The 71,589-nt window shown below is 44.2% G+C and overlaps 4 protein-coding genes across 5 annotated transcripts; 3 read left to right on the top strand and 1 right to left on the bottom strand.

Moving 5' to 3' along the window:
- The first annotated feature begins 23,145 nt into the window (after window positions 1–23,145).
- LOC125516209 (uncharacterized) lies at window positions 23,146–27,922 on the top strand. Of its 2 annotated transcripts, XM_048681695.2 has the most exons (10): window positions 23,147–23,822; window positions 23,908–23,952; window positions 24,518–24,604; window positions 25,445–25,495; window positions 25,908–26,045; window positions 26,131–26,250; window positions 26,784–26,845; window positions 26,936–26,991; window positions 27,068–27,171; window positions 27,285–27,922. In XM_048681695.2, the coding sequence occupies exons 1-10, from the start codon at window positions 23,187–23,189 to the stop codon at window positions 27,642–27,644; spliced, it is 1,659 nt and encodes a 552-aa protein (XP_048537652.2). In that variant the 5' UTR covers window positions 23,147–23,186; the 3' UTR covers window positions 27,645–27,922. The 2 variants fall into 2 exon arrangements, with proteins under 2 accessions (XP_048537650.2, XP_048537652.2); XM_048681693.2 differs by having other exon boundaries at window positions 23,146–23,822; window positions 26,784–26,991.
- A 4,747-nt stretch (window positions 27,923–32,669) lies between these two features.
- Window positions 32,670–34,943, top strand: LOC125516215 (uncharacterized). The gene is made up of 2 exons (XM_048681699.2): window positions 32,670–33,947; window positions 34,639–34,943. Exons 1-2 carry the CDS (start codon window positions 32,706–32,708, stop codon window positions 34,822–34,824), a joined length of 1,428 nt encoding a protein of 475 aa, XP_048537656.1. The 5' UTR covers window positions 32,670–32,705; the 3' UTR covers window positions 34,825–34,943.
- Window positions 34,944–50,930: 15,987 nt separating this feature from the next.
- LOC147963749 (uncharacterized) lies at window positions 50,931–52,102 on the bottom strand. The gene is made up of 4 exons (XM_087529682.1): window positions 51,638–52,102; window positions 51,471–51,547; window positions 51,173–51,362; window positions 50,931–51,029 (listed from the first exon to the last, which is right to left on the bottom strand). Exons 1-4 carry the CDS (start codon window positions 52,100–52,102, stop codon window positions 50,931–50,933), a joined length of 831 nt encoding a protein of 276 aa, XP_087385808.1.
- A 981-nt stretch (window positions 52,103–53,083) lies between these two features.
- Window positions 53,084–57,549, top strand: LOC147963748 (uncharacterized). The gene is made up of 5 exons (XM_087526566.1): window positions 53,084–53,537; window positions 53,616–54,010; window positions 56,129–56,300; window positions 56,451–56,681; window positions 56,819–57,549. The coding sequence occupies exons 1-5, from the start codon at window positions 53,084–53,086 to the stop codon at window positions 57,547–57,549; spliced, it is 1,983 nt and encodes a 660-aa protein (XP_087382692.1).
- Window positions 57,550–71,589: the final 14,040 nt, after the last annotated feature.

Genomic DNA, 71,589 nt, shown 5'->3' with positions numbered 1-71,589 from the left:
CAAATGAAGTCAGAAAGGGTTGAAAATTGATGATGTGGCTTTGAATGGTGCATTTTGAACACACAAAAAGTCTGGAGTTGAAATAAGTTCAGAAAAATGAAATCCCTTTGTAACAGACGAGTTTCCGTATAAAACCCTGATACTTCGAAAGAGATTGTCTGTTTTGTACATGAAGTGCATCTAGTTTTTGCCGTAACCCTCTCTACTTTCTTGCACATGCTATGTGGGTGAAATGATGATACCATGCCAACTTTCAACCTTTTCAGAGTTCATTTGTAGTGATTTTCAATTTCAAGGTCATTCAGCTCAAAAAAATCAGTAAATGCATGAAAAATAACAAATGAAGTCAGAAAGGGTTGAAAATTGATGATGTGGATTTAAACGGTGCATTTTGAACACAGAAAAAGTATGGAGTTGAAATAAGTTTAAAAAATGAAAGCCCTTTGTAACAGACGAGTTTCCGTATGAAACCCTGATACTTCGAAATAGATTGTCTGTTTTGTACATGAAGTGCATCTAGTTTTTGCCGTAACCCTCTCTACTTTCTTGCACATGCTATGTGGGTGAAATGATGATACCATGCCAACTTTCAACCTTTTCAGAGTTCATTTGTAGTGATTTTCAATTTCAAGGTCATTCAGCTAAAAAAAATCAGTAAATGCATGAAAAATAACAAATGAAGTCAGAAAGGGTTGAAAATTGATGATGTGGCTTTGAATGGTGCATTTTAAACACAGAAAAAGTATGGAGTTGAAATAAGTTAAAAAATGAAATCCCTTTGTAACAGACGAGTTTCCGTATGAAACCTTGATAATTCGAAATAGATTGTCTGTTTTGTACACGAAGTGCATCTAGTTTTTGTCGTAACCCTCTCTACTTTCTTGCACATGCTATGTGGGTGAAATGACGATACCATGCCAACTTTCTACCTTTTCAGAGTTCATTTGTAGTGCTTTTCAATTTCAGGGTCATTCAGCTCAAAAAATCAGTAAATGCATGAAAAATATCAAAGTATTATCATAAAATAAAATGATGATGATACTACGAATTTCAGGGTCTTTCAGCCAAAAGAATTATCATAAAATAAATAAATAAGTAATTTTAAACAAAATAATATAAACTTTAATAAAATATATAAGTAGAAACAAAATAAAACAAAATAAAATTTAATAACATAAATAAAATTTATGAAACTAAAATTATCAAAGTATTTTCTGTTCAAAACATTATAAGCAACCCCTAAAATTTATGAAACTAAAATTATATAAAATTGATGCAACTAAAATTTTCAAAGTATTTTCTGTTCAAAATCATTAAAAGCAAAAAGAATTTTCATAAAGAACTTTTTTTTGTTAGAAACTTTAATAGCAAAAAGAATTATCATAAAATAAAATAAATAAGTAATTAGAAACAAAATAAAATAAAATAAATAAGTATTTTGTTGTAAGTAGAACAAAACAAAAAAATAAAGCAAAAACGAAAACAAAAAAACTGGGGAAAAATTTTGCCACCTATTGGGCCACCACGGCCTGAATACGACTAGAAACCCATCCATGGGCCAGGATTCAGGCCCGCAGAAGGCCCAGTAGGCCCATCAGGCATAGCAGTCACAATTAGACCCGTAAGCCTGCAATGGAGAGGAGCTCGAGAGGGGTGCGACAGTGGGGCTTATAAACCACTGCGCGCCCCTCTCGACTAGCGAGGTGGGACTAAACTCCCACCACCACCCCGTTGTGCAAGGCCTTTGGTCCCGGTTGGTGGCACCAACCTGGACTAAACGGGTGCATTGATTCCGGTTTGTCGCACCAAGCGGAACCAATGCCCCCCCTTTAGTCCCGGTTGGTGCCACCAGCCGGGACCAAAGGCCACCGCTTCCCGCCCTTTGGACTGCTGAAAAGAGACCTTTGGTCCTGGTTGGTGGCACGAACCGGGACCAAAGGGGGGTATTCGTCCCGGTTGATGCCACCAACCGGGACCAAAGGTCCTACTATATAAGCCCACACTTAGAAAATTTGGCAGTTTCATCGCCAATTGCCTCATGGCGACGCTGAGCTCATCGACGCCGCCAGGCTGCCCCGACGCCGCCAGGCTGCCCCGACGCCGTCCGCCGCCCCTGCCGTCGCCCCCGACCGCGCCGTCGTCGTCGCCCGTGCCTTGTCGTCGCCGTCTCCGTCGCCGTCACCAACATCGTCCCCGAGCCCGCGCGCCCCTGCCCTCGCCCCCAAGCGCGCCTTCGCCGTCCGCCGTCCCCGAGCCTTCCTCGTCGCAGACGCCACCTCGCTGTGAGCGCCGCCCCGTTCCCCTGCTCCTCCCCCCAGTACTGGCCGCCGTCGCCACCATGCGCTGCCGCCGCGCCGCCGCCCCTGCCCTTCGCTGCCGCCGCGCGCCGCCCCTGCCCTTCGCGGCCGCCGCGCGCCGCCCCTGCCCTGCGCAGCCGCCGCGCACCGCCCTGCCCTGCACGGCCGCCGCGCACCGCCCCTGCCCTTCGCTGCCGCCGCGCGCCGCCCCTGCCCTGCATTTTTATTTCATAGCATTTTTTTCATAAATGTATTTTTTGTCTATGTGTGTGTATGTGTATATATGTGTGTACATGTTCATAGCATTTTTTCATAAATGTATTTTTTTTGTCAATTTATGTATATGTTCATATATATGTGCATATTTGTAAAACAATTGTGTATGTACAGGAGAATTTATGTATATGTTTTTGTGCATATTTTTTGTAAATTTATGTATATGTTCATGTTTAGAAGAAAAAAGGAGTGGAAAAAGAAGGTTAGTGCATTTTAGGTTAGTGTAGAGGAAAACGTAAAATAAGGAAAAGGAAGAAAAGTTTTATATATCTAGCTAGGAAAGGAAGAAGAAGAAAAAGAAGGAGAGGAAAAACGAAAATAAGAAGAGGAAGAAAGGAGAAGAAGAGGAGAGGAAGAAGAGGAGAAATAAATAAGAAGAGGAAAAAGAAGAAAAAGAAGAGGAGAAGAAGAAGAAGAAAGGAATAGAGGAGAAGAAGAAAAAAATAGAAAAAAAATTCTATTTTTTCTTCTTCTCCTCTATTCCTTTCTTCTTCTCCTCTTTTTTCCTTCTATTTTTCTTCGATCTTCTTCTCCTCTTTTTATTTCTTCTTCGTCTTCTTTTTTTTATCGGATATGTTGTTGTCGATATACCCCCTCTCCGATAACATTATTTTCTCATGTATGTATGTCATCGTTGTCGATATATATAACTCCCTCCCAGATAACTTCGACATGAGGGGCGGTCGATATATATACCCCCTCTCGACCGTGATAACTTATACCACGGGAGCACCCCCTGATACGTCTCCAACGTATCTATAATTTTTGATTACTCCATGCTATATTATCTACTATTTTGGACATTATTGGGCTTTATTATCCACTTTTATATTATTTTTGAGACTAACCTATTAACCGGAGGCCCAGCCCAGAATTGTTGTTTTTTGCCTGTTTTAGGGTTTCGAAGAAAAGGAATATCAAACGGAGTCCAAACGGAATGAAACCTTCGGGAACGTGATTTTCTCAACAAATAAGACCCGGGAGACTTGGACCCTACGTCAGGACACAAAAGAGGAGGCCACGAGGTAGGGGGGCGCGCCCACCCCCACCAAGCGCGCCCTCCACCCTCGTGGGCCCCCTGTTGCTCCACCGACGTACTTCTTCCTCCTATACATACCTACGTACTCCCAAACGATCAGATACGGAGCCAAAAACCTAATTCCACCGCCGCAACTTTCTGTATCCATGAGATCCCATCTTGGGGCCTATTTCAGAGCTCCGCCGGAGGGGGCATCGATCACGGAGGGCTTCTACATCAACACTATAGCCTCTCCGATGAAGTGTGAGTAGTTTACCTCAGACCTACGGGTCCATAGTTAGTAGCTAGATGGCTTCTTCTCTCTTTTTGGATCTCAATACAATGTTCTCCCCCTCTCTTGTGGAGAACTATTCGATGTAATCTTCTTTTTGCGGTGTGTTTGTTGAGACCGATGAATTGTGGGTTTATGATCAAGTCTATCTATGAATAATATTTGAATCTTCTCTGAATTCTTTTATGTTTGATTGGTTATCTTTGCAAGTCTCTTCGAATTATCAGTTTGGTTTGGCCTACTAGATTGATCTTTCTTGCAATGGGAGAAGTGCTTAGCTTTGGGTTCAATCTTGCGGTGTCCTTTCCCAGTGACAGTAGGGGCAGCAAGGCACGTATTGTATTGTTGCCATCGAGGATAACAAGATGGGGTTTTCATCATAGTGCATGAGTCTATCCATCTACATCATATCATCTTGCTTAAGGGGTTACTCTGTTTTTAACTTAATACTCTAGATGCATGCTGGATAGCGGTTGATGAGTGGAGTAATAGTAGTAGATGCAAATAGGAGTCGGTCTACTTGTCTCGGATGTGATGCCTATATACATGATCATACCTAGATATTCTCATAACTATGCTCAATTCTATCAATTGCTCAACAGTAATTCGTTCACCCACCGTAGAATGCTTATGTTCTTGAGAGAAGCCACTAGTGAAACCTATGGCCCCAGGTCTATCTTTATCATATTAATCTCCTACTACTTAGTTATTTCCTTTGCTTTTTACTTTACCTTTATTTTACTTGCATCTTTATCACAAACATACCAAAAATATTGTCTTATCATATCTATCAGATCTCACTCTCGTAAGTGGCCGTGTAGGGATTGACAACCCCTATTCGCGTTGGTTGCGAGGATTTTTTTTTTGTTTTGTGTAGGTACGAGGGACTCGCGCGTAGCCTCCTACTGGATTGATACCTTGGTTCTCAAAAACTGAGGGAGATACTTACACTACTTTGCTGCATCATCCCTTCCTCTTCAGGGAAAGCCAACGCAGTGCTCAAGAGGTAGCACCCCCCGGCCCTCTCGCTCGACCAAAACTCTCGAGGACACCCAAACCCTAGAAAAAAACAATGTTGGTCTCCTACCCCCTCCTGCCGCGCCCCTACCCGATCGACAAACTCTCTTGAGGCCACCCAAATTTACCAAGTTAAAAGAGCGTTGTCGTCGAGGCCACCCCGAACCCTTGAAGCGTTGTTGAGGCCACCCCAAACCCTTGAAGCGTTGCCGAGGCCACCCCAAACCCTAGAGAAGCGTCGAGGCCAGGCCACTAATATGATTCCTTATTGTGCTTAGCTAGCTAGTTCTATGTTTGCCACTAATATATCCATCTGTCATGTTTGAATAATAATTGCCATGTTGTAAATATTTGCAGAAACTATGGATCCGCACCCCCGAGATGAAGCAACAGAAGCGGTGTTGGGGGAGATAATCGCACACGGAAGTGATGCCGTCTTGTCGTTTCTCAACGTCACATGCACCGATGGTCTGGAAAGATAGGATGAAGAAGCAGGCTATGACGATGATCAAACAATGGAGGAGGAAGGACACCGTGATGATGGCTCCGGTGACCGAATGGAGGGGGAAGGACAGCGTGATGACGGCTCTGATGACCAAACGGAGGGGGAAGGACACCGTGATGACGGCTCCGGTGACCGAACGGAGTCTGGCTAGGTATATATATTAATTAATTAAGCTTGTGCTGACTATAGCTAATTGATGCATTAATTGTTTTTGGTATGTACACATATTAACTCTCTTCTTTTTCTTCTTTTCTAGCCCTCCGGATCGAGCAACACTTCGGTAACGAGACAAGGCCCGAAGAGAAAGTTGCGCACGGATGAAAGGTACACGATCGTCGAAATTGATCGCGCTGGCCAACCGATTGAACCCCTCCGGACCAAGCAAAAATATAATGTTCAGTGCGGGGTTCTAGTTAGGGACATGATCCCAATCAGCATCGAGCAATGGTTGAAGCCTAAGGACAAAGACTCTCAGGTGTCTTGTGTCAGTGATAGGCAGAAAGCTGATCTTTGGACCGCGCTGCCAGAAAATTTCACCTTCCCGCCAGAGGAGGATCCGGAGAATCCAGTTAAAAAGCCAATGATCAAGGCTTATGCTCTTAAGAAGATGGTTGAGCTATTCAGGAGGTGGAAGAATGAGCTGAAATCATCGTTTATCGACCAAGACAAGACTCCAGAATTCATCGGCCGATTTGAGAAGATCAAAGATCAGTGGCCCGCATTTGTCACCAAAAAGAAATCTGAGAGAGCAGCGAAGATGTCAGCGACAACTGACAAACAAGAAAAATGCTGCAAAGAAGAAGCATCACCATCGCACGGGGTCAGGTGGCTACCTGAAAGCCTAGCCATTGTGGGACAAGGCTGAGAATGACCTCATTGCTAAAGGGATCGAACCAGAGACGCGACGCTGGCCAGACCGTTGCAGGACTTGGTTCTTCGGGGTTGGGGGAAATTGGACCCTGTAACAGGGAAGTGCGTTTGGACCAACGAGCAGCTGAACACACCCATCGTAAAGCTTCAGGAGTATATCGAAAAGGCGCAGCAAGGGACGTTCGTTCCAGACAGAGAGAACGACGAGCTCACAGAGGCCCTCGGTAATCCTGAGCACCCCGGACGGACACGAGGCACGCCAGGCTCCCTTTCGTGGAAGGCTGGATTTCCCGACGCAAGCGGTTACAAACGTCGGGAGAGAAAGAAGAAAAAGGAGCTGACCCAACTACAGGCGCTGCACGCAAGGGTACAAGCGCTAGAGGAACGAGACGAGGCCCGCAGCGCGCGACCTGCCAAAGCTGCTACACCCGAAGCTACCCCGCCATCTCAGCGGAGAAGCAGCGTGGTTTCCACGGAGCTGCTTCAGGAGCCTGTCTTCACGGCTCCTGTTAGCTACCTCGTGGATGCTATCACGGAGTCTCAGAATTGCCACCTTATAACGCAGTGGATGGATTTGAAAGTCAAGGCGGTTGTTGGCTCTGTTGCACCTCCTGGACCTGGCGCAACTTTTCACTGCCGGCCGATTCCAGAAGGATATGCTAGGGTGATGGTTGATGAAATCACAGAAGGATTTGAGGACCTCCAGCTTGACCACCCTATGGGTGATGGGGAGACTAGGCTGGGTTCTTGTCTGAAGACTCCATGCCTATGGCGGAAGGAGCTCATCAACCTTCCGAACTGGACACCTCCGCCTCCTCCTCCACCTCCGGCGAGTCAGGGCACTCCGCCTCCTCCACCGCCTCCTCCTTCGGCGAGTGATCAGGGCACTCAGCCTCCTTCTCCGGCGTGTGGCGGCACTCCGCATGCGCCGGCGCTCCCGAGCAGCCACCAGCCTACTCCTTCTTTGGCGCGTGGCGGCACTCCGCCTCCTTCTCCGCCTGCGCCGGCGCGCCTGAGCAACCACCAACCTCCTCCTTCTCCGCCTCGCCAGCAAGGGCGGAAGAGACCCGCCGCCGCCTCGGCTGCTCCGGCACGTCGTAGTACTTCTCCCCCGCCTCGTAAGCAAGCACGAAAGAAGACAGCCGTAGTCGCTCCGTCTGCTCTGCGTCTAGCAGTACAGCCAGAGGCGGGAGGCAATATAGATTCGGTCCACCTCTCAAGCCTCTAGAGAAGTTACCATACGAGAGGACCGTTGAAGAAAACGCGAAGATCATGGAAAAAGAAGTGAATGACTTCTTTGAAGGGGTGAAAGCAAAGAGACATCCACCTCCGAAGGAGAAGGTAGACCGGGTGAAAGCAAAGCGCACTATCGATGCCCTAAGGAAACCACCAAAGTCTCTGCTGAAAAACAACTATGAGCGCATTACTGCAAAGGTATATATCGAAGCGGAGCGGTCGGGAAATACTATCAGTGATTGAAGGTTAGCAGCACGACAAGTTAGGAAAAAAAATTGCCCAGCTCGGCGAACAAGCGGACCAATCGTGCCCCCCGCTCAAGGTGTCTAGCGATATCATCGCTAATGATCCGGGGATGGTGCCCGGTTATAGCAATCTTGAAGATTACCTGCCCGACGATGTACATTATGATTTCTTGGAGGTGGAAGAACACCAATACCATTACGGGAAGCCTCTTGTCAAAGATGAAAAATCTCTAACAACGATGATGCGAAGATTCCATGATTGGTACATGAAAACCTGCAGAGAGTCTGGGGGGACGAATACTTTGTATCGGAGAGTTAAAGAGGAGCATGACCTCGTTGGAATTGATTTGTTGACTATTCCATTTGAGGAGTTCTTCCAGTGGTTCAATCAAAAGGCCCTCGATAAATTAACGGTCACTTGCTACTGTCTGTAAGTACTATTTCTGTCATTAAGTCTCTATATATAGCTCAGCTCTTTCATTGCATGTATATATGATTATCCTCACTATATTATGTAGATTGAAGATCGTCGAGTGCAGAAAAGCAGAAATGTATGATATTGGGTTCATTAACACAAATCTCATAGATAAATTTGAGGTTGAAAAGAACGCCGATGATGCTGAGGTCAACTTGCTCAAATCATTGATAGTAAATCAAAACAAAGATAAAATACTCTTTCCTTACAACTTCGAGTGAGTGTTACTGTCTTGTGCATATTCGGTTTCCCTTATTACTCGAGCGAGGTTATAGTAATGTAATTGATGAGTTATGCATGCGTGCGCAGCTTCCACTATATTCTCCTGGATATTAAGTTTGAGCAGGGACTAGTAACCGTCTTAGACTCGAGACGAAAATCTCCCGAGACCTATGCGGACATGACTAAAATGCTCGAGAAGTAAGTTCAATCGATCATTATCGCACCATATCGGGAACTCTTTGTTCATTTCCTGATATCAAGTAATTGTTTTCTTTGTCTCGCAGGGTTTGTAAAGTATTCACCGCACAAGCTCCGGGACTGCCGGGGGAGCTGCGATGGACATACCCGGAAGTAAGTAGTACTAGCTAGCTAGTTCCGCGCATCTCGATCCCGTTGATTCTAGCTACTTTAGTCAATGCCATTTATAATGCTTCATTTATCAATTTGATTGACCTCTATTTCTCGTAAAGTGCTTGTGGCAGGAATAAGGGAATGATTTCTGTGGATACTACGTGTGCAAGTTCATCTACAACGCGACTTGCAAAGATAAGCAGCACTGGTAGAAAAAGGGCCTATAGTCCCGTTTCGTAAGGGCCTTTAGTCCCGGTTCCGGAACCGGGACTGAAGTGTCGGTACTAATACCTCCCCCCTTTAGTCCCGGTTCAATCCAGAACCGGGACTAAAGGCCCTCCACGTGGGCAGTGCGCAGAGCCCAGTCAGGAGACCCTTTGGTCCCGATTGGTGGCACCAACCGGGACCAATAGGCATCCACGCGTCAGCACTTCTGTGGCTGGGGTTTTTGTTTTTTTTTTGAAAGGGGGGGGGGTTGGGGGTTTTGGGGGGTTAATTTAGGTGTTTCATATATTGTGTTAGCTAGTTATAATTAATAGAGAGAAGTGTCCTCTGTTATGTCCGTGCTTGGTCGACGCTACGTACTATACATACGTATATAGAGAGGACTAGACACGCTAGCTAGCTAGTAAGCAAACGAAGGAAACAGAAGATCGTCATGAACATATATGCATATATACAGAGAGAAGTGAAATCGACCACCTCTCCTTCTCCGAGAGATTGGTCGAACAACAAGTTCTCGTATATCTATCTGACACTACCGGCTACATATATACAATAATTATCTCTTACAAATATAATCATACGGACTCAGGGTCCACATAGAATTCTCCGTCTTCAGGGATCACGTGGTCAAGAAAGAATGCCGCCAATTCCTCTTGAATTCCTCGCATGCGAGCTGGTGCTAGGAGTTCATCCCGCTTCCGAAACATCTAATTTAAAGAAGGGGGTCAATACATATATATATATGAATGAATGAAACTCAACACAAATGATGGTAATAAAATAAAATTGTGAATGTTGTTATTTACGTACTTCATATTGTTCGTCAGTGTAGCCCCGCTCACAGGTCGTGTGGCGGATGGACTCGCAAACATAGTATCCACAGAAATCATTCCCTTGTTCCTGCCACAACCACTTTACAAGAAATAGAGGTTAATCAAACTGATAAGCAAGAATGCCAAATGGTATTGATGAAACTAGCGCTTGAATGACTAGTAGATGCGCTTAAAATGCTACTGTAGCTAATACTTACTTTCGGGTGTCTAAATTGCAGCTCCTTCGGCAGTCCCGGAGCTTTTCTGGTGAATTTTCTCCAAACCCTGCCGGATAAAGAAAACAATTACTTGATATATCAGAAAATGAACAAAGTTGCTGATATGGTGGATAATGATCGATTTAACTTACTTCTCGAGTATTTGAGTCATGTCTGCATAGTCCTTGGGATCTTTTCGTCTTGAGTCTAAGACGGTTACTAGTCCCTGCTCAAGCTTAATATGTAGGAGAATATAGTGGAAACTGCACACGCATGCATAACTCATCAATTACATTACTATAACCTTGACTAATATATAAGGGAAACTGAATACGCACAAGACAGTAACACTCACTTGAAGTTGTAAGGAAAGAGTATTATATCTTTGTTTTGATTTATTATCAACGATTCTAGCATGCTGGCCTCGGTTTCTGCGGCATGAAATTTAACCTGAGTTGCATCTATGAGATATGTGTTAATGAACCCAATATCACCGAGTTGTCTTTTCTTCAATTCGACGATCTTCAATCTGCATAATATAGTGAGGATGATTATAAATACATGCAATGAAAGAGCTAAGCTATTTAGAGAAACTTAATGACAGAAGTAGTACTACTTACAGACAGTAGCAGGCGACCGTTGTTTTATCGAGGACCAATTGATTGAAAAACTGATAGAACTCCTCAAATGGAACAGGCAACAGATCAATTCCAACGAGGTCATGCTCCTTTTTAACTTTCACATACAAAGTACTCCTCCCCCCAGAGTCTCTGCAGATTTTCAAGTACCAATCATGCAATCTTTGCATCATCGTTGATAGTGATCTTTCATCTTTGACGAGAGGCTTCCCGTACTCGTATCTTTGTATCTGCATCTCCATGGGTTCATAATGTACTTCGTCGGGCAGGTAATCTGCAAGATTGCTATAACCGGGCACCATCCTCGGATCATTATCGACGTTGTGGCTAGGCACCTTGAGCGGGGGGCACGATTGCTTTGCTTGTTCGCCGAGCTGGGCAATTTGTTTCCCAGCTCGTCGTTCTTTCAGCCTTTGATCACTGACAGTACTTCCCGACCGCTCCGCTTCGGCAAATTCCTTTCCAATAATGCGGTCATAGTTTCCTTTCGGCGGATCAGACTTCGGTGGTTTTGTCAGGGCAGCCAGAGTGCGCTTCACTTTCACCCGATCTACCATCTCCTCCAGAGGTGGATGTTTCTTTGCTTTCACCCCTTCAAAGAATTTCTTCACTTCTTCTCGCGCAATCTCGGCGTTCTCCTCCTGGGTCCTCTCGTATGGTAACTTCTCTGGAGTCTTCAGAGAAGGACATAATCTGTATGTCCTCCCGCCTCTGGTTGTACTGCTAGACGCCGACCGAGCAGACGTAGCGGTTGTCTTCTTTACTTGCTTAAGAGGCGGAGGAGAAGGACTACGACGCGCCAGAGCAGCTGGAGCGGCGGCAGGTCTCTTCCGCCCTTGCTGACGAGGCGGAGAAGGAGGAGGCTGGCTGCTCGGGCGCGTCGGCGCAGGCGGAGAAGGAGGCGGAGTGCCGCCGCGCGCCGGAGAAGGAGCCGGCCGAGGGCCCTGATCATCACTCGCCGGAGGAGGAGGCGGTGGAGGCGGAGTGCCCTGATCGCCGGAGGAGGAGGAGGAGGCGGTGGCGTCCAGTTCGGAAGGTTGATGAGCTCCTTCCGCCATAGGCATGGAGTCTTCAGAGCAGACCCCAGCCGAGTCTCCCCTTCACCGGTAGGGTGGTCAAGCTGGAGGTCCTCTAATCCCTCCGTTATCTCATCCACCATCACCCTAGCATATCCTTCTCGAATCGGCCGGCAGTGAAAAGTTGCGCCGGGTTCAGTAGGAAAAACAGAGCCAACAGCCGCCTTGACCTTCAAATTCATCCATTGCGTCATAAGGTGGCAATTTTGAGACTCCGTTATAGCATCCACGGGATAGCTGGCAGGAGCCGTCAAGGCATGCTCCGGCTGAAGCAGCTCGGTGGAAGCCACGCTGCTTCTGCGCTGAGATGGCGGGGTAGCTTCGGGGGAGGCTTCGGCAGTACGTTTGCTGCGATTTGCTTCTCGTTCCTCTATCGTGTCTACCCTTGCTTGCAGCGCCTGCATTTGGGTCTGCTGCACTTTTTTCCTCCTCTCATGGGATTTGTAACCGCCTGCGTCCGGAAACCCAACCTTCCACGGAATGGAGCCTGGCGTGCCTCGTGTCCGTCCAGGGTGCTCAGGATTCCCGAGGGCCATTGTGAGCTCGTCGTTCTCTCTGTCTGGAAAGAACGTCCCTTCCTGCGCTGCTTCGATATACTGCTTAAGCTTACTGACTGGTATGTCCATTTGATCGTCCGTCCAAATGCACTTCCTTGTTACAGGGTCCAGTGTTCCGCCAGCCCTGAAGAACCAAGTCCGGCAACGGTCTGGCCAGTTAATTGTCTCTGGTTCGATCCCTTTATGAACCAGATCATTCTCAGTCTTGGACCACTTAGGCCGGGCTACGAGGTAGCCACCTGACCCCGTGCGATGGTGAAGCTTCTTCTTCGCAGCATTTTGCTTGTTTGTCGCCGACATCTTCTTACTCTTTTCCGATGTCTTGTGGGCCACAAATGCGGGCCAGTGATCTTTGATATTCTCATATCTGCCCTTGAATTCTGGTGTCTCATTATTTTCGACAAACTTATTCAGCTCTTTCTTCCACCTCCTGAATAGTTCTGCCATCCTCTTCAGAGCAAAAGACTTGATTAATTTCTCTTTAACTGGGTTCTCTGGATTATCCTCGGTGAAATTTGACTTCAGCTCAGTCCAAAGATCATTTTTCTGCATATCATTTACATAAGAGACCTCAGGGTCTTCTGTAGCCGGCTTAAACCATTGCTGGATGCTTATTGGGATCTTGTCCCTAACCAGAACCCTGCACTGAGCAACAAATGCGCTCTTTGTCCAGAGGGGTTCAATAGGTTGGCCGTCGGGCGCGATTGCTATGATCTCAAACTTTTCATCCGAGCTCAACTTTTTCTTCGGGCCTCGTCTCTTTACCGAAGTTGTGCTCGATCCGGAGGGCTAGAAAAAAGAACAAAGACTTAATTAATATGTGTACATACCAAAACAATGAATGCATCAATCAGCTAGTCAGCATAGGCTTAACTAATATATATACCTGGCCGGACTCGGTTTGGTCACCGGAGCCGTCATCACGGTCTCCTTCTTGCACCGGCATTGGGTCACCGGAGCCGTCCTCATGTTCTTCTTCTTGCACCGGCATTAGGTCACCGTAGCCAGCTTGTTCACCCTCTCCTTCCAGACCATCGGTTTCGTTGAGAAACAACGAGATGGCATCACTTCCTTCTGCGATTATGTCCCTCAACAACGCTTCTTTTATTGCTTCGTCTAGGGCGGTGTCCATAGTTTCTACAAATATTTACAACATGGCAATTATTATTCAAACATGACAGATGGATATATTAGTGCCAAACATAGAACTAGCTACCTGATCATAGTAAGCTATCGGGAGGGGGTATATATCGACAACGACGACACTACATCTATGTCCCTCGACAACCCTCGTTCCCGATAAAAAAAAGAGGAAGAAGAAGAAAAATAAGAGGAGAAGAAATAATAGAGGAGGAGATCTCCTCTATTCTTTCTTCTCCTCTTTTTTTTCTTCTTCCTCTTCTTTTTTTATCCTCTTCTTCCTCTCATGTTCGATAGGATCGCCGAGGGGTCGGGAGGTTGCCTAGTGTCAAGGGATTCAACAAAACCATGTCTTCATCATTAGGCGAAAGTAACATGTGCATGATGGTACGAAGCTCTTCAAAGTTGTTCTTGAACGGAGTCCCAGATAGGATAATTCGCCTTTTGGTACAAAGTTCAGAAAGAGCCTTCCGAATATCGCTATTTGGAAGGCCTTTGCTGAATTCGTACCAAAAGGCGGATTATTCTATCCGGGACTCCATTCCAAAACAACTTTGCAGAACTTCGTACCAACATGCCCTGGTTACTTCCGGCTAATGATGAAGGCATGGATTTCTTCAATACTTTGACACTAGGAAACCTCTCTCTACTTCCGGCTAAGAAGAAGAAGAAGAAGAAGAAGAAGAAGAAGAAGAAGAAGAAGAAGAAAAGAAGAAAAAAAAGAGGAGAAGAAGAAAGGAATAGTGGAGAAAAGAGAAAATAGAATATATTCTATTTTCTCTTCTTCTCCATTATTCCTTTCTTCTTCTCCTCTTCTTTTTCTTCTTTTTTCTTCTTCTTATTTATTTCTCCTCTTCTTTTCGGTAGAGGAAACCCTAAATAGCTAGCAAGTATCGTGGGTGTGAGATACATGTGGCCTTCGGTGTCGGACACTACATCCACGTCCCACAAGTGACGTGGGCGTCGAAGCCCGCGCCACTTGTGGGATGTGGGTGTAGTGTCCGACACCGACGGTACATGTATCTCACACCGACGATACTTTCTATTTAGGGTTTCTCCTCTACCGCTCCTCGACCTCTCGACAACCCTCGTTCCCGATAAAATAAAGAGGAAGAAGAAGAAGAAAAAAGAAGAAAAGAAAGAATAGAGGAGAAGACTTCCTCTTCTTCCTCTCCTCTTCTTCTCCCTCTTCTTCCCCTTCTTCCTCGCCTCTCTCATGAATGTCCGACGTTCTCGACCCCCCCCCATGTGTCGAAGAAAAAAAAGAAGAAAAAAAAGAAGAGAAGAAGAAAGGAATAGAGGAGAAGAAGAGAAAATTAGAATATATTCTAATTTTCTCTTCTTCTCCTCTATTCCTTTCTTCTTCTCCTCTTCCTTTCCTTCCTCTCCTCGTCTTCTCCTTCTTCTTCTCCTTCTTTCTCTACTTATTTTCCTTTTCCTTATTTTACTTTTTCCTCTCCACTAACATCATCATATATATGAAAAAATGCATATATGAAAAAAAACATCATCATATATATCATCTATCATCTATGAACAAAAATATTCCTAGATACATAAAAAATTTCTACAAATGAAAATAACCTAAAAAAATCATATGATCATCTATGAACAAAAAAAACATCATTTGATCATCTATCATCTATGAACAAAAAAATCATCATTTGATCATCTATCATCTATGAACAAAAATATTCATCATTTGATCATCTATCATCTATAAACAAAAATATTCCTAGATACATAAAAAAATTCTACAGATGAAAATAACCTAAAAAAATCATATGATCATCTATGAACAAAAAAAACATCATTTGATCATCTATGATGCATCTATGAACAAAAAAATCATCATTTGATCTCTATCATCTATGAACAAAAATTTGCAAAGGGATGGCGCCTGCGGCCAGACCAAGCTAAGGAGAGGTCGGCGGCGAGGATGGCGTCGGGGCAGGGGCGCGGGCGACGGCGAGGGCGGGCCGGGGCGGCGCGCAGGCGACGGCGACGGGGGCGGGCTGGGGCGGCCGCGTCGGGGCAGGGGCGGGCCGGGGCAAGGGCCCGGGCGACGGCGAGGGCGCGGGCGACGGCGGGCGACGGCGAGGGCGCGGGCGACGACGGGCACGGGCGAGGCGACGGCGACGGCGATGGCGGGGCAGCCTGACGGCGTCGTCGGGGCGAGCTCGGGCAGCCTGGCAGCGTCGTCGGGGCGGGGAACTGGCGATGAAATCTGAAAAAACGCTAAGTCTTTGCTTATATAGAAAAGGCTTTGGTCCCGGTTCGTGGCAGCAACCGGGACCAAAGGTGTGCATTAGTCCCGGTTGGTGCCACCAACCGGGACCAAAGGCCAATTTTCGGCAGCCCAAAGGGCGGGAAGCGGCGGCCTTTGGTCCCGGTTGGTGGCACCAACCGGGACTAAAGGGGTGCAATGGTCCCGGTTGGTGCCACGAACCATGACCAATGCCCCCTTTAGTCTCGGTTGGTGCCGCCAACCGGGACCAATGCCCTTGTGCTGCCCGCGCCCAAAAGTTTAGTCCCACATCGCTAGCTGAAGGGCGCCGGCACTGGTTTATAAGTCCTGCTGTGCCTCCCCATTCGAGCTCCTCTCTAATGCAGGCTTTCGGGCCTAAACTTGCTACTGCCTGTGGGCCTATTGGGCCTCTGCGGGCCTGAATCCTGGCCCATGTAGGGTTTCTAGTCGTATTCAGGTCGTGGAGGCCCAGTAGGAGGCATTTTTTTTTGGTTTTTTCTTTTTTATTTCTACATTTTTTTGGTTTTTTATTTTTTTTATTTCTACTTAAAACTAAATACTTATAGTTTTTAGTGATTTCTTTTTGCTTTTAGGTCACAAAAATTATAAACTTTCTGTTAGTGCCATTAGTTTTAAATTTTGAATAGTTTAAATTTGAATTTTTAAAAATTTGTGTGAATCACTAGTTTATGAATAACTTTACTATAAAAATAGAAAAAATTTCTATTTATTTTTTATTTATACTTACAACTAAATACTTATAGTTTTTTAGTGATTTCTTTTTGATTTTAGGTCACAAAAATTATAAACTTTCTGTTAGTGCCATTAGTTTTAAAATTTTGAATAGTTTAAATTGGAATTTTATAAAATTTGTGTGAATCACTAGTTTATGAATAACTTTACTATAAAAATAGAAATTTTTTTTCTTCTTTGCTATTTATTTTTTATTTATACTTACAATTAAATACTTATAGTTTGATTTTAGGTCACAAAAATTATATTCTTTTTGCTATTGAAGAATATTATAGTTTTGTTTTAGTTGATCATAACATAATATTTTAATTGATTGTTTTTATTTTCATAAAAGTTTTGTAGTTTATTCTGTTTGCTATTAATTCATTCTTTGAGCTAAATGACTCTGAAATTGGAAAGCATTTCAAAATGAACTCTGAAAAGGTTGAAAGTTGGCATGGTATCATCATTTCACCCACATAGCATGTTCCAAAAAGTAGAGAGGGTTACGACAAAAACTTGATGCACTTCGTGTACAAAATGGACAATCACTTTCGAAGTATCAAAGTTTCGAACCATAAGACATGAAAGCATTTCAAATGAACTCTGAAAAAGTTGAAAGTTGGGATGGTATCATAATTTCACCCACATAGCATTTGCTTATTGCGGGAGAAAGTCTTCACTTTTTCTTCGCTTGTGTCATTTGCTTATTGCGCCGTAACCATGGATAATCTTCATTGTTTATTAGGATGCTTGGGTCAGCCTTGACATTGAAGGGAGGAATTTCATGAAACTTTTCATAATCTTCAGACATGTCTGTCTTGCCGTCCACTCCCAGGATGTCCCTTTTTCCTGAAAGAACTATGTGGCGCTTTGGCTCATCGTATGATGTATTCGCTTCCTTATCTTTTCTTTTTCTCGGGTAGACATGTCCTTCACATAGATAACCTGTGCCACATCATTGGCTAGGACGAATGGTTCGTCAGTGTACCCAAGATTTTTCAGATCCACTGTTGTCATTCCGTACTGTGGGTCTACCTGTACCCCGCCGCCTAACAGATTGACCCATTTGCACTTAAACAAAGGGACCTTAAAATCAGGTCCGTAGTCAAGTTCCCATATGTCCACTATGTAACCATAATATGTGTCCTTTCCGCTCTCGGTTGCTGCATCAAAGCGGACACCGCTGTTTTGGTTGGTGCTCTTTTGATCTTGGGCGATCGTGTAAAATGTATTCCCATTTATCTCGTATCCTTTGTAAGTCAATACAGTCAAAGATGGTCCCCTGGACAACAAGTACAACTCATCACAAACAGTGTTGTCACCTCTGAGACGTGTTTCCAACCAACTGCTGAAAGTCGTGATGTGTTCACATGTAATCCAGTCGTCGCACTGCTCCGGGTGTTTGGAGCGCAGACTGTTCTTGTGTTCATCGACATACGGGGTCACCAAGGTAGAGTTCTGTAGAACTGTGTAGTGTGCTTGAGACCAAGAATATCCGTCCCTGCATATTATTGAGTCTCTTCCAAGAGTGCCTTTTCCAGTCAGTGTCCCCTCATACCGCGATTTAGGGAGACCTATCTTGTTAAGGCTAGGAATGAAGTCAACACAAAACCCGATAACATCCTTTGTTTGATGGCCCATGGAGATGCTTCCTTCTGGCCTAGCGCGGTTACGGACATATTTCTTTAGGGCTCCCATGAACCTCTCAAAGGGGAACATATTGTGTAGAAATACGGGCCCCAGGATGACAATCTCGTCGACTAGATGAACTAGGACGTGCGTCATGATATTGAAGAAGGATGGTGGGAACACCAGCTCGAAACTGACAAGACATTGCACCACATCACTCCTTAGCCTTGGTACGATTTCTGGATCGATCACCTTCTGAGAGATTGCATTGAGGAATGCACATAGCTTCACAATGGCTAATCGGACGTTTTCCGGTAGAAGCCCCCTCAATGCAACCGGAAGCAGTTGCGTCATAATCATGTGGCAGTCATGAGACTTTAGGTTCTGAAACTTTTTCTCTGGCATATTTATTATTCCCTTTATATTCGACGAGAAGCCAGTCGTGACCTTCATACTGAGCAGGCATTCAAAGAAGATTTCTTTCTCTTCTTTCGTAAGAGTGTAGCTGGCAGGACCTTTATACTGCTTCGGAGGCATGCCGTCTTTTTTGTGCAAACGTTGCAGGTCCTCTCGTGCCTCAGGTGTATCTTTTGTCTTCCCATACACGCCCAAGAAGCCTAGCAGGTTCACGCAAAGGTTCTTCGTCACGTGCATCACGTCGATTGAGGAGCGGACCTCTAGGTCTTTCCAGTAGGGTAGGTCCCAAAATATAGATTTATTCTTCCACATGGGTGCGTGTCCCTCAGCGTCATTCGGAACAGCTAGTCCACCGGGACCCTTTCCAAAGATTACATAGTGTAAATCATTGACCATAGCAAGCACGTGATCACCGGTGCGCATGGCGGGCTTCTTTCGGTGATCTGCCTCGCCTTTGAAATGCTTGCCTTTCTTTCGACATTGATGGTTGGTCGGAAGAAATCGACGATGGCCCAGGTACACATTCTTCCTGCATTTGTCCAGGTATATACTTTCAGTGTCATCTAAACAGTGCGTGCATGCGTGGTATCCTTTGTTTGTCTGTCCTGAAAGGTTACTGAGAGCGGGCCAATCGTTGATGGTCACGAACAGCAACACCTTAAGGTCAAATTCCTCCTGTCTGTGCTCATCCCACGTACGTACACCGTTTCCATTCCACAGCTGTAAAAGTTCTTCAACTAATGGCCTTAGGTACACATATATTCCTTTCCGGTTTGCTTAGGGCCTTGGATGAGAACTGGCATCATAATGAACTTCCGCTTCATGCACATCCAAGGAGGAAGGTTATACATACATAGAGTCACGGGCCAGGTGCTGTGATTGCTGCTCTGCTCCCCGAAAGGATTAATGCCATCCGCACTTAAAGCAAACCATACATTCCTTGGGTCCTTTGCAAACTCATCCCAGTACTTTCTCTCGATTTTTCTCCACTACGACCCGTCAGCGGGTGCTCTCAACTTCCCATCTTTCTTTCGGTTCTCACTGTGCCATCGCATCAACTTGGCATGCTCTTCATTTCTGAACAGACATTTCAACCGTGGTATTATAGGAGCATACCACATCACCTTCGCAGGAACCCTCTTCCTGAGGGGTTCGCCGTCAACATCACCAGGGTCATCTCGTCTGATCTTATACTGCAACGCACCGCATACCGGGCATGCGTTCAGATCCTTGTATGCACCGCGGTAGAGGATGCAGTCATTAGGGCATGCATGTATCTTCTCCACCTCCAATCCTAGAGGGCATACGACCTTCTTTGCTGCGTATGTACTGTCGGGCAATTCGTTATCCTTTGGAAGCTTCTTCTTCAATATTTTCAGTAGCTTCTCAAATCCTTTGTCAGCCACAGCATTCTCTGCCTTCCACTGCAGCAATTCCAGTACGGTACCGAGCTTTGTGTTGCCATCTTCGCAATTGGGGTATAACCCTTTTTTGTGATCCTCTAACATGCGATCGAACTTCAGCTTCTCCTTTTGACTAATGCATTGCGTCCTTGCATCGATAATGACCCGGCGGAGATCATCATCATCGGGCACATCGTCTGGTTCCTCTTGATCTTCAGCAGCTTCACCCGTGGCAGCATCATTGGGCACATCGTCTGGTTCCTCTTGATCTTCACCAGCTCCCCCCGTTGCAGCATCACCGTATTCAGGGGGCACATAGTTGTCATCGTACTCTTCTTCTTTGCCGTCTTCCATCATAACCCCTATTTCTCCGTGCCTCGTCCAAACATTATAGTGTGGCATGAAACCCTTGTAAAGCAGGTGGGAGTGAAGGATTTTCCGGTTAGAGTAAGACCTCGTATTCCCACATTCAGTGCATGGACAACACATAAAACCATTCTGCTTGTTTGCCTCAGCCGCATCGAGAAACTCATGCACGCCCTTAATGTACTCGCGGGTGTGTCTGTCACCGTACATCCATTGCCGGTTCATCTGCGTGCATTATATATAATTAAGTGTCCAAATTAATAGAAGTTCATCATCACATTAAAACCAAAGTGCATACATAGTTCTCATCTAACAACATATAGCTCTCCAGAGCATCTAATTAATTAAACCATACATTGAAACTATGTAAAACATTTCAATGCAAAAACAAATGCGATCATAATCGCAACCAAGGTAACAATTGATCCAACGGCATAATGATACCAAGCCTCGGTATGAATGGCATATTTTCTAATCTTTCTAATCTTCAAGCGCATTGTATCCATCTTGATCTTGTGATCATCGACGACATCCGCAACATGCAACTCCAATATCATCTTCTCCTCCTCAATTTTTTTTTATTTTTTCCTTCAACAAATTGTTTTCTTCTTCAACTAAATTTAACCTCTCGACAATAGGGTCGGTTGGCATTTCCGATTCACATACATCCTAGATAAATAAAATCTATGTCACGTTGGTCGGCATAATTTTCATAAACAATAAATGAACCAATAGTTATAAAGATAATATACATACCAAATCCGAATCATAGACAGGACGAGGGCCGACGGGGGCGGATACCAAAACCATCGCACTATATAAGATGCAATAATAAATGTAAGAAAATGATACAAGTATCTATCTAAACATACAAGTAAGAATATTTTTCCTTTCAGAAAGAAGATAAGAACAAGAGGCTCACCACGGTGGTGTCGGTGATGAGATCGGCGCGGGTGATCGACGGCGGTGAAGACGGGGACGGGGCGTGACAGATCGCTAAATCTAGACAAATCTCGAGGAAAATGGAGCTTGGAGGTCGAGCTTCGAGAGGAGAAAGCTTAAGTAGTGTGGATCGGGCATTCCATCAAACACCTCATGTGCATAGGAGGTGAGCTAGAGCACCACAAAACCCTCTCCCCCTCGGCCAGAAAAAACATAGCACTGTGCTCTGCTCTTGCGCGAGGGGGTATATATAGGCACCTCATTGGTCCCGGTTGGTGACATGAACCGGGACTAAAGGGGAGCCTTTGGTCCCGATTCAAGCCACCAACCGGGACCAACGGTGGTGGGCCAGGAGCGAGGCCCATTGGTCCCGGTTCGTCCCACCAACCGGGACCAAAAGGTCCAGACGAACCGGGACCAATGGCCCACGTGGCCCGGCCGGCCCCCTGGGCTCACGAACCGGGACCAATGCCCACATTGGTCCCGGTTCTAGACTGAACCGGGACTAATGGGCTGAGCCGGCCTGGACCATAGCCCTGTTTTCTACTAGTGCAGGGCTACTCTAAAAGACAATATGATGTGCGTAAGCAATAATATTCACAATTTCATTTTATTACACCATCATTTCTGTTGAGTTTCATTCATATATATATGTATTAACCCCCTTCTTCAAATTAGACGTGGGAGATGCGGAATGAACTCCTACTAGAAGATCGCATGAAAGCAATTCAAGAGGAATTAGCGAGATTCTTTCTTGACACATCATCAATAAAGCCGGAGAATACCATGTGGAACTTGATTTCAGATGCTAGGGGATTGTAACAGATCTTACATATTGTATATGTATGTAGCCAGTAGCGTCGGATAGATAATACGAATACTTGTTGTTCGACCAATCTCTCGGAGGAGAGGTCGACCACTTCTCTCGGTATGCATGACGAAGTTCTGTACTTAATGGTTTCCTTCATTTTCTTACTAGCTAGCGTGTCAAGGGCCTCTCTATACGTATAGTACGTAGCGTCGACCAAGCACGAAGATAAAAGAGGACACTTCTCTCTATTAATTAATTAGCTACCTAACACAATATATGAAACACCTTAATTAACCATACAAACCCCCAAATCCACCCCCCTTTCAGAAAAAAACCAAAAATCCTAGCCCCTGAACAGCTGACGCGTGGATGCCTATTGGTCCCGGTTGGTGCCACCAACCGGGACTATAAAGGCCCTCCTGCCTGGGCTCGCCACAGCGGCCACGTGGAGGCCCATCTGTCCCGGTTCGTATAAGAACCGGGACTAAAGGCCAAGGGCATTATTAACGACTCTTTAGTCCCGGTTCCGCAACCAGGACAGATGGGCCTTATGAACCGGGACAAATGACCCTTTTTCTACTAGTGCATGTGCATCCTTGGGTGGTGGATTAGCCATGTGTCGCCGAATGCATTTCTTGTAAATAAATATGTATTCATGTGGGTTGTAGCTGCAAATGGACCTGTGTGCCTATCTTGTACTAACTAGTAAATGCGCATGTGCAACGCACGTTAATATTTAGGTAATATATTAATTGCACGGGGATATTAGGTATGTTATTATTTGTGTGTTAATACTGTGATTAGCGCAATATTTGGTATAATATTAATTGCATGTTAAACACGTTTAACGCTCGTCATTGAAGCAGTCTAGGTCATTGGATTGACTTAGTTCGATGGCCGAGATCATTTGGATCTACCTCTTTGGATCTTTTTATATTGGTATAATATAGGTGTGGTTCAACGTGGAGTTTTTCTTTTTTGTGGTTCAACGTGTAGTTGTTTGAAGAAAATAAAACTCCCAAAGGCCAAACCGCCATCAGGGTTTTCCAAATAAATAGCCGTCAAAGCTTCTCTCATTTTCCATCCGGCACCCTCCACAAGTTTCTTCTCCAGGCCCCCCGCGAGTTAGCGGAATTGCCACGCGAGTCCTCCGGCCGCGACCGCCATGGAGCCACCCGGTTCGGGTACAGGAGCAGCAGAACCGGTCGAGGAGGACCGCGTCGACGAACCGGCCCATGGGGGCTCCTCCCCGAGCGCTGCGGCGCCGCCACCTCCACCTCCCCGCACGACGCCCCTCCACCTCGAGCAGGCCGGAGGCGGCGCCGATGGATCGACCCCCGCGACGGTGTTCGACCCCCGGAAGGGCAAGGATCCGGTGCCCCCGCTGCCGCCCTGGGGCATTCCTCCTCCTCCGAGCCCCGCGGGCAGCAGCAGCTCCTCCGACTCCTCCATCGACTACGGCGCGGCATTCAGGGCCGGGGCCTTCGGAGACGGGGTCACCGAGTCGAGCACCGCCGCGGAACTCAGAGCCCGCGGCGGCAGGGCGCCGGCTACGTGGAGCGACCCCTTGGTGGCGGCCACGAGGGAGGAGCCCAACGCGGCGCCGCATCCGTTCGACCACGGGATGATCGATCAGCTGGTGCGACAGCAGGCGGCCATCGACGGGGCGATCGGGCTACGGGAAGAGCCCGACGAGGCGGCGCCGTCGGTCGACCCCAAGCTGGTTGCGCAGTCGTTGCTCCAGCGGCTGGCGAGAGTGCAGGCGGCCGTCGACGAGGACAACAGGCGACGGGAACAGCAGGTAACGGCCTCTGCGACGTGCTCTTGTTGTTTCTTGGAGTTCTTGGAGTGCGTTCTTGAGCGTTTCTTGGTTTCCTGTTGAGCAGTACAACTCGTTGCGCGCGGAAGAGGCGATGTACCAGAAGGAACAGGTATGGGCATGAATGGCATGAATCTGGTCGGAATTGCTTGCTGTAGTCTGTTAAAATCTTGAGGTCAGGGATGATTTAGCAGTTGAAATGGAATCTCGGCGAAATGTTGGGGACAGTTGGGCGATTAGGCATTTCCTGATTATTACTCGAGTTCTTCTTGTGATGCGTTATGAGATTTAGAGGTAGGCAAGGATCTTGTTGTGATTACTCACAACTGTTCAAGATTTAGGCGTCCAGGCTTGTGCTAATTGATTCTTCTATTTGGTTTGGTATGATAGCATGTTTTGCACTTTTGCTGCAAGTGAAAAATGTGGGGAGATATGAGGATCATGTCTTGGGCAAGAAATCTTGATGTCAAAATGTACCAGTTTCCAGTGTAGATGAATGGTGTTATAGGGGAAGTTAATCATCTGTTATAGTGAATGTTTGTTCGGGATTACATGGCTCTATGCTTTTGCCTTTTGTCATCTGTTGCCTGAAAGGCTGAAACTGGCTCCGAAGCCTCAAAACTCGATTCATATGAATAACACAAATATGTGATCCTGATGCTAATTCTGTGGTGCAGGAGAAACTATCACAAGTAAAGGTTGTGGTAAAGGTGAAACCCAAGCAAGACAAACTAGGTATAAACTGGACTCGGATCATGAACAAGGTATGGCCTGAATCTTGTCCGCTCTTCTCACTTGTGAAGTTGTGATTCTCGGGTGGTATGAACTGGGATTTTTTGTGCATAGAAAATAGAACTGGGATTTTTTGGTTTTCTTTGGTTTCTGTTTGTTCATGTTAAATTCTTGGACCTGTTAGTGTAATCAAGGCATGAAATCTTGGTTAGAGCGTCATGTGGCATCCTAGCGTAGGGGAGGAATCTTGGGAAAATGTTGGCAGAAGTACAAATGCCCTTGGTGCTCGTGGATCTTTCCACAATTTGCAATTGTATTTTGAAGCAAATGGCTATCTTGTTGAAACTGTTGTCTGTAAATGTGGGGAAATCATGAGGTCATGTTCTACTGCAATATTTTGGCAACAGAGCCTGAAGTCAAATGTATGAGCTTCCTTTGCAAATAGATGCTGTTATCAGAAACTTTAATCTAGACATTAGTTCAAGACTGCATAATTGGACATAATTCCTGTAAATCGGTTGCCATTCACATGCAAAATCAGCGACCACTTTAGGATTTGGTCGAGAAGTTTCGCCATTATGTCGATTGGTACCTGGAACTGGTTCAGAAGCCCCAGAATATAATTCATGTAAATAGTTGCCAAAAATAAAGAAGCTTTGGATGCACATGTTTTGTGGTCTTGCTATACAGTATTATTTTTCCTTTTGACAGGGAAAAGGGAAAAAAAATTGACTGCTTGTTTGTTAATTCCATTATTTTTCATCCCCTTATGTCTTTGTTTTTAAATACTCGATCTTGTTGATTCTGTACAATTGCAAGACTGGCAGGATGTATGGTCTTTAACTTCGTTTTCTTCATTTCCTGTCAAATAGATTTTTCGTAGAGAAGGAAGGGAAATATGTTCGGAACATGTGAACCACCAGGTTTGTCTCCATTTTGCCTGATGTAATGTTCAAAATGGAAGTGCAAGAAAAATCAGGATCAAAGCCCTATATCACAAGATACTGTGATTAGTGGTTCAGAACGATCATGTTCACTTTATAAATACTAAATTGTATATTAACTCTTGGTTGTGATAATCTGATGGGACCTGAATCGTACTTGTACTGTTCTTGAGTTTATCATGTGTTAATAGACATCTTCTCGTTTTCTTACTGAACAACAACCAATCAGTATCAATGATGGGATTATATACTAGCGGTTTCAAACATTTCCAGCGAACATGGAAACCTGAAGATTTGAATGAAAACAAAATTTCCATCACATTTTTAGATATGTTGTTTCCATGTTCAACTCAGTGTAATTTGAATTCTCATATTTGTGCGTTCGTTGCAGACACATCCCATCACTGAAGTCAGAAGGCATCATAGGCTTGCTTCTGACGAGGCGAACCATCTTGATGCCTATTCAGAATATAGATCGGTGATTGGAGATGGGGAGTGTTTCTACAGGAGCTTCCTATTTTCGTACCTTGTAATTGTCCTCCCCTCTTTTCATTATCATAGGATGTAGGTTTAGTTATTTATTAACTTTCTCTGTTTTCATGAATGTACAACAGGAGCAAGTTATTGATAGGCAGGACACACATGAGGAACAACGTCTCCTTCGTGTTGTTGAAAGAATGTCCATGCAACATGCAAATCTTCGATGGAACTCTGACTTTCGCAGGAGCAGCAAAGTAAGTTCTCGCCTTCTCCATACTTGGTTCTTTCCTTTTCTTTTTTTGAGGGTAATGTTCTTTCTTGGATAAACATGCTTGCAAGGGATGATGATTCTATTCAGGTTACAGTACAACACTTTGTTTGTCATTTGCAGGAGATTCACATTGCTTAACAGTAGTGGTATGCCATCACAGTTTTATGCACTGTTGGCAGAAACTCAAATTTGAAGTTTATTGTAAAGTTAACGACCCGATTGTAGCAACGGCCTTAAGAAAATTTACTTGCAAAGGAACGTCAATATAATAAGGAAGTAACATAATTTTATGCTTGTTTGAGCACTGCAACAATGCTCACCTACTGGTTATTATTGTATAGCCACCTCACTGTTTGTTACTAGCTATAGTATATGCTTAACAACTAAAGCTTCTCAGGCGAGTTATCTTAGGTGTGTTCTTTTATATCTTGCCATTGATCAGTATTCTGTATGTATCATTGTAACCTATGATATATGATTATCAACTGCGAATTATTGAGTCGCTGGTTCTTTCAGGCATTTAAGAATCTGATCAAGAAAATAATGAGACGGAAACATGGCAGAGAATCAACTAGCAGGTTTTTGACTTGCTTGGTTTTCTGCAATTCCATCATAGTATTGTGGCCGAATGCATTCCATCTCACTGACATAATATGTGCCATTTTTAGCCGCCGTAAAGAGAAACTTCTCAAGTTCTTCAACAAGAATGATACGACACTAGACAGTGAGAGAAACACCCTTGAATTCATATTTCCTTTTGTCCATCACAATTCATATTTCTGACACATTTTCTTGGTTAGTTTTCATTTTCCTCAGATTAGTAGTAGCTATCCAGATGTGCTCGCACAGGGAGGTGTATGAACCGCTTATACCCGGGCTCAGAGGAAATTACAATCTGGAAGATGTCAGTGATGCATATTCTTCCCTTACATTACCGTTGTGCTGATTTCCAATGCATCCATTGTTGGATACATGACACTCAATCTACCTATCCTGTTATTGTTGTTGTACGTACAGTGGTGCTTTTGGCGCGTCACTCCAGCTCGCCGGTTCACGCATCATGTTATGATGGTGGCCTTGGCCAGAGCGCTTGAGGTACCCCTCAGAGTGGAGCGAGTCCGAGGAGGATATGATCCAGATATCTACACTGTTCCTGGAGTTCCCCGTCCGAGAGTGACCCTGCTGTACTCGGCAAATCACTACGAAATCATCTACCCACGCGCTCCTTCTGCTGAGAGTTCAAGTCATCAAGCTTCCCAGAGAGAACATGCTGCTGATCAGGGTTCAAATCAACAGACTTCCCAGAGAAAACATCCTGCTGATCAGAGTTCAAGTCATCAGGCTTCCCAGAGAGAAGATTCTGCTGATCAGAGTTGAAGTGAATAGATTCCGCTGGTAAAGTTGAGTTGGGCTGCTGCCTATGAATGAGATTAGTGGTAGGCATATCATCCTCCAGATATGTACATGCAGTGATGAAGTTGGGGTAGGCATAGCATATACACTTGTGCGTTCTTCTTTGATAGGGAGAGAAACTTGTGGTGTTGTTTGAGTTGTTGGCTGGTATACTTGTGCATTCTTTGAAAGAATTTCTTTCTAGTGTTGGCAAAGATACATACTGCTGATGCCACTGGATTGATTGATCAGTTTGGTGCTAAGGATGAAACTGTTTTCCAACAATTTGGCTGGTATTACTTTGTAATGTACTCCCTCCGTAAACTAATATAAGAGTGTTTAGATCACTACTTTAGTGATCTAAACGCTCTTATAGAAGTTTACAGAGGGAGTACTAGCAAACTGCCAAAATGTGGTTAAGACAACTTTTTGTACCTATTGATTCAGGCACGAGGCCCATATCACACCACATGGTCTTCCAATAGCAGACCGGCTGGGAACTTTTCTAGTGATCCCTTTCGCTTACATCAGTGGAAGTTGTGGAAACCACAATTTTTGCACATCCAGGCTGGGATCCAGCTCTGGAATAAGGTTCAACACATCAATACAATCTACAAGAAGGGGAAATGGCACATCACATTCAAAAAATGTTCACGCTTTTCAAAAGATATGTTCGTGACATTTAAAAAAAATACAATGTAAGATATGTTCACGCGTTCAAAAAAAAATTCATGACATTTTAAAAGATGTTTATACAATGTAATTTGTTTTGAGTAACTAAAAACATACTCCCTCCGTCCTAAAATGTAAGATCATTTTTGACACAAAATGTAGTGTCAAAACTGTTCTTATATTTTGGGGACGGAGGGAGTATTTTTTAGCATTAAATTTATTTGTCATATTAAAAAAATGTTCACACATTTAAAAAATAAGTTCGTGACATTTTCAATAACATGTTAGTGACTTTCTAAAAATATTTTTAAACAATTTTAGATAGTTCATCGTATATCGAATAGATGTGCAGCGTCTGTACAAAGAATTTATAATTGTATTAAAAATCGACATGTATTAGAAGAAGAACAGATAAAATATCAAAAAAAAAGAAAAATCAATGAAAATCATAAAATAAAGGCAAAAGGAAAGAAAAAAACACATGAAACCTTCCTAAACCCGATGAAAAGTTCCATGAACCAATCCTCAGAACCTTCACAAAAACTACTTCACTAGGTCAGCCTACTATGGTGACGCATTCGGTAGCGCTAGTGCCGAGGCGGAGGTATGTCTTTACACCAGGCAAGATAGCACGAGGACACAAATCCAAACTAGACCTAATTACCTTAATTTTATTACATATGTTGCTTTTCTCTATTGTTCAGAACATGCACACCATGAATAACCCATCTCTGTCGTTAAGGTAGGGAAAGGCCCAACTGAGGGGAGTGGTTTATCTCTTGTGCATGCTCGTATATGAATCCATCGTCTGTGGTTGCTTTTGGGATTCATGTTTCTTTTTTAGTTTGCCACAAATTGTCTTGTTTCATTGTGTTTCCACTAAGAAAGAATGCACTTGTTTTGGACCGAGTTTGCTCATAAACAACTAAGCGAGCTATGCCTCTCCACGGCGATTAGGCACTCCCACCCGTCCGATTCAGACATGCACGAGCTGGATCACCTCTGTCATCGACTCCTGCCCCATTTTTACCATGAGACAACTACCAACCGTAAACTGGGCCACTACTTCGCAAAACAACTTCGGCAATTTCCTATGAACTGAGCCAACATATTTGTGGGCTAGGGTAATTGTGTGAGCCCAGCATCGTGGCCTCTGACGCCCTTCTTGTTTTCCCTATTGATGGCATGTCCTTTCCCCTGATGGTCGCCATGATGGAAGCCTCCTCCCCCCAGCCCTCGCCAATGATGATGCTTAGGTTTCCGCCTGCACTTGCTGCAACATGGGAAGCCACACGCGACGGTGTTGCCGTTGACGGTGGAGAGGAGATCATCAACAAGGGAGGTGACTGGAATAATCTAGTATGAAAGAGATCAAGTTGAAGGTAGGCATTCTTTCCCAGCTTCTCCACTCCATCAATACCCTCCCACATCTCGCAACCACAACTCTCTCTCTCTCTCTCTCTCTCTCTCTCAACTTGCTTATATTTGTGATTGCTTAAGATCCTCTAATTTTGTTTGCTTTTGTTTCTATACATGTTAGGTTATGAGGGTTACAACTAGGTACAAATCTCAACAAGGACTTATCTTCTTGGGATGCAAAGAATGAAGTTAAATTGGTCTTTCCTAATTAATTAATGGGTTTTAATCATTTATGCCATCGATTGTGTCCCACTACTCAGTTTTGCCACTAGGAATTTCAACTGCTCAAAAATGCCATCGCTTTGTTAGACACATGTTCAAAAATGCCACTTGGCACCATTATTGTGATCTCAAATCTCTTTTGCCATGTTATAATGACACAAATACCTATGAACCAGCATGCCAGCTCTTCTTCTATCTTACTACAATAAAGTGTGGGGCCCACTTGATCCCAACGACGTTTTTATTTTTCTATAAAATTATTCGCTTGGTTACTCCTAGCAAGTGGGGCCACACTTATCATTGTGAGATAGAGAGAACTGACATGTGGGTCTAGGATTATTTTTGTCATATAACATGGTCAATGAGTTTGATGTGAAAATAACGATGTCTAATGGCATTTTTTAGGAAACATCTAACGGAACGATGGCATTTTTTAGCAAACATCTCACGGATCGATGGCATTTTTGAGTAGTTGTAACTTTTAATGGCAAAACTGAGTAGTGGGACATAACTAGTGGCAAAAATGATAAAAACCCATTAATTAAACAATAGGACTAGAGGGTCAGAATAGATTGAGACCACCGAGTTATGGTGGAGTTGGTGTGTACTTTGTGTAGGTAATATCAAGGAGATGTCAGTTAATCTGCCAATTTTTTGTATTTGGGAGATGGTGGCAGTTGTGAGTGTTGAAAGTGTGTATGTGGATTGCGTTGCCTAGTGCATAAATATTAACATGATATTAGAGCCTATTTTTAGGTTGTCCCCGGACGCCGCAACTCATCCTCTCTCCTGATCGGTTTTTTTGGTCTATCACGATCCGCACGCCCCTTGTGCTTGTTTTGTGACTTCTCATCGATCACTTTCAATGGATTTCCTTTGCTTCTAGCAACCTTGAGGACACGGGCCGACGATCCCTTGACCACCTTCAGGGCACGAGCTTTGATACCATGTTGAGCTTCATGCACTATCCAACGCAACCAAAAGTCTAAACTGATGAAAAGGACTAGGCAATCCGCATATACACTTCAACACTCCCTATCATGTGTGACGCGGGAAGTCAACTCATGAGTAGACTCAGAGGTATGGCTCAAGAGGGTTATACATGGACACAAATGGGCGCAACAATAAAATTTGGTTAAATTGCAAAAGTTAGGACTTGAACTCAAGATATTAGAGTATGATACCATTTTAAGCCTCGTGCACTAGTCAACGCAACCAAAAGTCCGAACTTGAGGCCTTAGGCTCTAATACCATTTTATGGTGCAACTTAATTGTATTGCAAGGCCCAAAGGGCATACATATATTACACAAGACTTATCATTGAAGGAACGGAAACATAGCCTAATAACGACTTCTAGACCAATATTAATACTTCCTAACAGTGAGTTCATTCAATTTTTTCTTCCATCATGCACAATTCAAACTTATCTGCTCACAAATGTTCAACTATTTGCAGATGATGCATGGGTATCACAGTAACTCTAATTTTGGTTTGACGGATACATGGCTTATGAAAAATTCATGCAATAGACATCTATATTTGAAACTTGGAGATCATCTCTTACATCCTCATGATCACCTCTCAATTCTCACTTTTTTGTCTCATTCCTTCATTTAAGCATAGGTTCAGTTTCATTTGCTCAAGGTACTTGCAAGTCGCACATATAGTTTCTTCACTTAGGACCCCTAAGAAAAATTCTTGTGTTTTAGATGAAGCAGTTGGTACGAAGAATGTGTGTCATGCCCAAATGAGTTAGCATGCTTCTCATTCTTATCGGTACGATGATCATGCATGGCCAGGATACTTTTAGATCAAGCATATGAGGGGGATGGGGTGTACTCTGGATGAGAATTCTGCTGAGAGTAGATCAGTGAACTAAACAAGTTGTGTGATAAGTGGCATGACCAGATGCCTAGTGGCCATACAACTCTTTGCCACTTCGATACTGACAACATATCACAATGAGAAAGGAGGAAACAACACTTGGATGTTCCTTGCAAAATGGTTTTAACATGTGAAGCTACATTCCACCCCAATCAATTACTGTTATCTGAAATGGTTTTGGGAGCAGCAAGCTAAATATTTACAAACATATATATGCAAACATGTTTAAATCAGCTATAGGGCCAGTTCATGCAAAATTAACATATGTATACATTACGACTATATAGACTGGATCATGCAAATTGACGTAATTCTATCACTGAAATGAACGGGTGCGGCAAAGCAGGTCATCACGGTCTAGTGAAACATTAAAATACACTTTGAAATGAGAAGAAACTAAATGTAATCCTTTGAAACAAGACAGGTTCTGAAGAATATTATTTAAAAATAGCCCGAATCACAAAGCAACCATGAATGATTGATCCAAAAATAGTAGAATTGTTTTTTTTTTGAGGTGGATAGAATTGCTCTCTCCTCACCCGAGCAAGGGAAGAGGAAGGAGCAATGAAAGAATTTTTTTTTTTTAATAGCATGAATCTCAAAGCAACCATGAATGACGAATTCATATATGGTATGATTTTTTTAGCTTTTTAAGAATTTTGGTGTCTGCATGTGGGCTCGAGATTAGATGATTTGCCCCACTTGATAAGGGATTAGATGATTTGTTTCAGGGTTGTCTCAATGACCAGTGGCCCCGGCCCCACCCGGCAGCCTCTCAGGGGGTAAATTATCTAAGTGGGGCAAAAGATCCAATTTTCGGTCGCCATTTCCTCTCGAGCTCGACAGCCATGGCCTCAGAACTAGGGCTAGCGCCGCCGGCGAAGCGCCCGCTACCGTCGGCACCCACCACCATCACCGGTATCGGCGACGACCTCCTCCGCGAGATCTTCCTCCTGCTTCCGTCCCTCCCGAGCCTCGTCCGCGCCGCCCTCGCCTGCCGCACCTTCCTCGGCGCCGTCCGGTCGTCCCCCGCCTTCCGCCGCCGCTTCCTGGCGCTCCATCCGCCCCAGATCCTCGGCTTCTTCATCTGCCCCAGCCGCATCGCCAGCCACCCCTTCGTCCCCTCCCGCGGCCGCTCCGACCCGGACCTCGCCGCCGCCGTCCGCGGCGCCGATTTCTTCCTCACCCGTCTCCCGGAGAACGGCGGTTCCTCCCGCGGGTGGCACTTCGAGACCTGCTACGGTGGCTACGCCGTCCTCCTCAACCAAACCACGGACCAGATCGCGGCCTACAACCCCCTCACGCAGGCGCTGCATCTCTTCCCCCAGCCGCCGGCCGACAAGATCCTCTTCCACGGCTTGCCTGAGTACTATTTTTTCTCCGAAGAGGACCAGGGAGTGCTCCGTATGGTCTGTGTCCAACACCGGAACATGTCGTGGCAAGTGCCGGCGCGCCTCGCCGTCTTCTCCCCGGCCACCAGCAGCGAGTGGCAGATTTTGCCGTGGGTGGAGACCCCGCCGCCGCTGCAGCCCGAGGAAGATGGTCAAAAGGTCATCACCTTTTACCCTGGTACGCAGGTGAAAGGATTCGTCTACTGGAAACACACGAGTCAAGCCTATGCACTCATTCTCAACACTGCGACACTGCAATTCTCGAGAGTGGATTTGCCGCCATTCTTTGAAGAGATAGAGACTGTGCAATTTATGCTTGGTCAGACCAAGGATGGGGAGCTCTGTATGGCTGGCGCAGATGACAACGATGGAAAGACAGGAATGCTCGTTGTTTGCGTTTGGAGAGCTGATGAGCACGGTGTTGAGAAGTGGATGCTGGAAGGTACTTTTGCACTGAGTCTATTTGTTGATGCCACAGAGGATGATTCCACGGTGCAGGTTGATGCGATTATCGATGGCTATGTGTACCTGTCTACTAAGTATTCTGGGCAAGCCGAGTCCCTCCTATCCCTCTGCCTGGAAACAGCAAAGCTAACCAAGCTCTTTGATGGTACATACACAAGCCCATCTCATCCCTATATCATGGCATGGCCTTCTTCATTGGCAGACAACAAGGCAAGCCCGTGCTTGAAGATTCCGGTAAAGTTTCTTCAGACGTTTGGTCCTTAGATTATGTGTGTCCGTCCCATAATATAAGATCATTTTTTACAGTAGTATAGTGTCAAAAACGCTCTTATATTATGAGAAGGAGGGAGTAGTTGTGATAATCTGCCATTAATTCCACCTTCTGCAATTTTGGTCCACAGTTTTTTTTTTTTGTTGCACAACAATGGCTTGATTCCAAGTCTTGATAAAGTAGCACTTGCATAACTCATATAGTACATGTGTTTAATTGCAGATTATGTATCAGTAGGAGGATGCAATGTGGAAAGCCAATATCCCTCTAAAAATTAAGATATACTATGGCTGATTTGGCACAATGTGATTGCCACAAAAGACAGTATGAGAAGAATAAACTGGGTTGGGGATTATATTTGTAGCTTTTGTGAGGAGAACGAATCTATTCATCATCTCTTCTTTGCCTGTTTGGCTGCATCATACATGTGGAGCTCTATCTGCAATACTATGGGTCTATATGATAGACCTCAGATGCTTCACACAATACTTTACTTGGGTCGCTGATAAAATTCCCTTAGGCATTAATTTACAATTGCTGCCTTTTGTTGGGTTATCTGGAAAACTCGAAACAGAGCTTATTTTGAGAAGAAATTACCGTTGGCTCCTGCTGAGCTGATTTATTATTTTTATGTTTTTCTATGTCACTGGGCAGGTTTACAGAAGGATGGTGAAAGCCAAATCTTCTGGAAGGGGAGGCGGCGATCCAGAATTCAGCTATCAGGAGTTCAGGACCCATGAAGCTGCTAGTGCGTCCTCGACTGGTGGCTTACTGAGCATCAGTGAAGAAGATGAGAGTGAAGATGAACAAAATGAGCTGATGGATATTGAGCGGCAGTAATAACAAAAAGTCTTGTTACTGCTTGATTGTGGTGTTTCGATCCAGGTTATCTGTCCTGTATGTTTTTCGTTCTGAACAAATCAGTCTGGGGCTAGCTTGTCCCCCAAATCTTATCTTCTCTTTTGTGTCTATGTCCTGGTGTGGATTGCTGTCCACTTTCCTTGGAGTTTGCTCTTGCAACCCTGCGTCACTTTCGTGTGAGGTTCATGAGTCTTTTGGGATGCGTTTTTTCTTTTCTTTTTCAGTGTGTAAAAACCTTGTTTCGTTATGCCAATAGTAGAACCCGGCTCCCTTTTTTGGGAGGCGTATGACAAAAACGTACGAGGATACAATATTTAGCATGCAGTTTGTGCAGAGTTTATGATAGCACTAGCACACTGATATAAAGTGCACGGCATGCTCCCCATCTCTTGTCTTTTGCGCAGATTATGTGATAGCACAAGGATATAAAGTGCTGCATTGCCACTATTTGAGGCTGTAAATTTCTCCTCACTCAAACGTTGTCTAAACATTACTTTGTAATGCTAACCACAATGAGATTGCATTGCTTTAACAAATCTTATTTCATTTTCACTACCTGTATGGGTACTATACTTGTCTAACATAATAAATCTTATATCGTTTGCACTGCTTGTATGGTTGCTAAACTTGTCTATAATTTTTTTTTGAAACGGAGAACTTGTCTATCATTGGAATCTATAGCCTTGCACAATTTATGTATTACTCACACCGAAATATTCTTCTATGTCTCTGGGTGCTCGCTGGTGCAAAAACACTAAGTCGCCTGCACGCGTGCCCTCCTGATGTTTGATTGTAGGCGTGCAATGTAGCTGTACAGTCCATCTCACTGAGAAGTTGAGGATTTTTCAACGATGCAGCTACCACTGGAACATCTGATGTTCCATACATCATATCATATCTGTAGTTTGGTTACTTGAATTTATCTAGCCTCTGAACCTGAATGATTTACGAGTACACAATATACTGCTCCTGCTTGGCCTCATATAATGCGTGCAGTTATGATTATCATTAAACTGCTATTGCATCTACGGAAACTTGTGATCATAGGACCTATGATGTTCTTACATACGAGTCCTGATTGAGGAGTCATATTGATTTCAACAGACAGAAAAGGCAAGGTAGACAGACAACATAGTAGATGAACTGGAAACTGCAACTCTATCTGACTGACCGCAGATAGATTGTCAGCAGCAAGCCATCTGCGATTCTGAAACATTCTCAGTAGCTGGTGCAAATCATCATCATTATGACGTGTCTGTTCTTGACAGGAATTGCAAAAACTTGCCTGTAAACTAATATGAGATCTTTTAGATCACTAAAGTACTGATCTAAAAGATCTTTTATTAGTTTACAGAGGGAGTACTTACAAGTATCCACATGATGGTTTTGGACAAACCATTCAAATCTATCCAAATTTCACAAGTATACATGCATGCTCATAAAGAAAAGCAGAACAATCAAATTGATTTGCCGCCCTGTTCTGTTGATATTTCTGAAGCTTCTTACAATTCTATCATAAAACCACTGCATTTTCCAGTTATGCTAAATAATGGTATAAAGAAAACTGCATGATCATCCACTCATTGTAAAAATCCCCACGGTGAAAAATTTCATCAACGAATCACATCAGAGAGATGAATGTCAGAAGAGCGACTACATCCAGCGTCAACAATTTCAGCAGTCCTGCATCATAGGACGGTGAGGCCAAAAGACCTGTTCTGTCGACGGAACGAAGCGAGTTTAGCTAGCAGAAGAAACACACGAGCTGCTGATTGCATTTTTCTAAACCTATATCTATATGTTCTATAGGCAAAAGTAGGCGTCCAGTTCTGCTGTCATCGTATGCTGAACTTGTGAAGAACTCCCACTCTGATCTTCATTTACTCTGCGTCGACATCGGGGTGTTGCAGCTCACATCCTAGGCTGAATTAGCAGAAATTATGAGCGAGTTAGGCAGCAGACATGATCAATAACAAGATCAAGAAGGAAAAATCTTGAAACAATATAATGTGCAAGGAACTAAGTTTTATGCGCTATTGTAAGATACTACCTGAATTATATTCAGAGTTCTTTTTTTGAGGAATTAATTCAGAGGTTAGAAAATAAAGTATATTATCTGCAAAGGTGAAATGAGATGACTGAACTTGATTTGCCTATCTATCTACAGGCCAATGTTCCAGCATGGAACTGAATTATCTGAATCAAGAACTGAACAAATCCACATGGCCCCTACTATTTCCATCCAACTACTTTTACCCTTTTATAAGACTGCAACAGTTTCAGACAACTACCAAAGAAGATCAGCAGGAGGCAGATGAACAATCTAAATCTCAGAATTTTGTAGAATAAAAAAACAAGATCAAAGATTACAGATCATGTATGTACAAAACCTGAATACAGCTCATGTGGACAAATAAGATTCATTTAATTTATTATTGTTGGAACCAGAATTTTGTTTGCAGTGTTATTCGGCGCATGTAAAATGGGCTAATTCAAACGGATATCACCATCTTCTATGTTAAGGCCAAATGGAGATGAATCAAATGATTTGGAGTTTTAAGTTCCATAATGATTTATTCCCCCAATAACAGATCTTAATCTACTTATCAACAAGATTACAACAGTTGCAGACAATCCCCAACACCTATGAGTTTTAGACCACAAGAGTTTCAGAAAACTGTTTTTTCAGACTACAACAGTTTCAGTTAACTGTTTCTTGGAGTAAAACAGTTTCAGTAAACTGTATCAAGCACAAGCAGATTAGCACAAAAATATACCCCAAGGGATCATTGCATTGCAGCTAATAGCATCTACACCAAAATCTGAACACCACCAGTTGCAGTTCATGACAAATTCCTGTGCAAAATGGTAGTGTACCTGCCCTGTACCCTGACGAAACCCGTGAAGAACCCCTGCTGATGCTCGAACTGAACCCGTATGAACACCGGAGGGCTCGACGCCAACGGGTAGCCGTGGAACTTCAATGGCGTGTAGCGGGGGGGCCTGGAGCTGAACCTGAGCCATCGGCGCGTTGAAGTAGCGGGGGGGCCTGAAGCCGCTGGGACCGGAGCGGCGGCTGGACCTGAAACTGGAGCGGCGGCGGATGCATCGGCTCGTTGACGTTCGGCGGCTCGAGCTGGAGCTTCTCGAGGTCCTGGAAGAGGTCGCCCATCGTGTACCCGAAGCGGTAGTCGCCGAACACCTGCACAGCAGGCAGCAGGGCGGGAAGCCCTGAGCGAATTCCCCCGATTAGTTTTGCAAGAAAGCAAGAACAAGAAATCAACAGGAAAACTCGGCCGGGAGGGGACTGATCGCACCTGAGAGAACCGCCTTCGCTGCGGCGAAGGTCCCCGGGGCGGCGCAGGTCGGTGGACGCGCGGAGACCGTCCCCGCCGAGGTCGACGTGGCAGGCGCGGAAGAGGTCGTCGCCGGCGCCGCCTTGGCCGTGGCCGCAGTCGTCTCCGCTGCGGCATCGCCCGCGCGCCCGTAGAGCGAACCGGGCGACATGCCGACGGTGTCCCTGTCTAACGTGTAGCTGGGCGTCTTCCCTCCTCTCCGACGGTCCTCGCTCCTCCCCGGAGGACGCGGCGGCGGCGCAGCTCTCCCGCCCCTGGAAGGACGCGGTGGCAAACTCCCCAGAACCGGAGAGGCCGTGTCGTAGTCGAGGCTCGGCGCGAGCGCTGCGTCGGCGGGGGGCCACGAGGAGGAGGCGGCGGTGGAGGGCATGGAGGAAGAGGAGGAGGACGAGGCCATGGAAGCGGCCGTTGGGGGTGGCGGAAGTTTGAAGAAGAATTGGTTGGGGAGGCGGTTGGGCCGTTGGTTGGGGGCGGTGTTCCCTGTATTTATACTGCTGCGCATAGCACAAGAATCAAGAAGTGCCTCGCCTTCTTCTGCTGCGCGTCCACCGAAGCACGGATCGCTGGCTGAATCTAGCGAAGGGCATAGCCTGAAGGTGCAGCATTTCCTGTGCACTTTCAGGGGTTGTATTCAGAACTGGAAACCATGCATGCACACCCTGCCGAGGCCCTGTACCAAACAGCTGCCCTCTGGGTCTCGCTGGTTTCACAAGCGTTTGCAAGAATTAGAACATCTATGGCTTGATCCCTTAAATCAACCTTATGTATCGGTCAAATTGCCCGGTCACGAAAATGACACCCCGGACCTCTCACTGTTCTATCCGACACCTCAGGAACCCAGCCAATATATGAGGTGGATATAGGACGGTCTGGACATGCTCGGACACAATCATCACGTCGGATCCAGCCCACACTGACCCATCCTGTCCTCACAAATACCTCACCCTAGAAAAAAAATCATAGTGAAAGCCACACTCTTCTCGACTGCACTATTTCCATTGCTCGTGTCCTCCCCTCCACCATGTCCGGCTTCGGCAGCCGATCCAGCAACGACTTCGATCGAAACCCCGAACGACGAGGAGCTTGTGCTCCGTATTATATTGCCCTTCGCCGGTCGCAAATGGATAAGGACGGTAGCTCGAGCTCTGCGTCGTCCCGATAGTTCGACAGTCAAGCTCCACGCTTGATCGTGTCAGCCGGTCGCGCTCTGCGACCGCCCCCTCCAGCACTTGGTTCTCGTGGCTGGAGATGGATCCTCGTGCCCACACTACCGACATCGTGTCCTTTGCACTGACCGGAATTGAAGGCAAGGGCAGCTCGCCGCGCTCGGCAAAGGGCGGTGGAGGCTGGATTCGGCCGTTTCGGATGTGGGTTCAGCCGGACCACGACCGTTCAGGTGCCCTCAGACTTGGAGGAGGAGCTCCTCTACGAGTGCTCCGCTGGTCCTTAACCTCGCTGGAGACAAACGCCCACTGCTAGGACCATGATCATTCATTTTGCATCATGTTTTTCTACTGTTATTTATAATATTTTTGATCATTATTTCACTTTATGATGCAACTAACGGAGTGGCCCGCGCATTTGCGCGGCTAGGTCTCTAGTGGTGTAAATATTTCTCTACATATTGTGCATGGGAAACATCAATTCGCTTTTCCCCGTAAAATCAGAAGTACAACACGTGTGATGACACATGATTTATCAATTATTTGCTTCTTGGTTATTTGAGATTTTCTTGAACCATAATCAAACTTATTAACATTTGGATTAATATGCGGTGGTCTCAATTTATTGCCTCTTGGCCTGTTGCCGATAGAGGAAACATATGAAACTCTCTGATAAGCCCTCTTGAATAGTATAGTAGGTAGGCGTTGAGTTGTGTACCTTTGCATGATATTGTATTCGTCCTTCTCGGTTGTGATAATCATATTTACTGCTTAATCAAAACCATAATAATTAGGTCACAACATCATATGACAAATCATATTTTTTTTTTGGCTCTTTCGACATTTGCATGGTTAGAATTTACATTTTGTGCATGTCGTTTTAGGTCTTGACACGACCGCCCATAAACAATTTTGTCAGTATATTGATACGGATTTTCTTGTACACATTTACAAAATGATAGGATCACAAAAAGTAGTTGTAAAAATTATACTATGTTTTTACTTGATGAACCTAAAAGTGTATCTAGACCTTATTCTGTATTTATCAGTTTATGGGAAATGTATGGATTTAATACAAAAAGCATTTTTCCAATATTCAATTTATTCTAAATTCATACACCAAAAGAGTAATATTTACCCACCTAATAAGGAATTATTCTGTATGCGTACACATTTTATTTCTGATATATTTAAGGATTTCACTGGGGGTTGAAAAATGAATTTGCCATTTTAATTTCATTATTCTTATAGTTTGTTTTGCAAATATATAGTTGTGTTCAATACCTTCCTTGTAAGATTTTGTTATTTTTATTAAGTATTTCATATCGAGTTTCTACGAAAATCAATGGAAATGCTTGTTGTCGGTCTGGCCATATGTTTCCATCATCACCCACCATTTGTGTTCAAACTCTTCAACTGCGTTCAAAACAGAAACATGGTAACATCAGGGCTTGAAGGGTGGTAACCTTAGTTCAAACAAATTGGTAACTTAAAAACTCTCTTGTTGATAACTCTATCACAAACACTTGGGTCATTTTAGTTTAAGCAACATGGTAACTACGGTGCACATTCAAGCTGGCAATGGTTAACCGTTACCTGCATCCCCGTGGGTAATTACTCTATTAAGGGATAGGGATGTGCCATATTTAATACCCACGGAGAACCTAATGGGTCAAATTCCTTACCCAGCACACACAACGGGGATGGGGATGAGATAGCTTTACCCGTGCCGTTACCCGCCTTTACCCGTGAAGGCCTTACATGCGGCCTCTAAAATTAGTAGACCCCATGCAACTCCCGCCCTTACCCACCCAAATTTTCTCCCATCCCTCCCCTTTGGCCAAAATCCCAAAGAAAAGCCTAACCTAGCCACAACATATTAATTTATTATGCTGAAATGCTATTTTTTCTATTGAAATGCCATCTAAGGTTGTTTTTGATTGCGAGTATGGGTTTCTCCACGGGTATAAAAAACCCAACGGGGATGGGGATGGGAATATTTTTATCCCCGCTAACGGGTATGGGGACGGGGATGGCAGTCCAATACCCGCCTGGGTAATCCCCATTGCCAGCCTGATGCACATATGATGATATTTTCCACGACGAATACCACCTGGTTTTTGTAGTTCAAGCATCATTTTAACTAGCAAACAAAAAATTATCTTTCAATCACAATTAGTGGGGGATGCAAAGTTATTTTGTGTGTGCAACAAACATGATAGGTTCAATACAGGAAAATATCCAGGTAACTTGGTTACACTTGTTTGATAACTTATCACTTTCTTACATGGTAACTCTTGACCTCATGCATGCGAACTTATTTTGTGTTTAAGGTAGTTTGAGTGGGAAGTAAAATACCAGTCAAGATGTTGTCAACACAATCCTTGAATGCTTTGTTTAGTGGCTCATCGTCAGCCATCAGCTTTCCAAGCTTCTCCTGGGCCTTTTTCATTATATGTCAGCGGCAATTCCTGTGTACTATCCCAATGAACACCTCATCAATAGCACTCCTCATTGCAAAATCTTGATCTGTTATTATGTTCTTTAGCGCAACTCCACCCATTGCATGCAAGAGTGCATTAAACAGTCACACAAAGTTACCAGATAGTTCATTTCGAACAAATCCACAACCAAACTGGATTGAATGCCCATGTTTGTTAATGCCAATGAAGGGCGCACAGGGCATCTTGTACATATTTGTCATGTATGTTGTGTTGAATGACACAACGTCATTGTACCTAGCATATGCCCTATGCGACGCACCATCTATCCAGAACAAATTTTCCACTCTATCCTCTTCATCAAGTTTTATTCTCTGATAGAAATCTGGATCTTGTGCCTTCATATCTTGAAAGTATGAGTTTGTGCTTCCCACATCAGCGTGGCAGTACTCCATGCGAAATTTAGCTCGCTGGTTTGCGATGTCCTTTGTCGTGTATGGTACATCTTTAGGAGACCCGTAGAACCATGATATTAGTTGCATATGTCTTGATGTCTCTATGTTGCATCCATGCAGTATTTTCAAGAAGTCCTGCTCATCCTTGGGAATGTTCCTATGTGATGATAGGAACTTTGTCAGGGACGGCTTCCTGATTAGAGGGTGGTTGTCGTTGAAGCGTTTGACTCTCCACCACGCATCCATGTGCGTAATTTAAAGGTGGGCCTGACATTCTGTCCTCACAACCTTCCATCTTTTCCTCTTCTTCACGATGCCTTTTGGGTTCTGCACATCCTGTGTCTCCTCCTTGTTCTTTTGGATTGCCGTTTTTCTCACAAACCAAGAGAATTCTGCTTATGGTATCGTCCTTTATTGTTTTCCTATATTCCAGCCTTATCCCAAACCCATGCCTGAGCGCATATAGCTTGTAGTGATCATAAGCTTCCTCATAAGTGTCAAACTTCATCGTTTCATCAGGAGGCTTCGGTGTGGAGTAGGCCTCAGTGTTTATGTCTCCCTGATCAGCATTCACCCCTCCTATTTCTGGACTCGCTGGCTCGCTGACTGACTGATCAAAGAAGCTTTCTCTCCCTCTATGCTACTAGTAGTCGGTTCTTTGCTTGGCTCTCAGACCATTGGCTTGCTTCTAGATGTAGCACCTGCAATGTTTTTGAAGATGTCAGTTTGTGTGGTAATTTTGCACAGCAAAATGTGTGGTAACTTGCACTCCATTGGCCTGGTAAATTTTGCATGTAGTAAGTTGTTCGTAGTTGTAAACTGAACGCATAGTAATTGTAATGCAGATTGCATGATAAATTTTATGTAGTGACTGTGGTAATTGTACCAAATTTTATGGTAACTTATATGCAATAAGTTTTTTGGCATTTTTCTTTTGTGAACTGATGCATGGTAAATGTAATGCATATTGCATGGTAACTTGCATGTAGTACATGTGGTAGTTGTAAACATCATGAATGGTAATTGCAATTCAAGTTGGATGGTAACCTTTGTGTATAAATATGTGGTAGTTGTAGACTGATGCATGGTAAATATTATCTTTGTCTGTTTTGTTGATGTTGGTAGAACCAAAGCTTGCCGTATGTGCATCCTCACCCTTTTGGTTTGTCCCCACACCACTCATCGTGATATCCACATTACCCCTGTTGTCTTGCGCCATTTTTGTGTTGCAGCACCTGCTAGCACATATAATCGCATCGATCAATTCCACACTTCCAAGCAATATTGATTATTTTTTCACAACAAGTGTTATTTTATTTTTTGCACTGATTACTTCATTTTTATAACAGGTATCAATTGGAAGTAACCAACGCATGACAACGATGGTATCTACAACCTCATTTCATCAACATCATTTCTTATCAATCAGTCCCGATTGCAACAATGTAAATCAACACATGGTATTTTTTTAGTGTTAGCGCCCTGGTTCTGTGTGCATCCATGGGCTGATAAGTGTTGGTATAGAATTTTTCTGATAACTTCTTCTGAAACAACATGATAACTTTTTCTTTTCTGGGTTGTTGTGCCATGTTTGTTGTTCAAATTCACTAGTGGTTCTTTTCCAGAATAAAAAAGGATATTTTTTATGGTGAATAAGCGTTAAAGGATGATTTTTTTTCATTTTTTATTCTTAATTTATATTGATAACTTAGTGCACACAATATGGTAATCTATATTGATCTGAATGGTAACTCAATTATCAACGAGAAATTTCATACATGTAGTTTCAACAGGCTACAAAAAAGATAACTTAATGCAATCATGATGGTAACCTAGCTATCTGGATTTGAATGGTAACTCAATGACGAGGGATGAATTTGCACACATGTAGGATGTTTTTACCAACTTTTGTGCTATGAAAAGACAACTTAATCCAATCTTGATGGTAACCTGCCTGGATGTGAATGGTAACTCAAATATGAGGGAGGAATTCCACACATGTGGGATGTGTAGGCTAGGAAAAAGGCTATCTTTTTGCCAAATGATGGTTTGTTGTTATCCCATGGAATTGATTTGATTTTTTGGTATGAAATGAAAATGCAGCATCTATATGGAGTTTGTATCAGTTACTTCCTTGCTTTTTTGCTTGATTCTGGCAAAATTCAGACGAACTTGGTAATTGGTGTCGTAGTATGTGGTAACCCTAGTATTGATGATGTGGTAAACCCGCCGCTCTCTCAAATCCTTGTGATTGGGGGATTAGTAGTCTTCGGGCATGGTGGTTGATGTGTTTTTGGTGGATCAAATCGGGGGGTGCAGCTCGTCGGTGATGGAGGCGCGTCAGGGAGAGAGAGGACAGGAACAGATCGGGGGCAGGTGCCTGTTTCTTGCTATGGAGGTAAGAAATGATGGTTTGGGTGGTAAGTCATGAGCGAGGTAAGGTGGGCCAGGGGGGCTGTCTTGATCTTGGGACTCATGCGTTGCGCACGCACGGCCTCACGAAGGGAGGCTAGGTTATCTTGGGTGGGCCTCTCGAAGCATGCGGGTAGTAGGAGCAAGGTGGGGTTCGATCGTTCGGATCTGTTGTTTAACGTCCGACTAATAAGACGTTAGTCGCGTTCTTAAGTAAAAGATCAAGGGGTTTTCTGAACCAAGAAAAACGAATCATTTTTTCTCACTTAACATTACCATAGTACCTTAGGTTGATTTCAAAGAAGTTCAAAGGGTTTTCTGCAAAAGTGGCGACGGATGGGCGGAAGCACTCCTCCCTTTATTATTAAGGTAGAGAGGTATAGTTAATAATAATAACTAATAATTCACATTAACATAAATATAAATTTTATATTAATATTATTAGTAGGTATATATTTATGAAAAAAAATCAAATTCATGGGAATTTTGCAATTTCAGGACCATCTTTTAAATTCATGTACTTTTTAAAATTCATTAACATATTTAAGTTCTCAAGCATTTTCCAAATTCATGAACACTTTTTATATCATGATTTTATTTCAATTGATGAAATTCTTGACATTATTTTCAAATTCTTAGCTATTTTTAGAATTATATATTTCTTAAAAACATTCATGAACATTGTTTTTATGTTCATGGACATTTTTAAAATTCGTGAACATATTTTCAGGTTTATTAACATTTTTCAAAAATTTAGGAAGATTTTTTACCCCAAGTACAAGAATTTGATTGATAAGGAAGAAAAAACTTTACATGGCCATGCACAATCTGCCTTTTTTTACACTGCTTTTTTGAAGGACCATGTACATATCTAGGTCTGTATTGAAGAAAATCGGAGAGAATAAATAACAGAAGCCATGTGGGAGAAAGAAATAAATAAAGAAGAAAAAGGACTAGGCGTAATAAATCTTCCTTCTTCATCTGTTAGTTATGGCCCTCAGCCGAGGGAGCATGATGGACGCAAACGAGCGAGCGTGAGACGTGGAATATGTACACGAAAGGAGGTCCTTTTTTGAGCCAAAAAAAAAGAAGAAGACCTCCCATCACCAAAGTGACGACCTTCCCCGCGCGCGCCCTGTTGGGCGGACCATGGGCGGGGCAGACGCCCTCCGCTTTTTTCGCTTTTACTTTTTATATTTTACTAGGTATGTGCCCGTGCATTGCTACGGGAGGCAAATCTTGTAATGCAATAAGAGCATATACGGGGATAAATCATGTTGTTTTCGAAAATGGTTTCTATAATGAAAATCGACGAGGAGGCTTGTTGTTTCGAGAAAAATACTGCCAAATTCTTCAGTTGGTAGAAATGTTGAATGCTACATCAATAGAACTAAAATGTATTAGAGGGGGATAAATAATGAACTATGACAGTTTTCAGCGTGATTTTTGGGCAGCTGACTTCTGACGCGATTTTATGGGAAGGTGGGACACCCATTGGGGCATGCAATTATGGTGATTGTAACTTTTAAGGAAATGTGTGACGCCCGAGGCATATAATTATGATGATTGTGATTTTATTGGGTCATGTAATTATGATGAGTGTATCGAATCGTCACTTGCCAATCGGTAAAAAAGATGGGGTGGATGGACGAAGGTGGGCAAAACACGGTCTGTTGACAGGAAAATGAAGCTTAGGTTCTTTTTAGATAGTAGAGATTTTCTTTTATTATATATTAAAATAATTCGGCATAGGATCTTAAATTTAAGAAAATTATGAATTATAAAAAATAGTTCTTGGATTAAAAAATGTTCGCAATTCCAAAGGAATGAACATTTTTTGAATTTTAATGATTTTTTATTTTGATTAACAATTTTTATGAGCATTCTTTTAATAATGATGAACATTGTTTTGTATTTTATGAACAAATATTGTTTTCCATAAAAAGTTGCACTTGATGAACAAATTTTGTATTGAAGAACATTTTTTTAAATGGATGAACTTTATTTAGTTCAATGAACAAATGTTGAATTTGATGAACATTTTTTGAAAACTATGAACAAATTTCGAAATGGATGAACAATTTTTATATCCATTGACCAAAAAATTGAATTAGGTGAACATTTTTTTATATTTATGAACATTTTCTGAATTCGATGAACAAAAAAAATGTTCGGAACTTGAAAAAATAAAATGCACAAAAAATGAAAAATTAAAGAAGAAGAAACGAGAAAATAAAAAAGGAAAATAAAAAAGGAAAACTAAAAATTAAAAATTTTAAAAAAAGAAAAGATGAAAGGGAAAAAAACAAGCAAATGGTCGGCCCAGATGAACGCCCAGTGCGTGAGAGAGAGAGAGAGGGGGGGGGGGGAGGGGGGATGCATGCCATGAGCGACCTGCGCGCCCAATAGGAAATCCGGTTTACGAATTGATCCCATGGAGGGATGAGACAGATTGCCAGCAATCCGATATTTTAGCCCAAGAATGTTTCAAATTCGAAAAGCTGGGACGTGAAATTAACATAGGCATGTGATCGGAGATATATGGAAAAGAATTTTATGAGACCAGGTCACACGCGAGACCCATCCTGATGAATGACACGTGTCATTCACAAATCACAAAGCATCCCCCACCCCCACTTAAAATCAGGGGGGAGAGATTAGATGCTTAGTGATTTGTGAATGCCACGTGTCATCTATCAGGACGGGTCTCACCTGCTAACCGTGAGACCTGGTCTCATATAATTTTTTTTCCGAGATATATCATGTGAGAGATGAGACAGACGAGTTTGGGAACAGTAGGTCGAGTTCTCTTTTCCTTTTTTGTTGATCCCATGGGAGTTTTATAAAAACTCGATCAATACGTTCTATCAAGGGAAAAACACATTAGGATAACCTAACGTCTCCATCGCATTGCCACAACACAAAAGGCTAGCTAGTCATTATCATTGGAAGCCTCAGCCGAGTGAAATATAACAGAAATTACACCACTGAAATAAAAGAGAGAGAGAGAGAGAAAAGCTGGTCTTATGCGCTATAGTTGCACCCATGCTTTCAGTTCTGAGAATGGTTCTCGTTCTTGTGCACAAAAGGCTAGCTAGTTATTAAGTTTTTATTTTTCTAGTGGTCAACGAAATTGAACAACAAGGATAGAGAGCGTCATATAGGAAAATCTGACCATACTTTCTACTGTTGCCTTCCCCGCAACAATAAAGACCAGCAAATCTACCGAAAAAATGGATTGCGACTAGGCCTTCAAATATTTTGTAATCTAATCCATTGACCTAAAAGTGTAGAAAGAAATTCTATCAGTTTTTGAAGTAAATTCAAGAGCCACAGTCATCAAGGTCCTCCAAAGAACTATCAAAGAAAAAAGGACCTTCTGAAAACAAAGAGGGAAATATAAAGCTGTTATTGAGATCGAGGGGGGGGGGGGGGGGGGTACTGTCATGTATCACCACTTCCTCACCGGACTCTTCTCCTTGGCATCTCCGTAGCTATGGTAATAGTCCAAGGAGTAACCGTCCATGGTCGGAGAGGGGTTGTCGTCGTCGATGGCGGTGCCGTCGTTAAATGAGGACGAGGAGGAGATGCCGGCAAGACACCAGGCAGCGGCGGTTTGCTCCTTGGTGAGGCGCACGGATCTCGCTGCATTGGCGGCCCTCTGCCGGGCGAGCCGCTTAGACTCCTCGATGCCCAGGCGCAATGCATTTGCATTTTTGCGGTCCTAGCGGCGGGCGCCTGTCTCCGCCGAGGTCAAGGACCGGCGGAGCACATTGTAGAGGAGCTCCTCCTCCAAGTCTGAGGGCACCCGGACGGCCGTGGTCCTGCTGGACCCGCATCTGGAACGGCTAAATCCGGCCTCCACCGCCCTTTGCCAAGCGTGGCGAGCCGCCCTTGCCTTTGATTCTAGTTGACACAAAGGACACAGGGTCGATAGTGTGTGCACAAGGACCCATCGCCAGTCACGAGGAGCAGGTGCTGGAGGGGACGGCCGCAGAGCGCGATGGGCCGACACGGTCAAGCGCGGAGCTTGATCGCCGAACTATCGGGACGACATAGATCTCGAGCTCCCATCCCTATCCATGTGCGACCGACCATGTTCAAGAATTTGTTCGATTAACTACTTAACTTGCTGATTAATCCCTACTCATAAGGTCAACAAATAGGCGATACATTGATAAATGGGCCGATTAACTTGCCGATTAGCCTATTAATCTCCTATTCGCTGGCCAACTGAGCAGCTACCAGTTAATGATTTTCTAAACAAGGGCAATCGGCGGAGCAATACGGAGTGCGAGCTCCTCGTTGTCTGGGGATTCAATTGGAGTTGTTGCCGAATCCGCTGCCGGAGCCGGACATGGTGGAAGGGAGGACACGGGCAGTGGAAATAGTGCTGTCGAGAAGAGTGTGGCTTTGACTAGGATTTGGTCTGAAGTGAGATATTTGTGGGCCGGATCCGACGTGGCGGCCGTGTCCGAGCGTGTCCAGACCACCCTATTTCCACCCCACATATAGGTTGGATTTGGGAGGTCCCGGACAGTCGAACAAATATGACCAATGAGAGATCTAGGGTGGCATTTTCGTGACCAGACAATCCGCCCGATGCATAAGGGTAATTTGAGAAATCAAGCTATAGATGCTCCAATTCTTGTAAACGCTTGTGGAGCAGTCCCAGACAGACTCATAGCATGGACTGTGGAGGACTTTTGCACGTGATGACGTGACCCAGAGGGCATGCATATCTATATCTATATCTATATATATATATATATATATATATATATATATTTCTATACCTACTATGAAAGGGAATAGGTATTTTTGGTTTGGTTTAGTTCTTTTCGTTTGGCTTGAGTGCACGCTAAGCGATCTGGACCAGATACTTATACATTGATGGGCCTTTTATAGGCTTTTATAGAGTCCGCGAATAATAATTAGGTCAAAATAAATCAATATTGTCGGAATTGATCATAGAAACTCTTATTTGGATGTTTTATGTAACAACCAACGACCTATACACCATTCACATTTACTAATCTCAACTCGTTCTAAATATATGAGTGGCAGCCCTCGTGTTTAGGGCGAGCTAATTAAAGGAAGGACTTGAGGTAAAAAAATATAACATAATTTAAAAAAGATTTGTAGGCTTTAATGTGTTGGGCTACTAAATTAGAAAAGGAATAATTTGATTCCCGACTAAAACGGATGAGGACGTCATGGTAACTAAAGAAAGAATTTTACTTAAATGGAATCAATGGAAAATTATGCCCGACAAAGAAAATATAATACGGCTAAATTGCATCGTATTTTTTTATGTTCATTTTATAGAAGGATACTATGAGACATTATGTTTGAACAAAACATCATTTTTTTTCACTACAACGCACGGGCATACGTACTAGTACTAGTTAAAATCATCTTCCTGCAGAAAACTATTTGTCCAACAAAAGAAGCGAGTAGAAGCAATGCCCGGAGCCAACGGTCGAATGAGATTTGGAAAGTGCAGTGCCCTGCTTGTTTATGTTATCGGCTGGATTGTTCTCTCGGTGACATACTGAGCCTGAGATTCAAGTCAGCTAAGCAAGTATGGAGACAGCTTAAACATGTTACATGTACGACCCCGTGACACACAACATGTGGAAATGCCAGCTAAATTCAGTCAACGCTTGCACTAGCTGCATTTTTTACACCTTGCTCCCCTGTAAGCCGGAGCTCTATGCATGAATTTAGGGCGTGTTTGGTTACATTGTCAATTTAGTCTGGCCCGACGAGCCTGACTATTGAACCAGTTTGAGGGGATGCAGGTCAAAAAAATCCAGATGCATATAGTTTGGTTGCCTGCATGCCTCTAGTTGTATGAGACAATCATTTTTGACCCGGCATTTAGTTGCCCGCATTGCATTAGGCGGACATATGACATGGTGTTTGGCTGCAACCTGTATAAGGTGTTGTCGTCACTTCTAACTAGTGGCGAGCATACCACACAGAATCGGAACATGCGGCGCCATCTACTTAAACAAATGAAAGCTCATCCTAACTACTATCAAATGACAGTTCAAATTATTAAGAGACATTGGCTAAATAGGGGATAGTTCACCGGTGTTGCTGCTACTAGATCTTCCTCTTCCTCTTCTTTTGCTTCTGCTGCTGCTTCTGCTACTGCTGCTGCCGCTTCTTGTTCTTCTTTCATCTTCTTCAAATCCTATACTGACCTCTATTAAGCCACATCTCCTCTGCTCACTTCAACATTTTGTTCTTCTAAGCGTTATTGTCAAATGCCTCCACATCATGGCCGGAGCTAACAACATCGTCAGGCTCGACATCTTCCTCCTCAGGCACGTGTTCATCAAAGCCCCACTGGAGGATCCAGTTATGCAGAATGTGCAACAAGTGAGAACTAGTTTAACCTGAGTGGAGTATGGGTGGAAAATGACTTCTGATCCAGAATCTTAAACCTATTCTTTAGAGCTCCAAATGCCCTCTCAAGTCTCAACAGTTACTCTAAGGCTGGATCTGAGATTAAACAGCTCCTGTGCAGTCCTAAGATAGTTCCTACCAGAGAACTCGTTGAGATGGTACCTGATTTTCCTGAAGGGTGGAAGAATACCCCGCCGACATGCATAGCCAGCATCTCCAAGGTAGAACTTGCCGTCGGGGATGTTGATCCCATCAGGTCGACTCATGTTGTCACTGAGAATGTTAGCATCATGCGCTGACCCCTCCCAGCCAGCTAGCACATATGTGAACTTCAGATGAAAGTCAACAGCAACAAGCACATTCTGACTTGTGTAGTGCTACCTCCCCCTGTATGCTGTAGACTGTGACCTAGGAACTCTGACGGTGACATGAGTACCATCTATTGCCCCAATGCAATCCTGAAAATGTCAACACAAGCCTGTGTTAGTGCTCAACTTGAACAATACAAGCATATCAAGCCATGAATAGTGTATATTGTCAATGCTCACCTTAAAGTATGGATACCATCTTGGGCTTCCACGAATCTTGGGTGGAGTCTGACCAGATGGTCTCCTGATCATCTTTCCTCTAAGCTCCCCAATAGCAAAAAGCACTTGCTTGAAGTATCTAGAGATGATCTCCATTGATCTCCTGAACGTGTTGTGAATGACCCTGAACATGGCCACTTTCTCTTCGACACTGGTGATGATACTATCTTGTAGCAGCCCCCTGCTCCTGAAGGTCTCGACAAGCCTGGCAAATGATGCTCTTTTTATTCGAAGCATCCATAGAGCCTCGACGTCATTACAGTTGTAAATGTAGTTCAGATTTTGGGTTCTCTCATGTTCCTGGAGAAACAATGGACCATAGCGGATCAAAGGTCTCTCAGCACGACGAACAGCTGTCTGGTGCATGAACATGACCCATGCCTGAATCACACTAATCAGTGCTGCTGCCTGGATTATCAGCCTCATCCGTGCGTCCATAACCAAGTCGACATCGACGGTTTGTTCAGTGGGAAATCGATCCTACACCTAGCCTAACGGCCTAACCACTGAGCTAACAAAGGGGGGAGGGGGTGCTGCTTACTGGCATCGGAGACGAGGACGGCGTAGGGGGAGCCATGGCACAAACTAGGTCGACCAGACGGTGGCCAACAGCAAGGGGAGCACCAGATCCGCCGCAAACGCCGCCGCCTGCTCTAGCGCAGATCTGAAATCGCAGCCGCCGGCTCTAGCGCAGATCTGAAATCGTAGCCGCCACCGGTGGTGAGGCGGTAGGGAAGAAAGGGGGGCAGTGACTATGGGTGAGCGAGTGAAAGGAGGGTGATGCTAGATTTGGCGCCGGGGCGGCGCGCCAGATTTCCATCTCCCGCCATCCCCCCTCGCCTTCACCTCGCTCCCGCCCGTGCAACCTCGCGCCGCACTCAGCCTGCCTCACGAGAAACTACCGATCCGAGTGTTTCCAGCGAGCCAGGCTCTGGGCTGCTTTGAGAAGCATGCGATGCAGGCCCAATAAAAAAACCATGCAACCAAACAGGTCTATCCCTTTTCGCGCGGGTCTGGTTGGGCTCGATGCGGGCAACCAAACACACCCTTGGCAGTGCGAATTTTGTTAGCGGTGAGCTCCCACACAACCTCTGAAAGTGCCAAGGCGTACGTGCATGGTTTCCAATTCTGAACACAGCCTCTGAAAGTGCCAAGGTGCACAAGAAATGCTGCAGCGATCCGTGCTTCCGAGCGTGCGCGTACGTAGGTGATCCTTGCGCTTTGCACTGCAGGGTACGGGGCAGAAGGAGAAGAAGAAGGCGAATGCTGCAGGCACTTCTTGGTTCTTGCGCAATGCGCAGCAGTATAAATACGGGGGAACACCACCCCCAACCAACGGCCCAACCGCCTCGCCACCGCCTCCCACACCAATTCTTCAAACTCCCGCCATCCCCAACGGCTGCCTCCATGGCCTCCTCCACCATGCCCCCCGCCGCCTCCTCCTCCATCTCCATGTCCTCCGCCGCCTCCTCCTCCTCGCGGCCCCCCGCCGACGCAGCGCTCGCTTCGAGCCTCGACTACGACACGACCTTTCCGGTTCTCGGGAGTTCGCCGTCGCGTCCTCCCAGGGACGGGAGAGCTGCGCCGCCGCCGCGTCCTCCGGGGAAGAGCGAGGACCGTCGGAGAGGAGGGAAGACGCCCAGCTACACGCTCGACAGGGACACCGTCGGCATGTCGCTTGGTTCGCTCCACGGGCGCACGGACGATACCGCAGCGGAGACGACTGCGGCCACGGCCGAGGCGGCGCCGGCGACGACCTCTTCCGCGCCTGCCACGACGCCCTCGGCGGGGACGAGCTCCGCGCGTCCACCGACCTGCGCCGCCCCGGGAAGCTTCGCCGCAGCGGCGGCGGTTCTCTCAGGTGCGATCAGTTCCGGCCGAGTTTTCCTGTTGATTTCTTGCTTTCTTGCAAGCTAGCTAATCGGAGGAATTCGTTCAGGGGCTCCCGCCCTGCTGCCTGCTGTGCAGGTGTTCGGCGACTACCGCTTCGGGTACACGATGGGCGACCTCTTCCAGGACCTCGGGTTGCTGCCGGACCTCCGGCAGCATCTCCAGGTCGTCAACGAGCCGAGGCATCCGCCGCCGCTCCAGTTTCAGATGCAGCCGCCGCTCCGGTCCCAGCGGCTTCAGGCCCCCCGCTACTTCAACGCGCCTCCGCCCCAGTTCGTGCCGCCGAGCTTCGGGCAGCAGTTCCAGGTCTCAGCTCGCCCGCTACACCAGCGGGATGCAGTTCTCGGCGCCGCCCCAGTTCGCGTCGTGCCCTCCGGTGTTCATACGGGTTCAGTTCGAGCATCAGCAGCGGTCCTTCACGGGTTTCGTCAGGGTACAGGACAGGTACACTACGATTTTGAACAGAATTTTTTCATGAACTGCAACTGGTGGTGTTCAGATTTCGGTGTAGATGCTATTAGCTGCATTGCAATGATCTCTTGGGGTATATTTTTGTGCTAATCTGCTTGTGCTTGATACAGTTTACTGAAACTGTTTTAGTCCCAGAAACAGTTTACTGAAACTGTTGTAGTCTGAAAAAACAGTTAGCTGAAACTCTTGTATAGTCTGAAAAAACAGTTATCTAAAACTCTTGTTGTCTAAAACTCATAGGTGTTAGGAATTGTCTGCAACTGTTGCAATCTTGTTGATAAGTAGATTAAGATATGTTATTGGGGGAATAAATCATTATGGAACTTAAAACTCCAAATCATTTGAATTAGCCAATTTGTCAGGACAGGTACACCATGATTTTGCACAGGAATTTTTCATGAACTGCAACTGAAGGTCTTTGATTAAATTGTCATGCACAACGTTCAGATTCTGGTGTAGATGCTGTTTTCTGCAATACAATGATCTTTTGGGGTTTATTATTGTGCTAATCTGCTAGTGCTTGATACGATTTACTGAAACTTTTTTACTCCCAGAAACAGTTTACTGAAACTGTTGTAGTCTGAAAAAACAGTTAACTGAAACTCTTGTAGTCTAAAACTGATAGGTTTTGGGAATTGTCTGCATGCAACTATTGTAATCTTGTAGATAAGTAAAATAAGATCTGTTATTGGGGGAATAAATCATTATGGAACTTAAAACACCCACTCAGTTGATCATCTCCTTTTGTCCTTAGCGTAGAAGATGCTGTGGTATCCATTTGAATTAGTGTCGAATAACTATGTGAAAAAAGTTCAGGTTCTAACAATACTAAATTAAATGAATCTGATTTATGCACATAAGCTATATTCAGGTTTTGTACATGAGCTGTAATCTTAGATCTTGTTTCTTTTTATTCTACAAAATTCTGAGAGCTAGATTGTTCATCTGCCTCCTTCAGATCTTCTTTGGCGAGAATGTACTCTGATCTTGAATCTATTATGCAGAATGTACAGATGTTGGTGTAGATACTATTTTACTGCATGAAAATATTTAGAATCTTACTTTAGTTGAGTGCTAATCTGATCGTGCTTGGAAAAAGGTTATTATAGAAGAGTAAAAGTAGTTCATTTAGGATTTGGTAGTTGCCTGAAACTGTTGCAGTCTTATACAAGAGTAAGAGTAGTTTGATTTGCCATGTGGATTTGGTCAGTCCTTGATTCAGATAGTTCAGTTTCATTATGGAACATTTGCCTATAGATAGATTGGCAAATCAAGTTCAGTCATCTGATTTCACCTTTGCAGATAATATACTAATTTTCTAACCTCTGAATTAATTCCTCAAAAAACAAACCTCTGAACATAATTCAGTTAGCTTTTTTTTTTTAAATAACACATTTATAATCATTACAAACATGTCACATCACATTGTTTGAAGGTACAGGACAGGTACACTAACGTTTTGCACAGGAATTTGTCATGCACAGTAACTGAAGGTCATTGATTTAATTTGTCATGCACAACGTTCAGATTCTGGTGTAGATGCTGTTTGCTGCATTACAATGATCTTTTGGGGTTTATTATTGTGCTAATCTGCTAGTGCTTGATACAATTTACTGAAACTTTTTTACTCCCAGAAACAGTTTACTGAAACTGTTGTAGGAAAAAACAGTTAACTGAAACTCTTGTAGTCTAAAACCGATAGGTTTTGGGAATTGTCTGCATGCAACTGTTGTAATCTTGTAGATAAGTAAAATAAGATCTGTCATAGGGGGAATAAATTATTATGAAACTTAAAACTCCAAATCAGTTGATTATTCATCTCCTTTTGGCCTTAACATAGAAGATGGTGATATCCATTTGATTTAGCCCATTTTACTTGCGTCGAATAAGTGTGTGAACAAAATTCAGGTTCCAACAATTCTAATTAAATGAATCATATTTCTGCCCAGGAGCTGTATTCAGGTTTTGTACATGAGCTGTAATCTTGGTCTTGTTTTTTCTTTATCTGCAAAATTCTGAGATTTAGAGCAATTCTTGTCCCGTTCTTTCTGAATCTGCGGTTTCTAAACGATTCTTTGCGACCAAATGCAGGGGACGATGCAGTACTTGGTGCAGCCCAGCCGCGGCGACTCCGGCAGCTGCGGGGTCATTCTCCTCCGCACGGGGGCGCTGGACTGGGAGGTTCGCTGCATCCGGTCGGCAGGCGATGGCGACGACGCCATGCCCAGCACGATTGGTAACGCCATCAAGTGGGGCACCGCTGGTGAGAGCCTCCCTGCATGTCTCTAGCTAACTGCAACGTACCTTGTTTGTTATGCAAGAAATTTTGTAGATAGGTTACAAGAAATGTACCGTAAATAAAGGTTAAATATGCTTGGGTAATTAATATTTACGTATTTGCTCTTGACTTCAGTTAAGGTCGGGGGGCTGAAGGCGGCGAGGGACGTGTTGTTGGCGCGTGGGAGGTTCGGGGGCGGGGTGGCGATCCGACTCGGGGTGGCCACCAACATTGGGGCCACGTACTGGTTCCTGGGGCTCAAGGACTGGGTCGGTGAGCTCATGGGTGCACCGCCACGGTATCGCCCCACGGAGTCGTGGAGCTGGCTAGATATTATGGGATGTCCAATCCCCCAGGACTTAAAGGGTGAGTCAGGCTTGCACTCAAGGAATTAAGAGGTTGCATCATCAACATCATGATTATTATTCCTTCTTGAGCTAGCTAGCTAGCTAGCTAGCTCGGCCGGCTGGGCCTGGGCTGACCTTGTTGTGTTGTGATTTCAGACACGTGCAGTCAGAGCTCCTGCCTGATGTGCTTGGAGGCCCAGCACCGGCTGGCGTTCGAGAGGAGGCACGGCAGCGATACGTTCCCGTATTACATCCCTGATTCCACGGCCAAGGACTTGGTGACGAGATGCAAGGCTGCCCGCGTCTGGACCCGCAAGGACGGCGCCACCGTTGACAACGTGCTGAAGCAAATCCAGCGGGCCGGCGGGGCGGAGGCTTGGCCAGACCAGGACGGCTGGGGGCGGCGGTGCAACCTCCAGGTCAAGTCATGGGAAACCTGGTCGTCCAAGCGGCTGCCCTCTGCCTCCAGCCTCGCGCGTATGATCCGCACTGAGGGGCCGCTCATCGGTTGTTTGGTCGTCGGAGAGGATTACTACGCCCATGGCTGGGAGAAGCGAGTATACAGGGGAGGCTCGGGAAAGAAGGCAGGGCCTCACGGCGTGGTCTGCACGGGATACCGGTACGAGCAGGGCGAGGAGAAGATACAGGTGGTGGAGAACCACTATTGGGATGGGCCTGCCCGGTGGATTTCCAGAACGGCCTTCACGGCCTTTACCCAGATCAAGGTTGAGCCTCTGGACGCCTCCGCTCTCTTTATCGGGAAGGAGGTGAGCTGGTGGCGCCGCCTTGAGCGCAGGCTTTGGAGGGAAGAGACGTGCTGGTGGCTCCGCCGCCATTGTATTAGCGAGCAATGGAACAAGACCATGGCTCTTGACATGAAGCACTAGGTTTCACCTGTAGGACAGTGGGGAAAAGGACACTGGTACATGTAGGGAGTGACTATTATTGATTCCTTACATGCAATGCAAGACCCTTCACTTTTTCTTTTCTTTTTGAAATGTGCAACACCCTTCGCTTGATAGGCACACTTAGGACTAGCTAGCTAGCTAGGCAGTTTAGATTTTAATCAAGCAATGGTATGATGTATTCATGTGCAAGTGATCATTTACAATTTTAATAATAACTAGCACAAATGCCAGTGCGCTGCAATGGGAGAAAAAGAATAAGAAAACACTACGACATGGCGGGCATATGCCCCGACGGGCATAGACATTGGCGTCTCGCCCATGATGTCATCATCACACAAGCAGTGGGTTGTACATCTCCACTCCTTGACGAGATTAGACGGCACTAGTATGGTTGGCTGGTTGCACACCACGATAAACGCTTGCACCGTATTTTTTTCAAAAAAAAAAGAAGTATAGAACACCCTTACCCTAATTTTTACCTAATAATAAAGCACGCAGGGCTTCTGCCCGTCTATCGCGCCAATTTGCAAAAAAGCCCCTGTGTTTTCATGAAATCAACCCGCAGTCCACATTTAAGTCACACCGAACCGTTATTTTACAGTTTTTTAAACCCCCCCTGACTTTTTAGGTATTCCATCTACGGATCATATTTAAGTCAAACAAATGTTTTTCTAAACCATCCATATCTTTTAAACCGTAACTCCGATTTAAACATGTTATATATGAAATTTGATTAGAAAAATATGTAGAATATGAATATAAGATTATTTTAACCTATTAAGTATTTATAAATATTATTTTGGAAGATATTTAATTCAAACAAATGGTTTTCTAAATTATACGTATCTTTTAAACCGTAATTCCAACTTATAACTATAGCGCACGATCCATTTTTTTTCATACAGGCGGCGATCCGGATTGCAAATAAACACCCACTATAATCATATAGGGAAAAGAAAACATCGAGAACTACACATGCATACCTCTGAATACGTCGTAGGGGAAAACAACAGATTTCTCATCGCGAGTGTGAGAGAAAGCGAGAGAGAGGGAGAGGGAGGAGAGAGGGAGAGAGAGACGTCTTAGGATTAACCACATTCTAACACGTTTTGGTTTGTGTGAACGCTAAGGCCACCGCCGGCGAGGGTGAGAAGAAGGATAAGCGGCAACACAAATATGATGTGTCGCTAAAATAAAGGAGATGAACCTATTGTGGTCTTGAGTGATGGTTGTTCTGTTAAGAGTGTGTGTTGTGTTTTTCTCCCGTTGCAACGCACGGGCTCTTTTGCTAGTTAATAAGAAAGGCTCAAGGGCCCTCTCCACCGGCCCACACCCTCAATATCAAAACGGAATACCACAATGACACCGCTTATCCTCCATCTCACCCCTTGCCAACGATAGCTTACGGATGTTAAATAACAACTATGCTAAAAGTATTTAGTGATTTGTATTTATAACCCATCTCACATCATATAATGATATAAGAAGATGTAAAGAAACATCGTTTGGAAAATAATTTCTAGATTATCATGCTGTTTAGAATTATTACTATAGAGTTTAAAATAAGTAAATTTGAATTAGCAAGTTGGAAGGAAATTGTACACTGTAATTCCAAGTCCAACAGTCCAACTTAGAAGGCTCCATCAAATATAGACGGATCCATCAAATATAATGTACATCGATGGTCTGAATTCTTCCCTTTTTAAGACATCCATGAACATTCAATTACATTTTAGTTCCATAGCCCAAGATCAATTGTGAATCATGAACCCTAAGAAACGGGATCAAGGAGTCAATATTGAACTTTAAAATGGAAAGATGAAACATTATGGTACATACATGTTCCTGTGGGGAACCTCTGTACCTCTCCGTAGCGCACTGTAGCGTCACATGAAGCCACCCAGCAGCCAACAAACAAGATTGACCTGTCAAAAGTAGATCCCTCAAAAATCCCTAGCATCAACTGTAAATCAAACCGGGAGCTTCTTCCATAGAATGTAGATGTCATAGCACCACAACAGCACACGCTCCACAATGTTAGTAGCAGAATCTTGTGCATCCATATTTTGTGAAGGCGGCGAGGCGCTCGTCCGTGACTAGCCGTCGATGGCATCCACTGCGTGACTGCATCCACGGAAAGTCATCCCATTGACGGTTGCTACCTCTTGAGCACTGTGTTGGATTTCCTTAAAGAGGAAAGGTGATGCAGCACAGTAGCGTAAGTATTTCCCTCAGTTTTTGAGAACCAAGGTATCAATCCAGTAGGAGGCTACGCGCGAGTCCCTCGTACCTACACAAAGCAAATAACTCCTTGCAACCAACGCGATTAGGGGTTGTCAATCCCTTCACGGTCACTTACGAGAGTGAGATCTGATAGAGATGATAGATAATATTTTTGGTATTTTTGTGATAAAGATGCAAAGTAAAATAAAAGAAAAGTAAAAGGAAAAGGCAATGAATAAAGTGATGGAAGATTAATATGATGAAGATAGGCATGGGGGCCATAGGTTTCACTAGTGGCTTCTCTCATGAGCATAAGTATTTTACGGCGGGTGAACAAATTACCGTTGAGCAATTGACAGAATTGAGTATAGTTATGAGAATATCTAGGTATGATCATGTATATATGCATCACGTCCGAGACAAGTAGACCGACTCCTGCCTCCATCTACTACTATTACTCCACTCATCGACCGCTATCCAGCATGCATCTAGAGTATTAAGTTCAAGAAAACAGAGTAACGCCTTAAGCAAGATGACATGATGTAGAGGGATAAATTCATGTAATATGATTAAAAATCCATCTTGTTATCCTCGATGGCAACAATACAATACGTGCCTTGCTGCCCCTACTGTCACTGGGAAAGGACACCGCAAGATTGAACCCAAAGCTAAGCACTTCTCCCATTGCAAGAAAAACCAATCTAGTAGGCCAAACCAAACTGATAATTCGAAGAGACTTGCAAAGATAACCAATCATACATAAAAGAATTCAGAGAAGATTCAAATATTGTTCATAGATAATCTTGATCATAAACCCACAATTCATCGGTCTCAACAAACACACCGCAAAAAGAAGATTACATCGAATAGATCTCCACGAGAGAGGGGGAGAACATTGTATTGAGATCCAAAAAGAGAGAAGAAGCCATCTAGCTACTATGGACCCAAAGGTCTGAAGTAAACTACTCACACTTGATCGGAGAGGCTATGGTGATGATGTAGAAGCCCTCCGTGATGGATGCCCCCTCCGGCGGAGCTCCGGAACAGGCCCCAAGATGGGATCTCGTGGGTACAGAAGGTTGCGGCAGTGGAATTAGGTTTTTTGCTCCGTATCTGATCGTTTGGGGGTACGTAGGTATATATAGGAGGAAGGAGTATGTCGGTGGAGCAACGTGGGGCCCATTAAGGTGGAGGGCGCGCCTGGGGGGGGGGGGAGGGCGCGCCCCCTACCTCGTGCCCACCTCCTTTCTTTCTTGACATAGGGTCCAAGTCTCCTGGATCATATTCGGTGAGAAAATCACGTTCCTGAATGTTTCATTCTGTTTGGACTCCGTTTGATATTCCGTTTCTTTGAAACTCTGAAATAGGCAAAAAAACAACAATTCTGGGCTGGGCCTCCGGTTAATAGGTTAGTCCAAAAATAATATAAAAGTGGAAAATAAAGCCCAATATTGTCCAAAATAGTAGATAATATAGTAAGGAGCAATCAAAAATTATAGATACGTTGGAGACGTATCAGGCATCCCCAAGCTTAATTCCTGCTCATCCTCGAGTAGGTAAATGATAAAAACAGAATTTTTGATGCGGAGTGCTACTTGGCATAATTTCAATATAATTCTTCTTAATTGTGGTATGAATATTCAGATACGGAAGATTCAAGACAAAAGTTCATATTGACATAAAAATAATAATACTTCAAGCATACTAACAAAGCAATCATGTATTCTCAAAATAACATGGCCAAAGAAAGTTATCCCTACAAAATCATGTAGTCTGGCTATGCTCTATCTTCACCACACAAAGTATTTAAATCATGCACAACCCCGATGAAAAGCCAAGCAATTGTTTCATACTTTTGACATTCTCAAAACTTTTTCAATCTTCACGCAATACATGAGCGTGAGCCATGGATATAGCACTATATATGGAATAGAATGGTGGTTGTGGAAAAGACAAAAAGGGAGAAGATAGTCTCACATAAACTAGGCGTATGAACGGGCTATGGAGATGTCCATTAATAGATATCAATGTGAGTGAGTAGGGATTGCCATGCAACGGATGCACTAGAGCTATAAGTATATGAAAGCTCAACAAAAGAAACTAAGTGTGTGTGCATCCAACTCACTTGCTCACGAAGACCTAGAGCATTTTAAGGAAGCCCATCATTGGAATATACAAGCCAAGTTCTATAATGAAAAATTCTCACTAGTATATGAAAGTGACAAAATGAGAGACTCTCTATCATGAAGATCGTGGTGCTACTTTGAAGCACAAGTGTGGCAAAAGGATAGTAACATTGTCCCTTCTCTCTTTTTCTCTCATTTTTTTATTTGGGCCTTTTTCTCCTTTTTATGGCCTTTTTTTCGTCTGGAGTCTCATCCCGACTTGTGGGGGAATCATAGTCTCCATCATCCTTTCCTCACTTGGGACAATGCTCTAATAATGATGATCATCACACTTTTATTTTCTTACAACTCAACAATTACAACTCAATACTTAGAACAAAATATGACTCTATATGAATGCCTCCGGCGGTGTACCGGGATATGCAATGTATCAAGAGTGACATGTATGAAAGAATTATGAACGGTGGCTTTGCCACAAATACGATGTCAACTACATGATCATGCAAAGCAATATGACTATGATGGATCGCGTCATAATAAACGGAACAGTGGAAAGTTGCATGGCAATATATCTCGAAATGGATATGGAAATGCCATGATACGTAGGTATGGTGTCTGTTTTGAGGAAGGTATATGGTAGGTGTATGATACCGGCAAAAAGTGCGCGGTATTAGAGAGGCTAGCAATGGTGGAAGGAGGAAGAGTGCGTATAATCCATGGACTCAACATTAGTCATGAAGAACTCATATACTTATTGCAAAAATCTACAAGTTATCAAAGCAAAGTATTACGCGCATGCTCCTAGGGGGATAGATTGGTAGGAAAAGACCATCGCTCATCCCCGACCGCCACTCATAAGGAAGACAATCAATAAATAAATCATGCTCCGACTTCATCACATAACGGTTCACCATACGTGCATGCTACGGGAATCACAAACTTTAACACAAGTATTTCTCAAATTCACAACTACTCAACTAGCATGACTCTAATATCACCATCTTCATATCTCAAAATAATTATCAAGCATCAAACTTCTCATAGTATTCAACACACTCAAAAGAAAGTTTTACAAATCTTGAATACCAAGCATATTAGGATTATTTAAGCAAATTACCATGCTATTAAAGACTCTCAAAATAATCTAAGTGAAGCATGAGAGATCAATAGTTTCTATAAAACAAATCCACCACCATGTTCTAAAAGATATAAGTGAAGTACTAGAGCAAAACTATATAGCTCAAAGATATAAGCGAAGCACATAGAGTATTCTAACAAATTCCAAATCATTTTTGGCTCTCTCAAAAGGTGTGTACAGAAAGGATGATTGTGGTAAACTAAAAATCAAAGACTCAAATCATACAAGATGCTCCAAGCAAAACACATATCATGTGGTGAATAAAAATATAGCTCCAAGTAAAGTTACCGATGGAAGTAGACGAAAGAGGGGATGCCTTCCGGGGCATCCCCAATCTTTGACTTTTTGGTGTCCTTAGATTATCTTGGGGGTGCCATGGGCATCCCCAAGCTTAGGCTCTTGCCACTCCTTGTTCCATAATCCATCAAAATCTTTCACCCAAAACTTGAAAACTTCACAACACAAAACTTAACAGAAATCTCGTGAGCTCCGTTAGCGAAAGAAAACAAAAGACCACTTCAAGGTACTGTAATGAACTCATTCTTTATTTATATTGGTGTTAAACCTGCTGTATTCCAACTTCTTTATGGTTTATAAACTATTTTACTAGCCATAGATTCATCAAAATAAGCAAACAACACACGAAAAACAGAATCTGTCAAAAACAGAATAGTCTTTAGTAATCTGTAACTAACACAAACTTATGGAACTCCAAAAATTCAGCCAAAATAGGAAGACCTAGGTAATTTGTTTATTGATCAGAAGCAATTGGAATCGGTATTTTATCACGTTCTGGTGATTTTTAACAATTGTTTTCGTTAACAGAAAGTTTCTGGAAATTACAGCAAGATTAAATAACTATCATCCAAGAAGATCCTATAGGTTTAACTTGGCACAAACACTAATTAAAACATAAAAACACATCTAACCAGAGGCTAGATCTAAGATTTATTCCTAAACAGAAGCAAAAGCAAAAAAACAAAAAATAAAATTGGTTGCCTCCCAACAAGCGCTATTGTTTAACGCCCCTAGCTAGGCATAAAAGCAAGGATAGATCTAGGTATTGCCGTAATAGTGGTATGAAAAATCATGAAAACTTCTCTCATATTCTCTACGTTCAGCACCAAGTTTTCTTTGAGGCAAGCAAAAATAATTAAAAGGGCTAAATTTAATGGGACAAAAGTCCCTAAGATCAATCTCGGGAGGTATGGGTTCCTCCCTAGGCCCTTTGTATTGCACAACCAATTCATCATTAAGAGCATTCTTTTGGCAAAAATTCACAAGCCTTCGTTCAAGAGGAAAACCTAGTCCATTATTCAGAATAGCAAAATCATCATTAAGCTCGGAAATTCTATCAACTAGAACATCGGCAGGAACCTTTTTCCTAAGATTTTCATTATAAGCCATATGATCTAGAGATTGTAAACGCATCATGTCTTCTTGATTAAAAAGGATAGCTTCGATGGGAGGATGACTAGCATCTACCCTATAATGCGCACAGATTTATTTAGCCTCTTTTATTATAAATCTAAACTCATGAGCCAAAAAGATAGTGGCGGCACGCTTAACAGAAGAATGCTCAATATTAGAGAATTTTAAGAAAATTCTTTGTATGCAAGGATGCATGTGCATAAATTGCCTTTCAAGATCAACTACAAGCATGGCAATAGTGTCCGCAAGACTACTAGTTCTATGGAGAATAGAACCACCCATAGAGGGCAAAGCACCGGCACAAGTAAAGAAATCTTGAATAACTCCTTTTCCAATAATATTACCACTACCATTTCGAAATCTTTTTGTATGCAAAGTAGGGGGTTCTTCAGCAGGAGCATCGAAATTCTCTAAGATATTATTATTGTCCATATCGGAAATAATTTCCCCAAATTCAGACATAACGACGGATACAACGAGGGGCAAAAAGAAGAAGGTGAACGGAAAAGAGAGGGCGAATAAAACGGCAAGGGTGAAGTGGTGGAGAGGAAAACGAGAGGCAAATGGCAAATAATGTAATGCGAGAGATAAGGGATTGTGATGGGTACTTGGTATGTTGACTTTCGCGTAGACTCCCCGGCAACGGTGCCAGAAATTGCTCGTTGTCGGGAGTCAAATCTTGACTTGACTTCGCGTAAGCATCCCCGGCAACGGCGCCAGAAATTCTTCTTGCTACCTCTTGAGCACTACGTTGGATTTCCTTGAAGAGGAAAGGTGATGCAGCACAGTACCGTAAGCATTTCCCTCAGTTTTTGAGAACCAAGATATCAATCTAGTAGGAGGCTACGCGTGAGTCCCTTGTACCTACACAAAGCAAATAACTCCTCGCAACCAACGCGATTAGGGGTTGTCAATCCCTTCACGGTCACTTACGAGAGTGAGATCTGATAGAGATGATAGATAATATTTTTGGTATTTTTGTGATAAAGATGCAAAGTAAAATAAAAGAAAATTAAAAGGCAAAGGCAATAAATAAAGTGATGGAAGATTAATATGATGAAGATAGGCCCGGGGGCCATAGGTTTCACTAGTGGCTTCTCTCATGAGCATAAGTATTTTACGGTGGGTGAACGAATTACTGTTGAGCAATTGACAGAATTGAGCATAGTTATGAGAATATCTAGGTATGATCATGTATATAGGCATCACGTCCGAGACAAGTAGACCGACTCTTGCCTGCATCTACTACTATTACTCCACTCATCGACCGCTATCCAGCATGCATCTAGAGTATTAAGTTCAAGAAAATAGAGTAACACCTTAAGCAAGATGACATGATGTAGAGGGATAAATTCATGCAATATGATAAAAACCCCATCTTGTTATCCTCGATGGCAACAATACAATACGTGCCTTGCTGCCCCTACTGTCACTTGGAAAGGACACCGCAAGATTGAACCCAAAGCTAAGCACTTCTCCCATTGCAAGAAAAACCAATCTAGTAGGCCAAACCAAACTGATAATTTGAAGAGACTTGCAAAGATAACCAATCATACATAAAAGAATTCAGGGAAGACTCAAATATTGTTCATAGATAATCTTGATCATAAACCCACAATTCATCGGTCTCAACAAACACATCGCAAAAAGAAGATTACATCGAATAGATCTCCACGAGAGAGGGGGAGAACATTGTATTGAGATCCAAAAAGAGAGAAGACGCCATCTAGCTACTAACTATGGACCCGAAGGTCTAAAGTAAACTACTCACACTTCTTCGGAGAGGCTATTGTGATGATGTAGAAGCCCTCCGTGATGGATGCCCCCTCCGGCGGAGCTCCGGAACAGGCCCCAAGATGGGATCTTGTGGGTACAGAAGGTTGCGGCGGTGGAATTAGGTTTTTGGCTCCGTATATGATCGTTTGGGGGTACGTAGGTATATATAGGAGGAAGGAGTACATCGGTGGAGCAACGTGGGGCCCACGAGGGTGGAGGGCGCGCCCCTACCTCGTGCCCACCTCCTTTCTTTCTTGACGTAGGGTCCAAGTCTCCTGGATCATATTCGGTGAGAAAATCACGTTCGCAAAGGTTTCATTCCGTTTGGAATCCGTTTGATATTCTGTTTCTTTGAAACTCTGAAATAGGCAAAAAACAGCAATTCTGGGATGGGCCTCTGGTTAATAGGTTAGTCCCAAAAATAATATAAAAGTGAAAAATAAAGCCCAATATTGTCCAAAACAGTAGATAATATAGCATGGAGCAATCAAAAATTATAGATACGTTGGAAACGTATCAACGGTATCCTGGGCTAGGGGGTACCAACCTAGCCAGTTCGTGCACTTCGGGCTGGGCCGACGGGCTCTCATTCTTCACAAGATGGATTCCGGGGGTCGTACGCTAGGGAGAAGATCAAGACCGCATCTACCGAAGACTTTCCATATACTCCAAGACCTCTTCCGCCGCCTCCAAGCCAGGGTACCTACCTTGTAACCATAGATGCCCTACTCGGTGTGTATATAAGCCGAGGGGTTTAGCCCATGGAGGGAACATCAACGCAATCTCATTCTCCTAGCCCTAGAGTTAGAACACATCTGAAGATCTTGAGGTAGATCAACTATGTACTTGTAACATCTCCATCAATATAAAGAAGAGTAGGACGTAGGGTTTTACCTCCATTAAGAGGGCCCAAACCTAGGAAAACATCATCTCCCTGTTCCTATTACCATCTGCCCAAGATCCACAGCTCGGGATCCCCTACCCCGAGATCTGTCGGTTTTTACACCGACACTGGTGCTTTCATTGAGAGTTTCGCTGTGAGATCGACAGAAGGATCGATGGATCATCTGCAAATAACTTACGACAACGGTTGCAGGAATGTTATTGTCCCCGACAAACTCTTTGTGTTCGGCGGCCTGACCTTCTGCACCGACTCGGCTGGCCATCTGGCCTCCGAGGAGAACTATGCCCCAGGTCAGATCATGACCTTTGAAGGCTTGGAGTACACCACGGATTCCCGTGGGGAGCTCCTCCTAACAAGCTGGACTACCAGCCAGGGGGTGGAGTCTCCTGACGATGGAATCCCAACTCTGGGACCATCTTCGTTGAGAACGCCGGGCTGCGATCTTTGGCATTGCCAGAGAGCCCCGACGTAACGACCCCAGATGATATCTCCTCGACCCCTGCTTCGGATTCGAATCCGGCCCCTATCTTTGAATCTGCATCAAATTCAGAGCTGATCCCGACGCTGGACCTAGAATCGTCCATGGGTCCTCTCCGCGCTAAGACCACACCGAGCTATGCCGGCCGTACTTCGAGTCAGCCTGTCCGTGACTATCGAAGAGTTGTCTCACGTAAACGAGATGCTTGACCACATCCAGAGCATGTCAATCATGGACGGCAAGACTTCAGTTTACGACAAAATCGGACTTAAAATCAATGACCGGGAAATTTACATCCCACCACCACCCACCTAGTTTCCACCATCGATGATTTAACTGATATACTCGACTACGATGAAGCAACCGACATGGATGAAGATGTCAAGGGCCTCTCTGGAAACACCTCACCGTTGAGAAAAACCAGCAAATGGATAGCAACATCAACCTGCGATGTCTACATGGTTGACACCCCAAAGTCCCCTCCAAGACGTCGGTGCAGACACAGAAGGGGTACCAACGGGGAACCCAGCGGGAACAATGCTACTGCCGACACGGTGGCTAAAGATGTAGAGCACCCAAGGGAGGACTTTCAAGCCTCCCCAGATCGCCATGTCGACCCCGAAGGAATTCCAACAACTCGGATCCCGATGACCTCTTTGAAGGGGCCGATGATAACTACATGCCAGAATCTGAGGAGGACGCGAGCCTCGGAACTGAAGACCTTATAGTTCCAGAAAACCCCGTTGAGCAGGAGCGCTTTCGGCGGCGCCTAGTCGCTACCACTCGAAGCATGAAGCAGAAACAACAACAACCGCAGGCCAATGAAGATGTGCTAAATGACAAGTGGGTCAAAATACTTTCGGTCGAACAAGACCTTGCAGAACGGCACCATACCGCGCCTAAATCTTACCCACGTAGATGCTTACTGCCTGAATTCGACGATGAACTAACCGTTGATGTACTTGACCGTCCCCCTCAAGGATGAGACTGGCTAGCACGGGAGGATTTCCACACTCAGCCCATTCCTCGCCATTATGGCAAGGACCCGGTGGATTATTTAGACCCTCACGACATTCAATGACATATTGAGGCAAACCGAGCGCCTCCTAAGTCCATCTACGGATCACGAGGACGTGCGCCTGTCGGGACGGACGGTTACAATGCCTGGTTAGACAGGAACAGTCGAGCCCGATACCAAGCCTACACACGGCTTTCTCCCGACCTCCGAAGGGATACCACTCGGTTCCGAGGTCTAGCACACCCGAGCTGTTTTACAGACAGGGCAATGGAACATCAATTCCCAGAAGGGTTTAATCCCATCAATATAGAATCATACGATGGCACGGATTGAAGATTTTCTTCTCCATATTCACATGGCTAATGGATATGACCTCCACGCCATCAAATACTTGCCGCTCAATGATAATCCCCAAGTGCAAGGAATCATCATAGCAAATTCCAAATATGGAAGTGATAAGTATGGAGTGTCAAACCCACAAGGAGCTAAAGGTAAGATCAATATTCTTTCAAGTCCTATCTGGCACTGATACGACTCTACGTACACCGAACGTTTGCTTCCATCTAGAAACGAGAAATAAACTACGTTGTGGATATGAAGAGGATAACTTTGCATGATATCGGAGAGCTAAAATATAAAAATAGGTGATGTTAACATAAAGTTAGAATATATTATAATATATTACAAATAGCGAGTGTGGAATAATGATGGGTTGCTGTGCGAAATTGTCCTAGGCAATTGTTAACAAGATCGATAATCATTATTGCAATTTCATATGAAGGAGAGGCATAAGCTAACATACTTTCTCTACTTGGATCATATGCACTTATGATTGGAACTCTAGCAAGCATCCGCAACTACTAAAGATCATTAAGGTAAGCATCCGCAACTACTAAAGATCATTAAGGTAAAACCCAACCATAGCATTAAAGTATCAAGTCCCCTTTATCCCATACGCAACAACCCCCTTACTTGGGTTTAAGCTTCTATCACTCTAGCAACCCACTATAAGTGAATCATTAACGTATTGCAACACCCTACAGCTGGAATCCTTCACGTGTGTGCGGCACGGAAGGCACCATAGGACAACACCAAAATAAAACATATAACTCAAACCAATCTAGATCATCAATCAACCCAAAAGACAAAAGAAATCTACTCAAAACATCATAGGATGGCAACACATCATTGGATCATAATATGTGGCATAAAGCACCATGTTCAAGTAGGGGATTACAGCGGGGTGCGGGAGAGAGGGCCGCTTAAAAGAGATGAGGAAGGTGACGAAGATGGTGATGTTGATGAAGACGATCACCGCGACGATGGTTCCCCCGGTGGCACTCCGGCGTCACCGAGAGAGAGGGGGAGAGAGTCTTCCCCTTGTACTTCCTCCTCCATGGCCTCCCCCATAGATGGGGAGAGGTTCTCCCTCTAGTCCTTGGCCTCCATGGTGTTGATGGCTGTAAGTGCATCTAGTGCCCCTTAGTGATTTTGGTGTATTGAAGACTTATAGGTTAAGGGACTAATGCGTGTGTGAGTGTACACAGGTCTATAAGTCTATGAGGAGTTTGATATTTACAGGAAAAGTCGACCCCTAAAAATGAACATCTTCGACTGAAGATTTTGGTATTTCCGAAGACTTTCATGAAGACTTTGAAAGTGAAGAAATTGGTGTGACCTTGAAGACTTTGTATTCTTTCGAGGAACATGAAGCGAGAAGACTTTTGTTTTCGTAGTTTCATTTTCTCTTTCTTGAGTCATAGGAAACACCGTACTGTTAAAGGGGGTCGAGGAAATACTAAGGAAAAATTTCCATGTGATGCTCAACTCAAAATCCTACACCTACCAATCCCTTCGAGTGAAGCCATTGGAAATCTCTTACAGACCAGTCAATTTCTTTAGTGATAGAGACGAAGTTCTTCTAGTCTCTGAGGAATTTGTCCTGACTGAGGAGTTAGGAATTCGCCAGTGCAGATTGCCTACACAGTGAGGAACATGATAGCCGTGAGGATTTTACTACTCAAAATTCCGACCGTTGCTGTGCTATGCGCCAGCTGTCCCAAAATATCTATCTACCTAACAGTCATATCATTGAAGGGCATTTATGTCTTATCATGTTGGGATGCTCCCTAGGCTATAAATAGCCGCCCCTACAACCACTAGCTGGTTGGTTGCTCCGAGAGAAACTGACACTTGTCATTTGAGAGCAACACATCCTCCGAGGACTTTGAGCGAAAATCATCAAGTGAGGAAAAACCAAAAACCCAAACACCTACAAACCCCAAGTGATTGAGCATCACTGAAGAGATTGATCCTGAGTGGATCCGACGCTTGTTACCTTTGAAGACTGTGCTTCTTCCAGATGGTTAGGCGTCATGGTCTAGAGCATCCAAGAGGAATTGTGGATCGCCGAGTGACCAAGTTTGTGAAGGTTCAGAAGTCGCCTGAAGACTTACCATGAGTGATTGGATGAGGTCTGTGTGACCTTAGTTCAAGGAGAATACGGTGAGGACTGGGTGTCTTGGACTAAGTGTCCTTGACTGGGTGTCCGGGACTGTGTGTCCTCAAGTTTAAATACTCAGTCGCTCCAACCAGGCGTACAACTGAGACAGCAGTTGGAACTGGTCTACCAAATCATTGTCTTCACCAAGCTTACTGGTTCTATTTCCTCAACTCTTTCATTTCCTCATAACCGTGTTGTGTGTTTGTTCATATCTGTGTTTGAAGACTTTGACTGAAGACTTTCTCAATTTCCTCAGTTCAATTTCTTCAGTCTGTTTGTCTTCATCCTGTGTTATCCTGTGATTACGCTTCCTGTACTCCGTGCCTGTCTTCATTTCGTCATGATGACTATGCTTGTATTCTGTTATGTTTACTGTTGAGTACTTATTCCGCTGCTAGTAGTTCTTTGCTAAGGAATTTCCT

Source organism: Triticum urartu, chromosome 6A (assembly GCF_056163025.1).
Source record: "Triticum urartu cultivar PI428250 chromosome 6A, HENAU_Tu73, whole genome shotgun sequence".
Lineage (NCBI taxonomy): Eukaryota > Viridiplantae > Streptophyta > Magnoliopsida > Poales > Poaceae > Triticum > Triticum urartu.
The sequence above is the reverse complement of the archived record's forward strand: the minus strand, read 5'-3'. Positions and strand labels throughout refer to the sequence as shown.

Excerpts from the sequence above, each read along its gene's own strand:
- LOC147963749 (XM_087529682.1), bottom strand. The coding sequence starts at position 52,102 with ATGAGGCTGATAATCCAGGCAGCAGCACTGATTAGTGTGATTCAGGCA. Across the intron at positions 51,548-51,637 it reads GATGGTATCCATACTTTAAG|GATTGCATTGGGGCAATAGA; the intron begins GTGAGCATTGAC and ends TGACATTTTCAG. Across the intron at positions 51,030-51,172 it reads ATCTCAGATCCAGCCTTAGA|TGGGGCTTTGATGAACACGT; the intron begins GTAACTGTTGAG and ends TGGATCCTCCAG.
- LOC125516209 (XM_048681693.2), top strand. The coding sequence starts at position 23,187 with ATGGAGCCACCCGGTTCGGGTACAGGAGCAGCAGAACCGGTCGAGGAG. Across the intron at positions 25,496-25,907 it reads CGGAACATGTGAACCACCAG|ACACATCCCATCACTGAAGT; the intron begins GTTTGTCTCCAT and ends CGTTCGTTGCAG. Across the intron at positions 27,172-27,284 it reads GAAATTACAATCTGGAAGAT|TGGTGCTTTTGGCGCGTCAC; the intron begins GTCAGTGATGCA and ends TTGTACGTACAG.
- LOC125516215 (XM_048681699.2), top strand. The coding sequence starts at position 32,706 with ATGGCCTCAGAACTAGGGCTAGCGCCGCCGGCGAAGCGCCCGCTACCG. Across the intron at positions 33,948-34,638 it reads GCCCGTGCTTGAAGATTCCG|GTTTACAGAAGGATGGTGAA; the intron begins GTAAAGTTTCTT and ends GTCACTGGGCAG.
- LOC147963748 (XM_087526566.1), top strand. The coding sequence starts at position 53,084 with ATGGCCTCCTCCACCATGCCCCCCGCCGCCTCCTCCTCCATCTCCATG. Across the intron at positions 53,538-53,615 it reads AGCGGCGGCGGTTCTCTCAG|GGGCTCCCGCCCTGCTGCCT; the intron begins GTGCGATCAGTT and ends GAATTCGTTCAG. Across the intron at positions 56,682-56,818 it reads AATCCCCCAGGACTTAAAGG|ACACGTGCAGTCAGAGCTCC; the intron begins GTGAGTCAGGCT and ends TTGTGATTTCAG.